Source organism: Trematomus bernacchii, unplaced genomic scaffold (assembly GCF_902827165.1).
Source record: "Trematomus bernacchii unplaced genomic scaffold, fTreBer1.1, whole genome shotgun sequence".
NCBI lineage: Eukaryota > Metazoa > Chordata > Actinopteri > Perciformes > Nototheniidae > Trematomus > Trematomus bernacchii.
In genome coordinates, this window is record NW_022987342.1 from 1,580,417 (window position 1) to 1,652,505 (window position 72,089).

Here is a 72,089-nt window from a genome sequence, read left to right on the forward strand (position 1 = left end):
CAAGGAAACCACACCTCCACGGAGCTCAGTGCGATTCACAACGTCCCGACCAATCAGAGCACACTGTGCTCACAGGGAGGGTGGGGGCTGGAGCTATTGGAGCTCCAACGAGCCGTTAAAGGCAGAGAGTGAAATTCAGTGAATACACGTAGTTTACAGAGATGCTGTATGAGAAACCAATGTGAGTTTGGAAAAATGCACAGTATAAATCTATTCTAGTATACCTCAACAATGGAAAAAACCTTTTCAAAAACTGAAACATTTCCTTGGGGGGGGGTGCTAGCGGAGCACGCTCATGTACTGTCAAGTCGCCGGAGCGGGGGCTACTGCGGAGCGCATAAAGCAGACTCTTCACGCTAATGAAGGATCACTTCTTCTTCAGGGCAGGGAAGGCTACGCAGTACGCAGGCTACTGTCCCGCAGCTGCTGCCTCTCTGTTGGACTCCGGTACTGCACATTACTCACGAGACGTTGTAAAAAACGAGTGGGGGGCGAACGCACTAACCACTCCGCCAGCGCCACAGCGCGTGCCGGATGAGAATGTTTGTCACAGATTTGGCCCGCGGGCCGCCAGTTGATGGTCACTGTAGTACACCTTGTATCCAGCATGTTACCATAAGTCCTCCTTTTTGTCTGGTCTGATGTTTTCAACCCTTCTATATGAAATGGAAGCTTTACAGCGTTGATTAAAAAGCACATTATTGCTCTGTTTGTCTGTGTGGCAGTGGCTCTGTCACCTGACCTCCAAACAAAAAGTCTCCAGGTTTGGTTCCTAGCTGTAGTATAATGAATTAGGTGTTTACATTGTATTTATTTGATTAAATTATTCTTTCATTTATAGTACACATGCCTGCCTATTGGTTTGAGTTTCAGATTCTTTTGTTCTTCTTCCCCATTGAGCCCACTTGGATCTACTGTTCAGAGTGTGTAATAATACCGATATTGCATGGTCTACTTCTCAACCTTGCATAAGGAATAGAGGGCGAGATGGACTTAAGCTGCGGCAGGAAGAGAGGGAACATCAGAGGCCTCGGGGTAACAACCACCTAATTGAATTGCATTTTACTTCACTTCTTTCCACAAACACTAAAAGGATAGGAGGTTGAGGAAAAGATGGGAGAGATAAAAGTGAATTAAAACATTCTTTACCTGAATGATGAAAAGGTCATGTCAGAGCACTCTGTAAGGAAAGAAAGAAAGATCTCTTAGAGGGACATACACTCAATGCTGTATGTTGCCTCAAACTAACATAAAGTAAGAACATAGTTAGTTAAAGTCCTGACATTTATTTTGAATGACATGACAACACTAGCATTTGACTTCGTCACCCCAATTTAGCATCAGTCAGACAGTGAATCACACGTATTCAAAAGTATGCCTGAAGGGAATCTTCTGAGTGGCCATCCATTGGGACATTTAAGATGTCTTCAGGGTTTCTATAATAACATCCCATGAGCCGAGTAAACAACCAAATCATTTGTACATCTAAATGCCTTTTTCCAAATGCACTTCAAGTTTCATCTCAATTTGCTTTACAAAGAAACACAATCACATTGTGGTTTCACATTAGATTCTTCTCTTCATTAACTTCACCAACTTCTCCCCTGAATCATGACAACTTATACTAAAAATACAGCTTTCCAAAGCTTTGCATCCTCCGCTTTTATATTTGTTTCACTGGCCACAAGGCTTGAAGGCATTTATTGCAAGACAAATACTGTAGCTAAAACAAATTTGCAAAACTAAGTGTGTTAGTGTGTGAGTGCATGTACTGAACATTTATTCTGTGTTTTGGCAAGTCTAAAGTTGCGTTCAGGTATTGTGTGTGTGTTCCTTGAAGCCAATACTAAGAGCAGTAAAAGGCCACAATGTTTACTAGGGGTCTAGGGGTACTTGTATCAGTCCCCTGTTTCTCAGAATATTATGTTGGGTACATGACTTGGATTCGTGCAGCCTATGACCCGTTGAATCTCCAACATACATACGAAAAAAATGTATTGATTACTTATTGTAGTGAGAAAGAGATGAACGTAAACATTACATAAAACTTTATAAGGGCAATTATAGTTGCTGTGTTGACAAATTGGTCATATTTGATGTGGAGAAGTAATGGACCCAGATATAAGGACCTTCTTCCAACAGTGTTCAAGCACTCATCAAAACAATGACCAACATCATAAGAGTGCTGTATGCATAACAACCTGACTCAGCGAGTGTAGCATCTACACATTATGTTTAATAAATAGTTATTGAGCCTCAGAGTGTATGTACACATGTGTTCAAATTAGCCTAACACCAATTTACCGTCCTCTTTTACATACTGACCCTATCCAGATGTTTGAGGACTTTTATTTTAACAGCATGAACAGCCTACAAGACACTGTTTAGTTTCATATTTTTTACAGGGAAGAAATATAATATTTAGTAATCCCCCACTGTACTGACAACTTACTGAATCCTGACCTCGTAACTACATTATACATATTTTCCATACCATTACAGCCAAACTCATCTCTGCAAGTCAACAATGTTTATATTTACATGAACAGTGAAGAAACTTCACACCCATGTAGTGGGCATTCTAAAATCATTATCCCCTCATTTATTCCCACGATGTGTAAGCTATGGGTCTGTGAGAAGGTGCCGACAGAAGTTGCCCGAGGAAATCGACGTAATCACACACAAATGGTGCAGAGCTGTGTCCGATTTCACAAGCACTGTCGCTGCTCAGGGCTACTCTGGCCTGACCTCTGACCTCTGAAGCAACCAGACACTGGTTGTTGTGGTACAATTCTATGGCAACAACACTCTCACTAAATCAAAAGCAGATATGGTCTTTTAACAAATCATGAGCAATAAAATTCACATTTATGAGAAAGACAAATTTTTTGTACATAAAAAAATAAAAGAGCAAATACCCTACTGCCTTAAATAAGGACAGAAAGGATATGAGAAAGGTAGGAAAAAGCCCCCATGTTTTTCTTTCTTTAATTCTCTTGCTTCCCTCTTTACAGCTCTTTGCACTAAAAAGAAAATCACAACAAATAGAGGGAAAGCAGAACGAGGGATAAACAAACTCAGTACTGGTGAAACTGCCACTTTTGAAAGAGCTTAAGCTGGCAAATTAGTTTTGGGGTCAGACCCTGACTCTGTGCCATTGTCTGCCGTGACACCAGTCCGTCATGCCTCTGCAGAGGAAATCAAATAAAACAATAGCAGCGTAACAGGAAAGATCAGTTGATGTTTTAGTAAATCCTCGTGATGGCCATTGTAGGAGTCATGGATGGGTAGCCATGAGTGTTTAGTAAAGGAAGTGACTCAGAGAGATCTCCAACTGTGTGCTTCTCACACAAGGTCTTAGTTATCACACTCAGTTAGACAGTAACAAAAAAACAATGTTGGATATATAAATCTTTCTAAGCCCTTGGATGCTTTCAGTTACACTTGTACAACAGTTTATTTTATCCCTCCCTTCTATAAATAGTTTTGACTTACCATCTTTTATACATTTTCATCTCAGGACAAAGCAACTAAGACAATGACCTGGAGGAAACAGAGAAGTGCAATTATGAAATACTAGTTGTATTAGCAGATGATAAATTATGATTCACACTGAATCATTAATGTTCATTGTGAGCAAATGAGTTTCCGGCTGCAGAATAAAGTCTAAAAATATTCAAATGTTTGGATAATTTATGTTCAAAGAACTGTTTTGGCTGCCTGATCTTAACCTCAAGTGTGCATTTGCCCTTTCAAGTATCCTTCTCACATACACACACACAACTCTTGCAGGGACGCATGGCACCCCGTAACCACACACACACACACACACACACACACACACACACACACACACACACACACACACACACACACACACACACACACACACACACACACACACACACACACACACACACACACACACACACACACACACACACACACACACACACACACACACACACACACACACACACACACACACACACACACACACACACACACACACACACACACACACACACACACACACACACACACACACACACACACACACACACACACACACACACACACACACACTCTCTTCTGTTCCTCTGCCTTACTGTGTGCACGTCCAGTGGCGGGCCAGAGCCTGTAATTGCTGCCTCTGTGGCGTGGACGGACAGGCGGACTGGGGATTGAAGATGACACGCACCCATTATTAGTGGACCAAGTGCTGTTTTTGCAATTACAGGGTTTGGCTGAGCACACTGAATCGGACTCTGGGATTCTCTATTCAGAAGCCATTTAAACTCCAACTGGCTGCACAGCTTCTGTTGGCCCTGGTCTGATCAGCGCTGGGCTGGGCCTCTCGCTCAGCCTGAAAATCACTTCTGATGGGGTTTGGATAGGATAATCGAATTAGGACTTCACTTATTGCAGGGTTTCTGCAAGTTTTAACAAGTTGCATTCAGGACTTTTGAAGAATTAAATGTAATATCCGTTCGTATTTTTAGGTCGTCAAGAAGTATGGCAGTAGTTTGAAGCAAAATGACTAAGAATGTAAATAATGTACTTCAATCACATGAACTTATTGATGTTTCATTTAAACAATACAAAATGGATATCTTATGTTATTATATTTTTGAAGTCCTTAGCTCCAGCCCTTTCAGTGTTGATGTGGACAAAATGCGTTTGTGATTATAAACCGACATTAGATTTGTTATGTAATTGTTAATGTAATTGCAAAGTGTACAATCCTTTACTGAAGTTGTACATTCAGAAGAAGAGAGAAGAAGATGACAGTCACTCGTGTATCTGTCAGTTATATATCAAGCTACAGCTGGGAGACTGTTAAAGGCATAACAAAAGCACTAAAGCTATAGTACAGTAAAGTACAATATATTGGTATCAGGGGAAAGTAGCTGGTCAGCACACATACTGTGAAGCTGTCTATTCTCAGGTAGAGAAGTTCCCAGGAAGTCTAGACATACATATTAGTTCTGCCCAGCAGGTCAGTAAGAGAGTGGACTCTGGGCCAGACAGCCGCTCAGGCATGAGGAGGGTTTGAACCTCGCGGAGTCTATACAGTCCGGGCTGGGCTGAGGCTGCTGTGCCGGCAGTGGTTGCTGCGTACCTGCAGTCTGCCTGATGATAATGCAACATGGCAGCCCCGAGGGCAGAGCCCATACAACTTTCTCGGCCCTCACTGAGTAATTGGTGACCCCCTGAACCTGCCCTTCGTATAAGAAGGAGGAAGGGGAGGGGATAAGGGGAGACATGGGGCGGAGGGGGAGACAGGACAAGGGATAGTCAACAGAGACACTGGAAAAGGGGAGACAGGGTCATAAAGAGGAAAGGAAGACAGAAGGCAGGAGAAGGAAAAATCAAGGCGACGTGAGCTGGGAGGAAAAGGTTAATCTCTTTTACTGTGGATAGTTTGAAAGTTCAACAGAGACAGAAAACGGCTGCAGCCCAGTTGTGTCCATCACACATTGGGGTCAAATGGGGAGCCCCTTCATCTCCATTCTGTCCTCTACTGCACGTGCTATCAGCCAAGTTCAACCTATGTTAGACAAATTGCAAGTAGTATTCTCTCAGTATGAGCACCATTTAGTAGGAGAACCATTTGTTGTTTTAAAAGCAATCGGTCAGGATCGATATTGGGCTGACAAAACACAGGAACTCTTTACCAGTGACAGGAATGGTGCGTAGGTTTAAGATCAAACACACTTAAGGTTAGAAAACAATACAATCTAACACATACACACTTGTGCCACGAGATGGCATTCAGTTATTGAGCATTTAACCTAGGCCATACACTTTTGTTAGCCTTGACCGATTGCATTGAGTCAACTGTGGCTGCAATGGTCATATTTGAGTTAACATGTTATCAGTGTTTTCATCAGACTTAATTATGACAGAGAATTTATTTTTGAAATGGTTAGATACATTACATTTTTCAACTAAGGCCCAATAGTGCAGGTGTCTAAAAAGTCAGCCAAAGACTCAGGTAACTAAACCGGAATCTAATGGATAGTATGTTATTCTGTCAATTCACAGTATTTCTACCCCACACAAAACCAGCTCTGCAATCACACAATAGTCTTGAGTGGCCAGGTGGCATTAACTCTTGCAAGTCATGAAAGTAGTAATATGTCTGATGTAAAAGCAGCATAAAAATCATCATAACAAATGTAAATAATGCTTTGGTTGTAGTGGTATACTGTAGAAAAACTGCAATTTACTCATTAGGTTTGAAAAAAAAAAATCCAGGAGGGGTTACTTTTCTTTTAAAATACTTGCTGTTGAATATAAGTATAAACATATGAGCTTGTATAAGTAGGTATTTGAAAACAACTGCCAATGCTCACCTAGAACTTATGAACAGGCAGAATAAACATTGCATTGTGTAAAAGTATAAAAAAGATGAATGACTTATTATTACTGACTATTGAAATGGATAAACTGAACACCAATTAGCCAATGATATGTTGGGACCATTGCTTTGACACAGGCTGACATTTCAAACACTGACTGACTCTTAACAGCTACAATTAACACTGTGCAAAAGATGTGAATATGCAGTGCAGCCATATGGCAGTGAGATGCTCTTTGTCCTTAGAGCTTTTTATAAAGCTATCTATTCTTTACCCGAGGTGCTCCATGTTCCCTATCTCTATCTTTATCTTTGGGCAGCACATATTAGTCTGTTCCACCGCATTCATCGCTCCGGCCCTGTCTGTGTTGGTTTTTCTATGGAGTATGAATCCATTTGTCTCCACTGACGGAAAATAATTGCAAAGCAAACAAATCATCTCTGCCACATTGAGCAGGCCTCTACTCCTGGGGCAGAGCAGCTAGATAGCTACAGGAATGAAAGACAGACTGACACGGAGAGAAAGAGGGAGAGAAAGGAGGGAGAGGAAAAGAGAAGGATGGGGGAAGTTCAGAGCAAAGTGGTTTGGCATTTGCATTATATGTGCAGAGTGTTAAAACGGGTTATGTTAGAGAAACTGATGCAGTCAGAAGTGACTACATGGTGCATTAGGGAGGCTAGAGAGAGAGAGGGAGAGAGGGAGAGAGGGAGAGAAGGAGAGAGGGAGAGAGGGAGAGAGGGAGAGAGGGAGAGAGGGAGAGAGAGACCTCAGTAACAGTCTGCCAGATGGAAACTCACTCCAGGAACATAAGGAGGAGACATCTGGGAACACACTGCCTTGGAAAGAAGATAATTATAGCATGATTCAAAAATGGCCTTTTCAAAAAGAAAAGCGATGAATGCATCATAACTGTTAGTGTTTTTCTGGCTATAATATGAGCAACAGAGGTCATTTATAAGGCAAGAAGTATTTCCTTAGAGATGTTGCTGAACCTTCATGAGACAATAAAGCTTGTTTAAATGATATCTGATTTCTTTGGGATGTCCCATTGAAATAGATGGATAATACATTCAAGAGAGAGTAACCAGCCCATTCCTACTGAGGATTCTGCTTGAGTGAAGGTCATGAGTAGGGTTGCAAAATTCCGGGAATTTTCAAAGATCAAATCAAATCAAATTTTATTTATATAGCACATTTTTAAACGATTTTTGGTTGAGCCAAAGTGCTGTACATATAATAAAAATACCCTACAGTAAAGATACTTTACAGCAAATACAACAGCACAGTTTGATCAGAATATCAGTACGAGAAAAACGACACCCTCTGTCCTTAGACCCTCACATCGTACAAGGAAAAACTTTCCATGGGAATAAACGGGAATTTATGGGAATAAACTGGGAATTTTCTAAATTGAAGGTTGGCTCTTCATAGGGAACTTAAATATAGTTGGGGAAAGTATATTTTAACATAATCTTGACTAAAACAAACAGATGCCATTCAAGTACACTTGCATATCCATGCCATATCACACCGCTTACTGCATGGCTATTGAGACCACACAAAGGTTCGCAACAGGCTCACAAATGTGAGAGTGGAAAAACTGGTTGGCATTCGGGCAAACCTAAGGCTCTTTGAGCCTGACACAGAGCCATCCTCAACAAGGCTGGACAGTGACACTGAAGAGGAAGACTCAGAGTTGGATGTTGATGAGGCCCAGGAAGAGCCCATTGACTGAAAGGGTTTAGCAAAAATGCAGAGGATTGCTTGAAGGAAGATTTGCATGTTTAATGGGACTTTTTGGAGGGAGAAGGGCTCTTTTCATTTAACATTTTGAATGGGACTTTGTGGGGATTTTTGGATGGGGGGTGCATTTTTGTTCATTTTTTAATGAGTGGGGTTGGGGGGGATGAGTAATATTTAACTCAACATTCCTGTTTTCGTTCTTCAATGAAACAAATAATTGTTCAATAAAATAATTAAAACTTGTTCTGTTCTACTTAAAAAATTAAAAACATTAAATTAAAAAAATCTGTTGAAATGTCATGTTTTTTGTTTAATTTTGCATCGAATATTTCCAAAATTCCCCAGCTTAACTTCCCATGGAAACTTTCCGGAAATGTTCCGCCCCTTTGCAACCCTAGTCATGAGTAAGCTCCCACACAATAGATGTTCATGGGAAATGACTTCTGATTACAGGTAGACCTAGCTAAAACTTGTATTTCAAAAAGGGTATGTAATGCCTGGCCACACGTTTCAAAGTAATGGGAAACAGCATATCACCTCTACTTCTGGAACAACATAATCGAAATATACACTCATTAATTACAGAAAAAAACTAACTAACAACTTAACCCTCCTGTTGTCTTCGGGTCAAATCTGACCGATTTACTACTTTCATCAATCATAACTTTTTTGTTTTACATTCGATTGCATTAAGGCTTTATGATATCCTTCACAGTAGACATTTGAACATATACAATTGCTGATCACCACTTTCATTGAATTTTGGATGATTTAGTCAACTTTGTAACACCCATGGTGTTCCCGGTCAAAAATGACCGCCATAAAGAAAAGGAATTAGTAACCATCCGGATCAGATCACACACACACACACACACACACACACACACGCACACACACACACACACACACACACACACACACACACACACACACACACACACACACACACACACACACACACCACACACACACACACACACACACACACACCACACACAACACACACACACACACACACACACACACACACACACACACACACACACACACACACACACCACACACACACACACACACCACACACACACACACACACACACACACACACACACACCACACACACACACACACACACACACACACACACACACACACACACACACACACACACACACACACACACACACACACACACACACACACACACACACACACACACACACACACACACACACACACACACACACACACACACACACACACACACACACAGACTATAGAAGGGTTAAATTTCACCAAACTCTGATATCCAATAAAAATAGCAGTGTTATCTCATAACTTCACAAGTCCGCCTTTACACAATGGTCTCGATTCTGATTGGCTGCTGTCCAATAAGTCCCAATAATGCAATATAAGGCCTGGCTGCAAGTCTTAATACTTGGCCCAGCCCACTTCAAACCAGTACAAATCTCAAGTCTCAGATATAAACACAAATAAAGAAATGTGTGAATCAACTAAACTGTTCAAATGTACGTGGGAAGTTGTTCATAATCCCATTACTTGTAGAAAGAAGCAGATATATAGGTTTTGAGGACCTTAAGCTATTGTAACCCAGTGTACCCCAGAAATAAAACCAAAACAAAGCAGTTGTTGCAAAGCTCTTCATTCAGTCTTAGAATAAACAGACAATGTGTGTGCTGATAATGACTGTGTTGTGTGTATGTAATACCTTGTTGAAGTCAAGGGGGGTGAATTTCTGTATTCAACATCACGTTCAGCATGGTTCCAGGCTTAGTATTTTTCTAGAAGAAAGGGTTAAAAAGAAATTGTGAGAATTCAAGTTGTATACAAAATATGATTAGGTTTTCAAACTCTTCATTTTAATAACTTGCAGCAAACCTTTAGAACAGAAGAATCTCAATAATCTGGGTTTTCTTGCTCACACATGAAGTACACATGCTTCTGCTACAGACCCAAACATAACCTTTATTATGGACATTATCGGCTTTTTAATGTTTCCATCATTTTGGCTGTGTTAATGCACAGAATATACATCTTGACAAGGGTGACAGGAAGTTTTGTTTTGTTTTGAGAGATCAACCTAAGCTCATATAATAAGTCTATGACAAAAAATCCCAGGGAGCTTAGGGAGGAAAACGTTCCCATTGAAATCCATTCAAACCACCATTTTTAATGTTAAAATAACGCGTTAAAATAAACTCATATTTGCCCTTTGGGACCAAAAACATGCAATTGTCCTTGTTTCCACTAGGGGCATTGCTTTTTTAATTGTATGTCTGAAGCAATGCTTCAAAATCATTTGCATATGACAAAAAATTGTGGCAGTATTTCAATAAAATGGTATTTAAAAAGGTTAACATTCTCACAATTAATACATATTTCTGATGATAACTGTAGGTTCGAAAACTAAACAATAACAATATTAAGATATAGTTTTGAACTGTCTTAACAACTGGGAGTTTGTGTTTAATCACAATTTGGATGCAAATCATTGACATACTGTATCTTCTCATAGACTGTGAGAAATGTTCAGAAATGTAACAATCTAAAAAGATTGTTAGTTTTGATCAGGACTGATGTTGGTCAAAATGAAAGTGGAAAATATAATGAATATTTAATTATATGTCAGCTTGTTGACAAAGACATTTCTTTCCTCTAATGACCAGAGCACCTTTTTTTTAAAGTAAGGCACAAGGGTTATTGCTGGCTTTCAAACCGGCTTAACGGAGCTTTACAATGAATGACAGGATTAACCTTTCAGTTCATTAACATCTAGTTTATGTACAAGAACATTGTGACTTACAGCAGGATACTTTCATTACACTAATCAAGTGTCCAACAGTTATGGGTGCATCCCACATTATACGTGTTGGACATCGGTTCACTGATACATCGTCTCATAAGAATTTTCTCTACCTAGTGCAGACTTGTATTAAACTCAACATCATCATAAAACCTGCTCTGAGAATACTGTATGTGACCAGTGTATGGGGTCAATAACTACTTTGGCTTCCTAGCTTGACTTACATAATATGGCGGCCGACACATGCCTCCATATAGTGCAGCTAATCATGGGATAGATTATAGATATGAATCGTGCTCTGGCTTAATACTCTTGCATACATTAGTTCAAGCACAGGTCAGTGTGCTTTAGAAACGGTTAGCAGATGGATGGTGAGGTTAGGTGAGGTTAGGAGAGGTTGCACGCGATCCAGTCTCCAGCAGATATTATTGATAGACTGCTGCGCATTCTCAGCTCCAGCTGTGACAATTGGGTAAACTGTAGGATGCAGGTGGTGCAGCAGGATTATACTACATGGACCTAAATAAACAGATGCTATAATGCATCGAGTGCAACCATGGAATCATTGTATGTGTTTTATTATCATGACGCTGTGTATTAGTCATGAAGCACACAACTATGATCAATTATTTATATGCTTAATTATCTGCCATGCATAACATTTGTTTTTTTAGCATCTATAATTCCTTATGTGTATGCATTCAGCCTTGGGTAGCTGGTAGTGACTGGTTGGTTTAGGTAGGTTAACAATAAGAATTGAAAATGTAGTTTTGATTCTGTGTATCATTCCTGCACATTTGGACTGCTCATGTAAGATGTAAATCATAGTTTTCCTTTTTCCTAACAAAAACCCTATATGGCATCCACCAGAGCACTTTTGCTTAAGCAAAAAAAACTTATACTAAAACTGAAAAAAACTTAAATCACAACAATATGTGGCAGCATTCCCCAATCAGACAACACTGCCATTATTTGTTCAATTCAAATAGGGTTTTCACTTTTACTTGGATGTTGCCATGACATCAACACACTGAGCATCTCCTCACATGCTCAGGTGTAACTAATATGTCTTGCTGTTAAACCTAAATGGAACTGAGCCCTCGTTAATGTTATAAGTTAGACCTGGGCTTTTTTTTTTCTATTGACAAGGAACAAATATTTGCTGTGAGAAATAAGTTGAGTAATTGTATCAGATATATAAAGCAAGAAGCTGTACGTCACGCGTTCGTAAATAAACCTTCTAAACTACATGTAAGATGTGTAAAACAGAGGCCTGCTGGTTCTCGTGCTAGCCATGTAAAATATTCAGAGCCTTTTTTACACTTTGAACGACAGGGAAATACATTAACTGTAGGAGAATTAAGGGTCCTTTAATAAGAAAGGCATAAAGTTGCTCAAGTTTATCGCATTTTCTTCATAAAACGTATGTGAGAGTAGCCTACCTTGGGGTTGACTGTGGAAGGAACAACTTCACCTAGCATGCTGCGTTTTCCGACACAAACACTAAATGCAACTTAGCTTAGTGTTCTCGCTTTAGAAAGGTTGTGTGAAATGTTGCGACTAGTTAATAAAATGTATTTATTTTTGACTTATTTTGTCGACAGTGACCGTTAATATAAAAACTCGACACCTGCGCTGCGATACTGTGAGGGCGCAAGGATACAGCTCGCGCCCGGGCAGTAACCCTATATGTAAGATTGTGGTGTCCTTCCGCAAGATCATTTGGGAAGAATAAAAACAAGACCCTGACATATAATTTTATTTTCTGGTAATTTCTGAGAACTACGTCAACCTTTCACTTTGAACCAGGCCTGCAGACTGTATATAAACTCGTTGAACTAATTCTCCCTGTTGGCTTGTGTAAAAAAAACTACCTCAATGCCTTTGTTGATAGAAACATGAAATCATGAATGAATGAAGAGTACAAATGTCCCCCACCATGTAATCAGACAACTCATAATTGACTTAAAGATGTTGGGAACGGTTACTTGGGACAGTCTGGCATTACATGTTATCTGGCGCCCTCTGGTGATCAAAAGCTACAAAAGCCTCTTCATAGAAGGTATAACACAAGAAGAGCCTGTTTTAAGCTCTAAAAATATATATGACTTAAAGGTGGGGTAGGTCATTCATTTCAGAAACACTTTTTGTTATATTCCATGGAATGCTCTTAACATCCCGATAGCAATGAATACATTAAATGCTTTGACAATAAATACATTAAAACATTTCATCTGTGGAAGCCGTGGCGCTGTAAAAAGCATGACCAATTATTTTAGCCGGCCCGGCTAAAATAACTAGATGGCCTACCTCGAGTTTCACCGCGGCAGACAAGACGGCAAGCGAAAAACTTTTTAAAATGTGTGTTTTCTGAATGGAGATCGGATCGACTAAACTAACCTGTAGCTGCTCCGTCCACACTCACAACAACGTCATACAGACATAAATAAAGCAGCGACTGTATTCACCATGACATAGACAGTCTGTGGTTTGTACATGTTTAACTTTTGTCCAGTTTCTGAACAGATATGAGGGGCTGTGAGCTCTGAGTGTGTGCAAATAGCTAACGGCTGATGTGTTGGGACATGTTGCGCTGTCGGGTGCTGACCAATCACGAAGCGTCATTTCTTGACTGGCAGCAAAAACAACCAATCACAGCAGTGCTTCTCTGACTGGCTCTGTCAAATCACAAACAAGAAGTGTTCTCCCTAAAGGAATACCTTTTCCGTCCAATGTGAAATGCTGTTGTGTTTTCTGAAATGCTGTAGTGTTTTGTGAAATGCTTTAGTGTTTTGTGAAATGCTTTAGTGTTTTGTGAAATGCTGTGGCGTTTTGTGAAATGCTGTAGCGTTTTGTGAAATGCCGTGGTGTTTTCTGAAATGCTGTGGTGTTTTGTGAAATGCTGTAGCATTTTCTGAAATGCTGTGGCGTTTTCTGAAATGCTGCAGCGTTTTGTGAAATGCTTTAGTGTTTTCTGAAATGCTGCAGCATTTTGTGAAATGCTATTGTGTTTTGTGAAATCCTGTGGTGTTTTGTGAAATGCTATTGTGTTTTGTGAAATGCTGTAGCGTTTTGTGAAATGCTGTTGTGTTTTGTGAAATGCTGTAGTGTTTTTTTAAATCCTGTAGTGTTTCCTGAAATGCTGTGGTGTTTTCTGAAATGCTGTTGTTTTTTTAAATCCTGTAGTGTTTTCGGAAATGCTGTGGTGTCTTGCACTTCATGGCCACCGTAGCCTTCCATCTCGTGCACAAACTTATCTCGTGCCCTCATTGGTCATGTGTGCGTTCGTGTGTGTTGGAGGAGGGGCTCTGTAAGGAAGTCTGAAGGAAGGGGCAGATCTTTTTCGGCTGCGTAGTTTCAAATTCTAGCACACTCGAGCTGGTTTCTCCATTCTTACCTACCCTACCTTTAATGTTGGTTTTTATATGAAACAAGGAAAAAAAATGAAACAAATCAAAAATGTCTTAAGTCCTCAATTGACACAGTAACAGTAGCAAATCCAAAATACAGTGTTCAAAATACAGTGTTCATTTAAACTCTGTGTTGTACTCAAACAGTGTATAAAATGTGGCTATATACAAGGAAATAACCTGTGGAATGTTATGATAAAAAAAACTGTGCCTCCACTGTGACTTGTTAACATGCTTCAATGTTCAAAAAGGTCTTTATTTTCACCCTCTGTCTGAAACCAGAGCCCAGTCTACTCTGATTGGTTAGCTGGCCGACTCTGTTATGATTGGTCAACCACTTATGGACGTCCCACGCCTTAGCCTATCACGTACAATGTGTTGGAGTGCTGGCCAATAGAAGCGTGAGTGCAGTGGTGTAAAGTACATTAACTCAATACTGTACTTCAGTACAATTTAGAGGAACTTGTACTTCACATGAGTAAATCTACTTTTTCCACTACATTTATTTTGTACCTCGAGTTATATTGCAGATTTAAATTAATGATGTAAAATATAATCACCCCTTAAAGGTGGGGTAGGTAATTTTGGAGAAACCAGCTTGAGTGCGCTAGAATTTGAAAATACACAGCCGGAAAAAATCTGCCACTTCCTTACAGAGCCCCTCCTCCAACACACACGAACGCACACATGACCAATGAGGGCACAAGATAAGTTTGTGCACAGATGGAAGGCTGACAGGCAGGTAGTCCATCCAGTTATTTTAGCCGGGCCGGCTCAAATGATTGGTTGTGCTTTTTACAGTACTACGGCTTCCACAGATGACATTTTTTTATGGATTTTTTGTCAAAGCACTTAAGATATTCATTGCTATCGGGATGTTAAGAGCATTCCATGGAATATAACAAAAAGTGTATCTCGAGCCGGTTTCTCAAACTTACCTACCTCACCTTTAAATCAGACTTTAGTTAGTCCTGGAGTAAATTCACAAACTATCCTGCAGTATAGGCTACAAAGTCATTAAAACTAGCTGCACCTTTACCAGCTTTGATAACACTTTAATGATCAATAATTATAATCAAAATAAATTATTCTGAAACGGACCAATCTGCATGAGTATTTTTACTTTTGGTACTTTAAGTATATTTTGATGCCAATAATTTAGTACTTTTACTTGAATAACATTTTGATGTACGACTTTTACTTGTAACATAGTATTCCTACACTCTGGTACTTCTACTTTTACTCAAGTACAAGCTTTGAGTATTCTCCCACCTCTGCGTGAGTGTTACGGTGATGGCACTATATCGTGGAAGTCAAGGACTAATCGATGCGTTTAATGCAAGGGGGGAGTGTTGTTTTTGTTTAACATGAAACAAGGAAGAAGATATGCCACAAATATTTCATATTTATTTTTTAAGCTTGTGAAAAACAAACAAAGCAAACATTTCAACACTCTTGCCGTGTATAAAATGTGGCTAGAAAAACATACAGGGAAATAACCTGTGGAATGTTATAATAAAAAACTGTCCAATCTGCCTGATATTTGTACAGATTAAAACATTTGTAAATGTGCATTTATACATTTTATGCAGCAGCTGCCGTGAAATTGCAAAGTGTAATCACAATATTCAAATAAGTGCATACAATTATATATGCCGGTGAACATATTTCAATTGAGGCAGCCATACAACCTTTTTTTTCCAGTGGTTATATTTTCACTTAAAACAAGTTAAATGCAGCTACAAAGCAAAATGTGCTAAAACTCCTCTTACAAGCCATTATCAAAGTGTTGCCTGGCAGAGAAATGCTTGTTCACATCCTTTCATGAAGCACCTAAACCTATTTGGGCTCTGCTAATTGTAGTTTTCTAAGCTCCTGCTCCATCTGAAAGCACCAGTGGGACTAGATGCAGGACCGTCCATCACCAATCTCAGTGGTATCCCGGGATTTTTAATGTCCTGTGCGTCTAGACACTTCGCAGCAGCCAATTTGGAGGTGAGATGCCAGACTGGGAGAAGTAGTTCCACCACCATGGTTTTTCCTGCCGCTCTATCCCTCCCTCCCTCGCGTCTGGCTCTCCGAAGCGCTCAAACTGGTTGTAGGGGTCGAATCGCTCCCATGTGTCTACTGTGGGGAAGAGGTGGTCGTCGATATCGGGCTCTATGGGAACCTGGATTCAGGAAAGCGGAAATGTAAGTATAGAGCAAGGCTAATAGAAGATATCCATTAAGCATTGAATGTGTTTTTAAAAGTGTAATAGTTGTATAAGTGTTTATGTCTTCCCGTCTGCAGATGGCAATGAGCTAGTAGCTAAAAAAGGTGCAAAGAAAATGAAGACAAAGTCCAACCTTCTTCAACAGAAAGTCGACACGTCCAGCCTTGTTCAGGTTGTGAGGCAGATACACCCTCTTGCTGACCCTGGAGTAACCCTTGGCTGTGGCTGTCAGGATGTGAGTACCGGGGTTCAGCAGACGCCAGTAGTCTCCTTCTTCAGCTGGAGGAAGGGGAAGAGAGCAGGGCCATCCAGTCAGTATACATACAAACAATCCTACAGCCATGCTGGTGGATTTGTTAACCCTTTAATATCAAGTAAGTTATGGTTTGATTTCATTTTAGATACGCATGTTAGCATGCTAATGTTTTGCATATGTAATATTTACAATCTTGACCATCTTAGTTAAGCTTGTTAGCATGCTAACATGTGCTAATTAGAACGTATCACAGGGTACAGCTAAGACTGATGGAAATGTCATTTTTTAGGTAAAAAAAGGAAATTGAGTTGAGAAAGTGAAGGCGTCATCAAAGTCATAATGCTTCATCATCTGGGGAACATGAATATCTGTACAAAGTTTCATGGCGATGTATCCAACAGTCAGCGTGGCTTAAACTGTTTAATATCAAAGCAATGCGAAATAAACATCAAAGTAATACCACCTTAAAAATGTGTAGCCATGCAGGACATTGTTTACCTGTGGTAACATCTTTCTTAATCCCCCTGACAGAGATAGTGGCTCCTTTTATTCCATTTCCATCAAGATCTGTAACAACTCCCTTTATTCCTCGATGGACCTGATCAGGAACAGGGCACACAAGGAATATTCTTATTTTTCAGCCTCAATCTTTTACTTACGTCAATGGCACATACGTATTATTAATATTCTTCTAGTCCTTTGTGTCCTTTCTGGTCTTTAAAAAGTAAAAGTGTTCTACTGCAATATTTAAGTTATTAACACTCTCATTGTCAATAACTCATCCTTCAACTTTATGCACTGTAAAAATATGCACATTTTAAAACAACTGGTCATCGCCTGTATTAGGGACACTCACAGACTCCATAAAACTGAGCAGAGCTTCCTTATTCCTCTTCCATTCTGGGTAAAGCTCGGCCTCTGAGGGGAATTTGTCACAGCCGAGCTCCACGGTGATCTCCAGACAATTAGTGTGCAAGTAGTTAAAGTCTGACATACCTGCAAGGGAGACGTGTACATGATGAGTTCCTCACCAGCAATGAGACGGATAGAAAGTAGTTTGAAAAATGTTATATATCTCACCACCAGCAAAACTGTACCACAGTGCCCCATTGATGATGCCTCTAGTGCGGTAAAAGTTGGCTCCGCACCTCTCTGTGTCGTTGTTCGACATGGTTTCGTGGGCGTCTGCGTAGGTACGAGCCAGCTGCTTCAGGACCTGAACATGGGGGCATTATTTATGATAGACATGGCAGATTAATATGGTAATCAATCAATTACACCATCAAACTTTGTCAGTTGATACTTTACTTCTAGAATTTAAATGTTACATATTATGCAAAAATATCTTATGGATGTGTGTGTTCATTTTGCATTAATTTCCAGAGTAGAGATCTGGAGATTGTTTTAAAGCCATGTTCAAAATTGTTCAATTTGTGAACATATTAGATTCAAATGTTTTTACAGAGGGAATTTTGGATATCTTCGTTGTAACATCGAAATAAATAATAATAATAATTGTTGCTGTGTTTTTAAGAATACAATTACAATATGAATGATTTATGAAAATAACTATCTGTAAAAACGTTAACAAAGTTTATGAAGTTTAAGAATTCTAGTATGCATTATGAGAATACAAATATTTTTGAGAAATTGGCCTTTAAAGATGTGTATTTTATAATTGAAATATACACTACAGGTGAATATATATATATATATAAACACAGTATATATACATATATCACAATAACACTTCCATAGTTGATAACTCACATTAGGACAATTCTGTTTTGTCTTGTTTGCTGAAATGTTATGTTTAATATGCAAATGAGCAATAAATAATGCTAAGCTTTGGTGAATTTACGAGAAATAGGTTAGACAAAAGTTAGTAACACAAACCCCTAAAGGGGAGCTTGGATATGTTTTTGTCTGAAAGATGACATGGAAGCAACACAATCCTCAATATTGACCAGTGCATGAAATAAAAAAATAAAAAAAGGTTTTATAGCATAGATATTCAATCAACTTATCCTACCTGTTCATCTGGGGTGGGTGAGAACATCCTCTCCTCTTGAGGGTGTCTGGAGAAGTCGAAGGGATATGAGACCACCATATCCCCTCCATGTAGGCTGGCAGACTGAACGAAGGGCAGCGACCTGATCCACTTCATCACTGCATAGGTCTCTGGTGCCACCTACAGGCCAAAGAGAGGAAAGGCTGAAAAACGGAATCTGATTAATTTAAAATAAAAAGTTTACTATCTCGAGGCCTACTTACCTTGCCAAACCAGTAGGCATCAGGGATTGGGATGTGGTCAATGCGGTAGTGCCTGCTGCGGCGGTTCCGGTAGAAAATGGAGGTGAGGTCAGGAAAATTGCGGTTAAGGTCTAAATTCTGGGCGTTGGTCCGTCCATTGGTCCAACCATTCAATAAGTGACCCTGAAACATTAAGGTTTAAACAACTAGGAGTGTTACTAAGTGCCAGAGACATTAATCATGATGATAATGTGAAGGTGTTAGTCGGAGCAATGATTATATGAGTAAAATATATGAATATTAGTCAGGAGTACAGGCAAAAACCTATTAGACTATTTCTGTTAATTCCGTTAACATGAAGACAAGACCATATATCCGTCATTATGCATAGAAGGAAATGGAGTGACAACAGGAAAGCAGTATCATAAATAATATAGATGAGCAGATAATGCATTAAATCAATGATAAATCCAAACAATAAAACATTTTTGGATGTCATTATATAGTAGGAGCATATGCATTTGTTGCCAAACACAATATGAATATGGGGTTTTGATTTACAGTGATACGTTTAATTGATGATACAGTAGTTTGGCCTACACAATACATTGTAAATCTGATCATCATTGACGTATGTTGAATTGCTTAGTGTGGTGCAATCAGACAGCCTGTCACACTAAAACCCATGCATATAAATTGCAGTAAAGATATATATATATATACACACACGTATACATATACAATTAATATGCCTACAACAAAGGTATCAGGCAATAGAAGGTGTTTTGGATTAAACATTGCCTACAAAGACAACTAAGAATTAAATAGTGGATCTCACAACTTTTAACCCCACCTTGTCAAATGACTGCAACAAACATCTGATCATACACATGATCAGTATAAAGCACACATGCATGCAGAGCGTTTTGAGGGCACAGGGAGACATTAGTTCATACATGCACAATATTTTGACCAAAAGGACAAAGTATTATCATCATTAGCATTGAAAGGCTAAAGAGATTACAATGTAGATGTCCCACTTCCTCAGGCTTGCAATACTGAGGGCCGCCTACAATGCTAAACAAAGAACGGAAGTGATGATTAGTGTTGGATTCTCTGGTTAGTAAAAAAGAATAGGTTGAACGTAGAAGCTTGAAGGGTTGAGTACTCTTATTAATCTTTCACAACCAATTTGGCAACTTAACCAGACTTAAGACCTTACAGTAGATACATCTACCTGCAACTTCCCATAAGTCACTGATTTATTACTGCTTGTTAACAATTAGGATGTCCTTTTGTCCATCAGCAAACCAAAGTGTAAGCACATTATGTTATTGTCTTTTTCTAGATATTAAAAAATAGCAAAATGTGCAACTAAAAAGTGTTCACAAGTTGCTCAATGGTGTCCCATTTGACAACCCTTGATCAACGTTCTAAAAACCATCTGCTCATAAAAACTCATAAAAACTCATTCCTCCACTTCTACAAGTCAAGCCGAACAGACAGAACACACATTGAGATTGAGAGCGGATAATGGTGGTTTGTCTTTTTTTCTGTTAACAATATTTACTTCCTGGTTGCTGAGCTCCGGGTCATTGTTATCCTCTACCTCTGAGGCGGCTAGCTCATAGCCATCTGGGTTCATGGAGGCCAGAATATGGATGCGGGTCGTGTTGATGATGGTCTGAATCCGCTGGTTCCCCAGGAGGTATTCTGAGCACAGGTACTGGGCCATGTAGACGAGCAGCTGGCGGCCCAGAACCTCGTTGCCATGCATGTTGGCCACCAGCTTGATCTCTGGCTCCACTACGGATTACAGGCAAAAGGAAACAGGGTGAAAGCTGCAATCATTGACGTGAGCCACTTTGGGGCCTCAGAACAAGCTATATATCGTAGCCTGTATAACAAAAGTGGACCTAGTCCCCTCTTGGTTTGTGTTCTGCCCCTTAAAATGCTAGAGCCTGGCAGTTTGTTCGCCACCATCGTGGTATTTTGGAAACAGGGGTGACACAAGTGGTTGGAGCTGCCCAGAAAATAAGATACCCAACTGGATGGCAAATAATGTATGCATCATTAATCTATGAGAAACTGATATTGCAAAACTGGAAAAGTAAAGAATTGTGGAGGAGATAGGTTTGGTCAGTGTTTTTGTTTTTTTTAAATGAGTGGGGATGAAGTATTAATTGGTACTATCTCAGGTTTTGTTGCTAATTAATTTCTTGGTGTCATGAAATCTCAAATGTAATATAATTGTACCCCACTCATCCTGAGATGAGGTTGAAGCTGGGGAAGAGCAAGACCAGAGGCCTGTACTACGAATCCAGTTCAACATACGTTTGAGTTATCTGGCTTAAAGGGCCCATGTCATGCTTTTGCGGTTATTACCCGTCCCCTTGTGTGTTATGAAGGTTTTTCTGCATGTAAACGGTCTGCAGAGTCAAAAACCCTCAAAGTACACCCTGTAGCGAGTAAAACTCTAACACAGAAAAGACCTGTCAATGCTGCCCCAAAACGCCTCGTTGGAGATTTCTCATTTCCCATTGTTTGCTTCCTGGGTACAGTGACGTGTGAACACCCAAATCAACAACAAATGACCGGATTGGCCCAAATGGACCAATCCGCGGAGCACCTCACACACCAGGATCCCTTGGCTAACTAACAGGGAGTCCCCATTGACTTGCATAGAGCTCCCTGAACGCTGGTAATAGATGAGTTGGGATCGCGGAGAAATGCTCTACGCAGACCCATTCTCACAGCGTTATAAACCTTTTTCTTACTCAATATCATGCCACACTTATTGTTTTTACTTCGGCTGTGAGTGTTTGTGTGTGCTCAGGATGCGTTTCGCTTGTTCTCGCTGTATCGCCGACCCTGAAACCTGTCCGCTCCTCGCAGCAGCTCGCAGCAGCTCGCAGCAGCTCGCAGCAGCTCGCAGTAGCGGCGAGCAGCAACGAGCCTCGCAACGTCCCGACCAATCAGAGCACACTGGGCTCACAGGGAGGGGGGGGCAGGAGCTCCAACAAGCCGTTTAGGACAGAGAGTGAATACCTGGTGAATACACATACTATACAGAGATGCTGTATGAGAAACCAATGTGATTTTGGAAAATTGCACAATTTAAATCTATTCTAGTATACCTCAACAATGGAAATATGATCAGTAGAAATGGCCATGACATGGGACCTTTAACTAACCTAAAACAAACGCGATCTCGCTAATCGGTCCTACGACGCTGGTTATCAACTCGGTAACTCAAGCCAGGGTTTCTCTGTCCGGCTGAGTGCGCGTTCACATGAAAGGGGCGGGTTTAGCAACATTTGACCAATCACAAACATGGACAAGCGTACTGACAGCGCAGCGTCATACTTCCTGAATGAAAAGAAAACTATGATATTAGACAAATATGAAGAAGTTAAACTTTAAACATCCATGACTTAAACACTTTATCCAGGATAAAAGCAACATAGTTGTACCTGCAAGGTGAACACAGAACAGCTGGTAAAAAAGTGTTTGAATGCGTACAATAACAGGTTTATGATATCACTGCCCCGTCTAAGACACACACGAGTGGATCGGACTTTAATTACATTTGACTCGAGTGTTTCGTCAACTTAAAGGTGGGGTAGGTAATTTTGGAGAAACCAGCTCGAGTGCGCTAGAATTTGAAAATACACAGCCGGAAAAAATGTGCCACTTCCTTACAGAGCCCCTCCTCCAACACACACGAACGCTCACATGACCAATGAGGGCACAAGATAAGTTTGTGCACAGATGGAAAGCTGACAGGCAGGTAGGCCATCCAGTTATTTTAGCCGGGCCGGCTAAAATGATTGGTCGTGCTTTTTACAGTACTACGGCTTCCACAGATGAAATTGGATTTTTTGTCAAAGCATTTAAGATATTCATTGCTATCGGGATGTTAAGAGCATTCCATGGAATATAACAAAAAGTGTATCTTGAGCCGGTTTCTCAAACTTACCTACCCCACCTTAAATGTGTTGCTTAAAATAATACTTCTGCATACAGTATGTGACACTGTGAGTGTTGCACGGCCAGATACGGCTCAAGAAGCTGACTCAGATAAGGAAATATATGATACATTATGATGTGATATGATGGGAAATGAATGATAATGGGACACATCAAAGTCTGCACTCACAGTGCAGCGGACTGTACGTAATGTTACTGATCCGGTTACTTATGTTGAGGCAGATATTTAAGTAAGCTTTCTTAACGCTAATGTTATATTAGTCAGATTGCTCTGAAGATGGGAACTGCGGTCAAGCCAGCCTCTACTTCAGAAAACACAGTCAAGCCAGCCCGCACGTTGTATTGTGGTGCGCGAATATCCTATGCATTACAGTAGAGGCCTGGAAAAACTGCCTTCAAAATAAAAGCGCTTACTCTGTCAATAATAATACATCTAAAAAACATACCAAACATATTCATATATACTGGAGCTTAAATCAAGAAATATGTACTATATAATGTGATCAATAATTATTTAAAACAAACTACGTATAACTACCACATTATAACTGAGTGAATGTAAAACTTAAAGGACACCTATCATGCTATATTTAAATGATATATTGTAGGGCCATACCTATATAAGGTATATTTATACGTTTCTGTTTTCAAAATACCAAACAGATCATGCATTTTAGCCATGCCTCATTTCGCTCTATTTGCTGTTCTCCAGCCCTGTTTTTGCAGGGGGCTGATTCTGTGAGCTGCAGCTGACCACGCCCCCCTGCAGGAGAGGGGAGCGTGCTCTGATCAAGTCAGAAGAGGGGGAGAAAAATAGATCTCTGTCCTCCGTGTTTTATTATATTATTATATAGAGTCGTTATTCATTTGTTTTAAAGCTCAATAAATAACAAAGAAGACCTTTGACCGGCACTTTTCTAATTTTGTCCGGAAGATTTCAACTTTAACGGACATCTTGACCGGCGAAAGAAAACCTAACTGAAACTCTGCCGCACGGTCCCCTCGTTCCTTGGAAGAGGCGGAGAGGTGGGTGTTTGTCATCTGCTGGTGGACTAACCGGAGAGAATTACAGTGCTTGCCTCGACGGGGAGGGATTGCATTGAATTACAGCAGCAGGAGCAAACGCTTGCCTCGGGGAGGGAGAAAAAAAGCCACAGCGGAGAATAAACAGAAGGGAAACCATGGCAACCATGCGCGGGAAGTCTTCTTCGCTGCTTTTGTGGCAGACTACAGTACCACTTACAGGCCTGGCATATGTACTACAGCGTCTCCAGCGCTTTCGAGCGGCAATGGCCGGCCGTGGCCCAATCCCACATTCCCCTGATAGGTGGAGAGTTGGCCCAATAGCCGTAGCGCCACCGTCCTGACGTCAGTAACGTGTTCAAATCTGGATCAGTTTTTATCAGATCCGTTGCAGCCCCTTTTTTAGAGGTTTGGGTATGGAGGAAAATAGAGAGGGTTGTGTTTTCTGACACTTGGTGAGTTCCCTGGAACACCGGGGACACATATTCATGTATAAAAGACGTACAAAAGTGCATTTTGCATGATAGGTCCCCTTGAAGGAGTTTGAAAATAAAATACTTTTGAAATCTCATATATGGGCTATCGTCCATCTGTTTTTAGATTGATACTGGAGGGTTTTTGTTTTATTCTTATCTAAAAACAGCAGGACGATAGCTCATATATGAGAATTCAAAGGTCTTTTATTTTAAAACTCTACATCAGATTGTCCTGATTCTCTCTGAGTGACTAGATGGGGTGTGCTGCTATCACCCTGGAGTGATATTAGTCTTTGATACTGGAGAGTTTTTGTTTTATTCTTATCTAAAAACAGAGGGATGATAGCTCATATATGAGACTTCAAAGGTCTTTTATTTTGAAACTCGACATCAGAAAACCAAGGTAATGCTCTTTTCTAAAGCTAAAAAGACTCCAGAGACTGCTTTGGATATTGTGACTATGCAAGGACAAGTACTCCAAGTGGTTAGCTGTTATAAATACCTTGGTATCTGGCTTGATGATTGTCTTACTTTTAAACTTCAGGTCACTAATCTGCTTAAAAAGCTGAGGGTTAGACTAGGTTTCTTTTTCAGAAACAAGTCCTGTTTCTCTTTTGAAGCCAGAAAAAGGCTAGTCACTGTGACCTTTTTACCTGTGCTAGACTATGGTGATTTGATCTATATGAATGCACCTGCCCATTGCCTGGAAAGGTTAGATGCCGCCTATCACAGTGCTCTGAGATTTGTTACTAACTGTAAAGTACTTACTCATCACTGTACCCTGTATGCCAAGGCAGGTCTGCCTTCACTTACTGGTCGGAGGCTCAGTCATTGGTACATATTCATATATAAAGCCATGCTGGGTAATCTACCGACTTATATATGCTCTTTGATCTCACGGAGAGTGGCAAGTAGCTATTGCCTGAGCCAGGATGTGTTCTTATTACATGTGCAAAGTGCTAGGACTGTTTTAGGTACTAAAGCTTTTATGTGCGCTGCTCCTCTAGCTTGGAACACTATGCAAAAAACATTGAAACTGAGCATTTTGATTCCCTTGCATCGTTTTAAAGCACGGCTGGATGAAATGTTATTGGATACCTGTCACTGTAAATAGGTTGCTAATGTATACCCCTGTAATTATGTTGTGATGTCCTTTTGTTTTCTGTTGTTTTTATGTGTAACTAATGTACTGCAGGTCTCCCTTGAAAAAGAGATCGTTGATCTCAATGGGATTTTTTAACCTGGTTAAATAAAGGCTACAAACAAACAAACAAGAAGAGAACCAGCGTCGTAGGACCGGAAAGCCAGAGTTTTCCCTGAAGTTAGCTCGCTAAGCGAAAATCCGGCTTCGTAGTACACGCCTCAGGTACCAGAAGCCAACTCCTGAGATAGCTAGCAAGCTTGGTTAGCAGGGTGAGTCCGAAATTCACATTAACTATGATTTTAAAATGAATGCTAATTGAGGCTATTGGAAAACAGGCATGTAATGTATTTATTTACTAGAAAGAAATGAACATCCGAAATGAGCAGTTCCACTATATTCACCAGTTAGTCGCTAACTTTGTCTGCTCTGGTGTTGGGAAGATAGTGTGCAGTATTTTTAAAGATTTATTTGCTTAAAAACAGCTGCCATTTTGGTGAGAGCGGTAATATGAAATCGTAAAGTTAAGAGCACTAATTCATTACACCACAGGAAGATTTGATTGGAGATATAATCACCAAGCTGTGTGCATTACACACATCTCATCACACAGTTAATGACACTACTCTTCTTACTCACATAGCTCGTGCTGTCCTGGGTTCTTGCTGAACTCAATAACCAGCAGATCCCGGCCCTCCGTGCTGCGTCCGATGCTGTACACATGAGAGATTTGGGAGCACTTGGCTGCGGTTCTCTTCAGTAAGCTATACATCTGGGTGTTGGAGGTGTAGATGAACTGGATAATAGTGCTGGGTTCATCATGAGAGTATCTTGACATTTCTAGCTCCTGTCTGGCTGGAGGAGGGATGCCAGGATTTAGGGAGGGAGAGAAAGATGCTTTGTTTGTTTCATAGAAGAGTATAATTATGTTTTGGTCCCAAACAGTACAACACAACAGCGTGTCCTTTACCTTTCAGCCCTGCCAATGGGTCAACGCAGCCCTCTTGGTCGCTTGCAAAGAAGCGGTCACAGTCTAGGAAGTAGGGCCAGGCCATGTCGATGGACTCGAATGCATGAGCACAGTCTTTCCTCAGGGCGTCACATGTGCTGCGGCAAGGTTTGATCATCTTGCCGTCCTTGCAGGGGGAGGCGAGAACCGAGCAGCCAAGGAGACGAATCTCAGGAGAACACTCCCCGTTGAGAAGGCCATGGATAACGCTGAGGAGGAGGTACTCCGCCCCTGACTCTGCATCCAAACGACTCTGGTGGCCAAGGATGTTGGGAAATATGGTGCTGGAGCACGATGATAACAGTTAGCTTTTAGCTTTTTTGCCAACAGAATAACATTAGACAGGAAATGTATATGTTTTCAGCTAACAACCATTATTACCAACCTATACCACCCACCTCGAGTATTCCATATCATTGCAGTAGCCCAGGCTCAGCTCTGTGCAGGTAGCTGTGGAACAAGATAACAGAGAAAGTTGTTAACTTAAAATTAAAGTAATGTGTGTGCTAATATGTTAGCTTAAGTATAGTTAAATAAGTTTAACAAAGCTTTTCTTTTGTTGTTGTAAGTTTCAAATAGGGCTAAAGTTCTGTATCCAGGAATAGAATATTTAATGGGTCACTATGGGCTTCAAATGTCAGGGAGAGCCATGTATCAATTAGTAAAGTTAAATTACCATGAACAACCTTAAATAAATATAGGTCAATAAACTACAAAGAGACTGACAATGCTTATTAAAAGGGGCAAAAATAACTAGAAGACTCAAAATGACTCTGAAGTCTCACAAAATGGCTACAATATACACAAAGCAACTATAAGGGATACTCAAAATAAATCCAAATGACACTAAAAACACAAAAAACGACACAAAAGGACACAAAACAACTAAAAAGACTCAACATGAGTCATGACTAGAAATAGAAATAAAATGACTCCAAAGAAACACAAAATGACAACAAAGAGACACAAAGCAACGACATAAAGAACAACTATGAAGTCTGTGTGTAGCTTCTATAGGCGGGGAGGTGTCAAGCATATAATCAGCCTATGGATCCACCTGTTGATTATATGCATAGCACCTGGTGTACTGTAGTGCCTATGTGCAGCACCTGGTGCTTCAAAAAGGTAAAGTACAGTTTAGTTTTTTTTTTAAAGCTCATAAATCCTTATGTGCTGCAGCTGCCTTCACTCTGAATTACCCTCTACCTGGAGAGGAGGCCTGTTGCATCTTGCAGTGACACTCAGTATTTCAGACTATATGGTTTCCAGCTCTGAAGTTGATATAAAGACCTGGAAACAGATCTTAGGCCACGTCTTATATAAGTGGAGAGGCCCTGAAATGTCATTTACGCGGATTACTTTCTGTAGCTGAGATATCAAATCTGACCTACAAAATCCAACATAGTATTTAATGTCATGTAATGTAAGACACTATATTTCACAACTTGGACAAATGAATGTGCCACTTACGTTTGTCTCCAGCCACGCTGTTGCTGCATCTTCCTGTGAGAAAACCAAAGCCAAACAATGAGGAAGCATGGACATATTTGTGCCATAAATAAAACGCTAGGAGGCGACATCTCCAAAAACAAGGGCCGAGCCAAAGGAGGCCCTATGCTTTTTTTTAACTACTGTTTATGAACATGGTTAAAAAAAACTGCAGCTGACAATGTGTCTAACGTCAAGTCAAGGTCCCATATGAATGATAACGAAACTTTACAGTCTTTCCACCTTTTTTGGCAGTACATGCATTAACAGCGATAAATTGAAAGGTAATAACTGAAATAATAATTTAGTGCAGCGAGAGGGTATGCCATGATAACATGTTAATGATGTGTTGTTTATCAATTGTTTTTCTTTATAAAAGCGACGGATATATTGTGAAATAGTCCTTATTGCTCATTCAAATGGTCTTTTAAGTTCAGTCTCCATTCGGATTTGACGTCGTAAAGTAATCTATGGATTTTGTTTGAAGTTGAAGGGACCTTACCTAAAAACTCGTCTCCTGGATGACATGTCTGCTGCTGCGGGACGCACCAACAACTCCTCGTCAAAGAAAGAAGCAGCACCGAAAGTCCTAAACGCATGTTGAAGTGCAGTTTCGGCGGTGTGTGATGTGGCAGTGTGTGTGTGTGTGTGTGTGTGTTTGAAGCAGCAACTTTTCCGTTCCTTTGGCTGGATGATAATCACACGCAGCGCGAAAACCTCCTTCCTTTGTCTGCGAGAAGCATCCCTGACCCGAGAAAAGTGTGCGTAACGAGCAAGCACCGATCATATTACACTGCAGAGCTGTGTGTGCGTGTGTGTATGTGTGCAGGGCCGGTTTTTGGCATAGGCGACATATAGGCGGTCGCCTAGGGCGCCACTAGATCTGGGGGGGGGGGGGGGCGCGTTTTTTACTGTTTGGCTCATCCTCATTTTAGCCTTGATGTAACAACATTCATGATTAAGTCAAGGTAACACCCTTTTCACCCCGGTTACACTTTTCATTTGCCCTGTACGATGGGCGCTGTAAGTGATGAAAGTGGGGGATGTTGACTTATCAGGCAGGCGCCTGCAGCTCACACCCAAAGTGCGAGCGAGCCTCCGAGCGCGCATCGGTACCGCGGATTATTGTTGGATTGAGGCTGATAACTTAAATTCATGTATGTTTGTTTAAAATCATGGTGCTGCTGAGTCAATTCACAAATTCAATGCACAAATGGGCCTGCACCATTTGTTTGTGAAATCGTATTGCCCTTGCTGTTTTATTGCTGTAATGAAAGGAATATATGATGGGATGTTGGAATTGTTGTTTCCAACAAAGGGGGTTTCACCAAATGATTAAAAGAAAAAGAAAGAAAATCAGTTGTCCAAACTTGCCTCGTGATTTGGTTCAATATTTTTTTTCATATAAAATACTGTCTACTACAATGTGATCACAAGGGAACGTGTATAAATAGCATGCCACATTAAGGACATTTAGTGTGTAATGTCATCCATTTATGTCATTTAGCGCCATGCTCATTCCGAACAAGTCACATTTGGATGAACGGTTGGAGTTTAAAACATGTAGTTGTAAAATACTTGGTTAGTTTCAGGCATCACAACTTCTAGTTATGGGTACATCAATTGTTAGACAGCTGTTGACTCTTGGTTTCACAAGGGGTAGAAGTCAGGTCTTCTGGATTAAAAAACAATACACAAAAGCATAAATGGGTTGAGATAACAATCTATTGACTTGTTTTTTTTGTGACCAACTTTTAATTGTTTTCTTGTTGCCCTTACAGAGGGACTTATACAGATACAAATTAAATAAACAATAATACAAAAAGAAAAAGAAAAAAAAAGTAAAAATATAGGGAATCCCTTTCCCACGCCACCCCGTCCCTCCCCCTTCCCACCAATCTTGCCATTTCACGGAAATCATACTTGATGTTTTGTTAGCAATCGTCTGAGTTCATCTATCTATTATATTATTTATAACATCTTATATAATCTAATGACTTGTTGATAATAATAATAATAATAATAATAATAATAATAATAATAATAATAATAATAACAATAACAATAATTGATTGACATGTTATTCATTTACCAGTGGAAAGACCAGCCATTATACTATAGCACTTTTCAGGAAACCTTAAAATTAGTCACAGCTCCTGTGGTTAGGGTCACAAGCCAAAAAAAGGTTGGGAACCACTGCTACAACACCACATAAACCTAAATGGCTTAGTGTAATATTACTAAAATCTTCAGTTATTCACTTGCATATAGCGGACACATTGTGTTCTTTTGGCAGTCGACTTTATTCTTTAATCTGTGTTTTTGCTGTGATAACATCCTCACACATCCTTAAACTTGTTTTTACCCATGCACAAATTTCACTTATTCAAAGCTTCAAAACAATCATCACAATGACCCTTTTACCAAGACCAATTCCAAATAAATAAAATGTTTCTCCAACCATAAATTGATAATAAACATAGTGCTGTGGGCTTCATGTGGTATAGTTCTTGCCAATGCTTCGGCAGCCAAACAGTGGAAACAGCAGCATGTGTGAAGGCTGCTGAGCACACATCAGAGGCTGAGTGCTCTCTCAGTGATGACACATTGTTTTGTGTCCTTCACAGTTCTCCCAGTGGACATCACTGTGGTCCACCCTTAGGTTAAAGTGCCCTTGAGCAAGTCACTGACTGCCGTCCATGTACTGAGCTCCACAGTGACCCTGACCACTGACCTCCCTGCAGGAGGGATGCAGATGTTGAATCATTTAAATGTTTGCACATGAAGCTCATGTGATTATGGCAATGCTTCTGTTGTCGTCTGTTGGACAGACAACAAGTGTTGGGGAAATATTTTCCTCAGCCCACACCTTTGACCCAGTTTATCAGTTTGTACTGCCCTCACTGAGCACAGGCCTGAAACCTTGGGCTGCTGTGCTCTGAGTGTTTTGTCTCCCTGTTCCTGCCTGTTGGCGTCAGCTGATAGAGGTGGTATACTGCTTTGCCTGTTTTATCTTGTTATGCAGCATGTTGATTATTCTCTCAGAACCAGCTAAATAAATGGGTCTGGGGTAGAGATCTTCAGAGTTGGTTTGGCAACCGCTGTGTTACCTCGTGTATGCAGCACATGTCTTGTGAATTCTCCGAAGCTCCAAATAAACCATCAGTGTTTGCCATCAAAGTTCCTGTTCTCCCCGTGTCTCTCTGAGTCTTGTCTCCATTGCTCCAGAAGTTTCCATCACAGCGAGTAGTGACTCTTTCTCAGAAAGCAGCTGATGATACTAACCAGGACCTTCCTGTACTGCTGCCTCAGTACACAAACGGGTCGCTGGAGGTATTGGCGTTGCACAGACATTTTGCGGTCATGCCCCAGTACCGGGGGATGTGCACAGAGGGCGACACCAACCTGTATGAGGAAGTCAAGAAGAAAAAGTTTCCATTTCTGTCAAGAAAATAATCTACAAGATCTCAAAAATTATGGGATAATAACTCATTATTGTGTAAAGTGCTTTGTTCCTTGTCCCCCTATTTTAGTTAAAAATACATTGTAATTGAGTAGCCTTGATGTTAGCTACTGTTTTAACCTGTTAAGCCCCAAGCCTGTTTTTCAGGTCTCAGGCTTGAAAATGACATTCCCAGAACAAATATCTTCACTTCTAAAAGGGGTAAATTAATAATCTTTTTTCTCAAAGCAATGATAAACCTGTGAATACAATATAGAATTGTTATATTTTAAAGTAAATTCAGATTGAACATAGAAAAAAAATTATATAAAATGATAGTGTCCGTCCAAAATAAAAACATTACTTATAGTGAAAACCACCCTTGAATGATGGGATAGTAGACTAAAAGCTTTAGGAATCCAAACTATAACATATAATAAGTACCCTGTATCAAGATTGATGCAAAACAAGTGACATTTGACATTTTTAGAGAGGTTTAGCAACAACAAAAAACACTTCTGGGTCATTTGGGTGGATTTGCCATATCTCTGGCCCCCCTCGGTCGATTTTGATGATTGACACGTCTTTAGAACCGTTGGAGCCAATAGAATCGAGGGGAAGTTTCTAAAATTAATCTAAATGCATGCCCAAAACCGGAAGCTGGGTTGTAGCTCTCAAACACTCTATAAGAAATCTCCGTTTTTGAGGGTTTTTGATGATGGATTATCAGTAATCATTTCAAAGTGACACAGACACATTGGATTAACCTTCAGCAGCGTTTGTATAGTTTTAATGCCATTGAACACAACTTTTGATCAGAAAACAGCAAAGGTAAGACATATTTGCCGTTTTGGCTCCGTAAAGCTACGTTGTGTGTTGTCTGGGTTTGCCTTCGCTGCCCTGAGTTTTGGTCGCACAGTGATGATACTTATACCTCTAGAATATGTGGAATTTCAGCTTTAATCTGATATCTTGTTTGTGCAGATCCGATAAGTAATAAAATATGTCTACCGTGAGTTCTGTCCTAAGTGCGTTAGCATTCTTTTGCTCAGTGCTAATTCAGAGGCTTGGTATTACCCTTGTGTTTCGTTTCGGAAAAAATTGTTCATATCGTCAGTTAGCTGAGTTTCTTCCCGTTAAGTGGGTATGACACATTGATAGGTTGTTAAATGTTAAGAAGCCCTGAGACACAGTTTCGTGAAGAAAAAGCCTGTAGCCGGGGGCTATGGGGCTTAACAGGTTAAAGGTCACCTATTATGCAAAATGCAATTTTTCCTGTCTTTTATACATAAACATGTGTCCCCTCTGTGTAAAGAGTTTCTGAAAGTTTGAGGAAAAAATATTCTCTCTCTTTTGTCCTGATCCATCTATATAAGAACCGGTCTGAAAATGAGCTGATCAGATTTTGGCCACTTTGTGATGTCACAATGTTTTTTTGGCTTGTTCGACCATTAGCCAATAACCAACCAAGGTAAGCCCCATCCACCTTATCACCTGAATCTCCTCCTAGAGCACCATTGTGTGTTTTTTTTTTAAACCAACGTCTCACAGATGCCCCTTTCACACCAACGCAACTCCGGTTCAAGCTCCGTGCTAGAGCTTTTCTGGTTCAGAACCGGTTCTTCGGTTTAGCGCCGGCTCTTTTCACACCGCTCAGAGCCCGACTGGTGCTGCCGCTGCTGCGTCATGACGTCACAGTTTACGTCGCTGAGTTTCTCCCCAACGCCGGAGCTCACCTCACAACAACGGGCCGGGGACTGCGTTGCTTTTAATCATACGAAGCCAGATTAAATTAAATAACGACTTCTCCAACCTTGTACTTTTCTCCAGAGTGCCGTGGTTCATTGTTTATTAATGTGTTTCAGCGGCATTTACCGACCGCTGCAGTGCTGGCCGGCTGCTCTTCAACGGGAGTGTATTCTCCCGTTAGCTCCGGGTTAGCTCACACGGCTCTAAAGTATTCACTGTCTGACTGTCACACAAGCAGCTGATACATATCCCCAGTTCCCCTTAAGTGAATGTGTGTCAGTCTGAATTGACGCTGTTTGGTGTCAGTCTGAATTGACGCTGTTTGGCATCACAACGCTGTTATGAAAGTTTCTCTGGTATAACATGGGTGATGTTAGCATAGCAACCGAAGCTAAACTGACTACTTGCTAAGCAGTTTTCTACAGGCACTTTTTACCGACGTATTTTTCATTATGATTCTACTTGTGATAGTCGGACATGACAACCTGTGCAGCCCATGTATTGATTCCATCCGATAGCTGCTATAATAACAAACAAAACGTCTGCCTGCTCTCCACAATGATCAATAACAGCGAACGGATGGTCAAAGTAAACAGAATCACACGAAGCCTGGTTAGTGTTGCCTGACTTTATAAAGTGTGTTTTTTTTAACAAGTGTGTGGTTGCGTTCTAGTCACTTTGCTCAGCACTACTGCTTGTTACAACTTGTATTTTGCCGTACTCGCCTTAAGTGTTAGCTCAGGTTAATCTCGCCCCCCTCCGACGTAAGCGTGACGTATGCGGTTCTTGCTTCTAGACGGACAACTTTTTGGTGCTCGAAACGAACCGGATTCCGGAGCTATGACGCTGCTCCGCTGCGGTGTGAACAGGAAAACCCGGTGCTTTTCAAGCACCAGCACCGAACCGGCCCTGAAACACCGTTGGTGTGAAAGGGGTAAGAGGGGAGTGAGAATGGCAGTTAATTTGCATTTAATGCTACAGACACAGAATCAGCACTTTTGAAACAGGGCTGAAACAGAAGGGATTATGGGATGCTACAATGATCTGTTTGGTATTTCAAACCAAACACTTCAGAGACATGTTTTACTTATATCTGAGACCTATAATATATTGTTGAAAAAGAGTATAATAGGGGACCTTTAAGGAGATGCATGGATATGAACAATTGCACAGTATAATGTAAGTCCTTGTATTATCTCTGAAATAAATGTTTGCTATAATAAGGTTAATCGTGTTGGAATTTTCTTTTTCAAAAGGTTGATTGAATTATACTTGAGGCAGTATAGCACTCCATTATATTGTGAGAAAAACTAAATATAGGGAATACTTAAAAACATTACACCAGGGGTGTCCAAACTACGGCACGAGGTCCAACTGCGGCCTGTGTCCATTTTGTATCGGCCCTCAGCTATTTCAAAACGTATAATGGAAAATGACCCACACATGAAACTTGTGCTTTTCTTATATTATACTTCTTAAATGTATATTCAAACATATATTAAACAGTAGTATTCATGTGTTAATAAGCCCACATTTCAAATAAATTCACTCAATTAAAGTTGAAAACATTTTCTAACAATTCTTAGTTTATAAAAAGCCCAATAACTTATTTCCATAACAAGCTTGAAATAGACCCTTTATATTTCTCCTTATTATAAGCAATCTGAGGCTTCTGTTTTAAGGAATGAGCTGCAAACACTTTTTGAAATAAGATAAATGAAACCCAATGGAGAGCTGTGATTTATTTTCTCAAAGCATATTCAAGTATCAAGTAAATGTAATTTATTTGATGGATTTTGAGGCAATACACTTCACCTGGGGCCCAGCCCTTTGTATGTTTTTCTGTATGTGGCCCTCAGTGAAAATAGTTTGGACACCCTTGCATTACACATAACACATAACACAGATTCAACACAATTTTTTTACAATCAGTAAAATGTCAGGGATCTGGCATTTCATTTACTGGTAAAGTACAGTAAAACTGTATTGACATATCAATATAAACCTTTTATTGTATCAAATACACAACAGACACACAGGATTTTCCGTCATAATTTGATTCACTGTAAGGTCATTATTGTAAAAAGCATCTTAAAGGTATAGGGTAGGTAAGTTTGAGAAACCGGCTCGAGATCGCTAGAATTTGAAAATACACAACCGGAGAAAATCTGCCACTTCCTTACAGAGCCCCTCCTCCAACACACACGAACGCGCACATGACCAATGAGGGCACGAGATAAGTTTGTGCACAGACGGAAGGCTGACAGGCAGGAAGGCCATCCAGTTATTTTAGCCGGGGCGGTTAAAATGATTGGTCATGCTTTTTACAGTATTACGGCTTCCACAGATGACATTTTTTAATGGATTTTTTGTCAAAGCACTTAAGATATTCATTGTTATCGGGATGTTAAGAGCATTCCATGGAATATAACAAAAAGTGTATCTCGAGCCGGTTTCTCAAACTTACCTACCCTACCTTTAAGGCATGTGGAAAAAAAAAACTGGCATAAAAACTTTATTAAGAGAGACAATACCTCGTTATAACAGGGTGAAAAGCAGAGGATGAAGGTGCCGATGAAGAGGCAAATCTCTTTAGTGGCACACTGACTCCACTGACACACACACACACAGGACCTATCATGCTATATTTGAATAATACAGTGTAGGACCATACCTATATAAAGGCATATTTATACTTTTTTTTTTTCAAAATACCAAACAGATCATGCATTTTAGCCATGCCTCATTTTGCTCAATTTGACATTTTTTAGCTCTGTTTTTGCAAGGGCTGATTCTGTGAGAACAGCACCACCTACAGGCCTGGCATATGTACTACAGCGTCTCCAGCGCTTTCGAACGGCAATGGCCGTGGCTGTCTCCTCCTGATTGGTGGAGTTGGCCCAATAGCCGTAGCGCCACTGTCCTGACGTCAGGACAGTGTTCAAATCTGGATCAGTTTTTATCAGATCCGTTGCAGCCCCTTTTTTAGAGATTTGGGTATGGAGGAAAATAGAGAGGGTTGTGTTTTCTGACACTTGGTGAGTTCCCTGGAACACCGGGGACACATATTCATGTATAAAAGACGTACAAAAGTGCATTTTGCATGATAGGTCCCCTTTAAGTAACATTTTTAAAGCAGGACTTTTACATGTTATTAAGTATTTAGAAAAGTGTAAGATGACTTCCTCCTCTAGTGTCTTCAGTATACTTTACCTGGGGTATCCAATCAGGGTGATCACATCTATCCTCTATCCTACCCACGTCCAGGTGGACTGTAAGCATGTCCCCAGCCCATGAGCAGCTGTGTCACGGAGAAGCTGAATAAGTCCAGCCAGAAGAATTCCACGACCACGAACGCGTCCTTGCAGCGCATCTTGCTGGAGTAACTCATGGGGAACACCAGCACCGCTATACTCAGCTAGAAAAAAAGTCTCTGAGACACTCACAGCCTGGCACACAGAGTCCCGGAAGTGCTTCGATCTTTGAGCCACCCCGAGAAAAGTGGCCGGCGTGTTGATGATGGTAAGGAGGATATTGGAGAAGGACAGGTTCAGGATGAAGATACCGGGCACGTGGGATCTTAACTCTGCGCTGTGCGTAAAACCTAGCAGCACTGATAGGTTTGTCAACAAAGAAACAACGGATATCACCACGATGAACTCTTCCAGGGGGAAATCTGGGATGCTCCTCTCTTGAGGTTTACCAGCAGTGGGGAGGGGGCAGTGCCGCTGTGGAGAGTTCACCATGCTTTCATTTCCCCACCAACTGGTCACTTCCTTGGCGCACATGCCAGAAGGGATATACTTGGAGAGCTGTCCAGTGCCGAAATACCCAAAACTCATGAACTAAAAACACATGTTGCTTAAGATCTATAGTAATTGAAATCAGTGTTCATTATCTTTTTTTAAGGCGTCCAGTAAAAAGCTCCCCCCTGCTTTAGTCCACAGTCACTTGCCAGCAGAGTTGGGTGTAACGCGTTACTTTTATAATTCAGTAATCACACTACAGTTACTAACATTGCCCTGACACGCGTTACTTCGTTACTTTTATAAAATCAGTCATAATCACACTGACAGACAAGAGGGGTTTCCGCCGCAGGTTTATATGTACGTAATCTGCGCGACTTGCACGTCCACATCTCCACGTGCTGCATAAACATGGCTGAGTCAGCGATAACTTTCGAGGGGTGGAGGTATGCCCATTATTTTGAGTTCGTCCGAAGAATAGACAGGAATGTGACAGTGAGGTGCAAACTGTGTCCAGGCCAGAAGCTGTTATATCTCTCACAGGCTCCGCCCTCTACGGGTACTACCTTATCCCGCGTGCATTCTCCCACTGAGACTTCTATAGACGTAGCCGGCCCAGGGCGGGCCTACCTGAATGCGCGCACATCACACCGTATAAAAGAAGGCCTCGCCTCCTGACTGCTATCCTTTTTCTCTTCAGCTAAGCGGAAGTGATTCCACAGAAGACGTAAGACGTATTGAAGTGAAAGTAATAGAGAGAGTATGGCTGGACCATAGGACCTGCCCGAATTGTCCGAACCTGATTTCAGGAGTCGATCCGCACCCCCTCTGCTTCACGTGTTTGGGGCCCGACCACGCGATGATTGGTATGGGCTCGACGCCGGCGTGCTCGGCCTGCCAGGCGATCCCGCGGCGCACGAGGGAGCATCGTGGGCAGCACTTCCTGGAGAAGATTGCCCCGCAGGAGGAGTCGGAGGAGTTGGATCTCGACGTCGTGGACATGGGCGATTCGGGAAGCGAGGGGACATCGTTCCGGTTCTCCCTGCCGTGGGGCCAGACGGCCCCGGTTCCGATGATCGACGACGCCTCGCTATCCGGAGGTCCAACTCTCAGCTAGTTTGGTGACGATCCAACCTCCATGCTGCTACTCTGGTTCAAACTGCATCCACCACACAATATGATTTATCTCGACCTCCCCAAAATAACCAAAATCTGACACGGTGTGAGATGTCTTTTTTAGCTGTTCTGTCCTCATTTCCTGCGATCTTCTTCATGCAGTCAGTCAAAATGAATGAATGAATGAATGGGCGTTTCTTTGACTATTTATAGGCAAATATGGGCGTTACGAGTCGAGTGTGATTTATAAAAAAGGGAAACAGGCGTAGGAAGTGCCGTACGCACTTCCCTCGCCGGTACGCAATGTTTTGTGAATCGGAAAATGTCGGAAAATTTCTGTACCTATTTGTTTGCTTTGTACTACGTAAGCAACCTTCCCACGTCAATCCTACGCAAGGCGTTATAAATGAGGCCCCTGGTGTTGGCAGGAAACCCGGCGGAGCAGGTGTCGGCGGAACCCCCAACAGGACAGGATCTGGTGTTGGCAGGAAATCCGGCGGAGCAGTAGTCGGCGGGACCCCCAACGGGACAGGACATAGGGTTGGCAGGACCCCCGGCAGAACAGTAGTCGGCGGGACCTCCAACGGCACAGGACAAAGGGTTGGCAGGACCCCCGGCAGAAGAGTAGTCGGCGGGACCTCCAACGGCACAGGACATAGGGTTGGCAGGACCCCCGGCAGAACAGTAGTCGGCGGGACCTCCAACGGCACAGGGCATAGGGTTGGCAGGACCCCCGGCAGAAGAGTAGTCGGCGGGACAGGACAAGGAGTTGGCAGGACCCCCAGCGGAACCTCCAACGGACCAGGTCATTGGGTAGGGACTCGATAGGGGATTACAGAAGGGACTAGAGAAGGGACTTGGAAAGGGACTAGAGAAGGGACTAGAGGGGATTAGAGAAGGGACTAGAGAAGGGACTTGGAACAGGACTTGAGAAGGGACTAGAGATGGGACTAGAGATGGGACTAGAGAAGGGACTAGAGAAGGGACTAGAGAGGGGATTAGAGAAGGGACTAGAGAAGGGACTTGGAACGGGAGTTGGAAAGGGACCAGAGAAGGGACTAGAGAAGGGACCAGAGAAGGGACCAGAGAAGGGACTAGAGAAGGGACCAGAGAAGGGACTGAAGAAGGGACTAGAGAGGGGACTTGAGAGAGGGCTTGAGAGGGAACTTGAAAGGGGACTCGAGAGGGGACTCGAGAGGGGACTCGAGAGGGGACTCGAGAGGGGACTGGAAAGGGACTCGAGAGGGGACTCGGAAAGGGACTCGAGAGGGGACTCGAGAAGGGACTTGGAAAGGGACTCGAGAGGGGACTCGGAAAGGGACTCGAGAGGGGACTCGAGAAGAGACTTGAGAGGGGACTCGAGAAGAGACTCGAGAGGGGACTCGAGAAGAGACTTGAGAGGGGACTCGAGAAGAGACTTGAGAGGGGACTCGAGAAGAGACTTGAGAGAGGACTTGAGAGGGGACTCGAGAGGGGACTCGAGAAGGGACTTGGAAAGGGACTCGAGAAGGGACTCGGAAAGGGACTCGAGAAGGGACTCGGAAAGGGACTCGAGAAGGGACTCGGAAAGGGACTCGAGAAGGGACTCGGAAAGGGACTCGAGAAGGGACTCGAGAGGGGACTCGAGAGGGGACTCGAGAGGGGACTCGGAAAGGGACTCGAGAGGGGACTCGAGAGGGGACTCGGAAGGGGACTTGAGAGGGGACTCGAGAGAGGACTTGAGAGGGGACTCGAGAGAGGACTTGAGAGGGGACTCGAGAGAGGACTTGAGAGGGGACTCGAGAAGGGACTTGGAAAGGGGACTCGAGAAGGGACTTGGAAAGGGACTCGAGAGGGGACTCGGAAAGGGACTCGAGAGGGGACTCGAGAGGGGACTCGGAAAGGGACTCGAGAGGGGACTCGGAAAGGGACTTGAGAGGGGACTCGAGAGAGGACTTGAGAGGGGACTCGAGAGGGGACTCGAGAGGGGACTTGAGAGGGGACTTGTGTCGGGTTGTACGCCGACAGGACACGGGGAGCTGGAGTCGGTCGGAACGCCGACAGGACACGGGGAGCTGGCGTCGGCCGGAGAGCCAACAGGACACGAGGGGCTGGAGTGGACCGAACCACTGACAAAACACGCGTGGGCCGGGGAGCCAGTACTGGAGCCGAAACTGGAGCCAGAAACATGGCTGCTGGGGCCGGAACTGGGGCTGGAACCATGGCTGCTGGGGCCAGGACTGAGGCTGGAACAATGGCTGCTGGGGCCAGATCTGGGGCTGGAACCATGGCTGCTGGGGCCAGAACTGGGGCTGGAACCATGGCTGCTGGGGCCAGAACTGGGGCTGAAACCATGGCTGCTGGGGCACGGGCTGGAATCCTGGCCCTGCGTCTCTTAGAGGCCTTTTGGAGACTCCGTGGACCTCCAACAGGACAGTAGTCGGATCCCAGGAAAGGGTTAGAGGCTTGAGAAAAGTTTCCAGGACTACTTGTAAAAAGTTGTAGCCACTCAGGCAACAAACCCCTGAGCCAGGGCTTGCGAGCAACCTCCTGGCGTGCCTCCTTCAAAGCAGCCACTCTACCCCGTATAGATGTGGCGTCATACCAGGTATAAAAAAGGTACTCTAGAGAGTACCCAAGACGTTCCGCCTGTAGAATCAAAAAATCTGAATCTGCTGAGTCCAAAGCTGGTCGGTTCATTCTGTTAGGGTTGGGCAAAGGTAGGACCCAAATGTAGACTTCAAAAAGGAAAAAGGTCTATAAACAAAAGGCGAGCTTTATTCCAAAGCCGATGAGCACAAAAACAAGGCATGAAAAAACATAGATAGCACAAGGTAGCGAATACAAACAAAACTGACCGTGACTAACACGGGAGACAGGAAAAACAATGAACCGACCAGGCACATAGGGGAAGACAAGACTAAATACAGAGAGGGGTAATCACAAGACAAGACACAGCTGGGGTAAGGGAGGCAGAAACACAAGGGCAACAGGTGAACACAATCAGACAATCAGACACACCAGGGAAACTAACGACAGGAAGGCATACACAGGAAGAAGGATCAGACAAGACACAAGGAAGAAAACATTTCAAAATAAAAGGTGGAAAATGAAAACAATCCAAAACCGTGACATGATCAGGGCGACAGATTCAGTCCACCCCCCTCAAAACATCCGGTGAAAGCACACACAATGAATAACTCATCTCCATAGCAACAGCAACTCTCTGGGGGCTTCATCACTCTTTGAACTGGTTTTTGTTGTATCACTGATTTGTGTTGATCTGACCTCAAATGCCTGTAAGAAACCCTTTGCCAAAGCGGATTAATTAAAAAACGCTTCATGAAGAAATATCCGACACTGCATCCATGCACACAGAAGGTAGATCAAAAATAAGTACACTTACTTTAAAAACTATTTTGATTCATTCATGTTTAATCTGTCATGCTATTACTTATGTAGCATGAAAGCATTAAGGGGGTGGTGTATGCAGCTAGATGTGTGTGCGGCTATTTCCCCAGTATGTCCACATTATATATTCTTTTGTCCATTGGCATGAAGGGCATCTGCATACATTTGTCCTCCCAGCAGCTCCCCAGATGTTGTTTATCCCTGCTGTCCCCAGCGGCTCCACTTATAATCAATCATTAACAGGTTTACATTGACAGTAAATGCAAATTATGTATCAATATATCATATTCCATTTACTTGTATATAGACTCTTCTTGCACTATTTCTATTTTATGTGTATTTACTTGCACATCTCAAAACATTCTCTTGCACTATTGTATGTTTTATTTGTTCTATGTCCTAAATATATTCATGTTGCACTGTTGGAGGAGCCTGTGACCTAAGTTTTCCATTGACATATCTACACGGTAGCTAATGTGCACATGACAATAAAGCCTTGAATCTTGAATAAATATGTCCATTACCCTTATGTTGGTACCTAATATCCTCAGTGCTGTCCCTAAGCTTTTTATGGCAGTGTTTTTTTTTTGCGGTGTAGGAAAAAAACCACATTGTTGCTCAGGAGAACAGAAAAGGAGAGAAATTAAAGAGGGATAAAAATAGGAATAGAGGGAATGAAAAATCACCCCTCAGCCAGAGGGAACCCTCTCAGTGGTCACGTGTGGGTTCCCCGGCATGGAGAGGCTGTTATGTAACCAACGCTGATGGCAGAAGCACTTGAGAAGTCCTCTCAGCTGGAGAAGGGTCCCAACTTCCCCAGAAGCCATTTCCTCTGGCTCTGAAACTTTGTATTAATGCTGTGAGTGTGCCATTACATAGCATCCCAGTTCCCACGGTGGGAAACACAATATGGATCTCCCTAAACCCTATAATCTGCTTCTATTTCTTTCCCTTCATGATTTTACCATCTGTCCAAGCCTCCATGCATCCAGCCTCACTTCTGCACGCAACCCAGCCTCAGTCCTCCTGAAGCATGGCTCCCTGCAGGTGATTCTTGCAAAGGTATCTATGTGATACATTTCCACATTCAAATGTCTTCAAACAAGTAGACTCAGTTTTATTAATTGTTGAGTTGTGTACCATGCAAATTATCCCAAATGTTTTAACCTGCACAGATCTGTAACTACAGGGGAGAGTGACCCCCCCTTTATCTAGGGAACTGTGCACATTTGCTCAGCTCTAAAATAAGAGGCTAAATACGATGATCCCTTTCATTGACCCTTTGCATATGCAGAGTTAAAGTTAATAGAACAGTTTCTTGGAGTTCACTATCATTTTGCTGTTTTTGCATTCTAAATATCGAGCGATGAGCTTATTGTGTTAAAGGTCACCTATACAGTATTATGCAAAATGCACTTTTTGATGTCTTTTAGAAATAAATATGTGTCCCCGCCCGGTGTGTAAGGAGACTCACAAAGTGTCCGAAAAAAACAACCTTCTCTCTTTTCCTCCTTACCCACATCTCCAAAAATGGGGGTACAACGCAGCTGATCCAGATTTGCTGAGAACTTGACGTCATTACTAAAATGTTGGCTGGCTTTACATTGAACTCCTGGCAATGTTCCGCCCACATCCCATCATCTCCATATACTGTACAGTCGGCAAGCTGAATCCCCTCCCGCAGATATGTGTCCAGTGTTTCGCCTATATATAAATAGCGGCGGCGCAAACATTTTTTTTCCTTTTTGTTTTTTAACTAAAATAATAATAAGTGACAACCCTTTTTCATTTTTGATTGTTTGTTATGTGGATTTGTAGTATTTGTGTTACTGTATGTTCAATAAAGGTGTATTTAGCTAAATCTTGAGACATTGCCACTGTATGTACTAGGCCTCAAGAGCCTTTCTTGGGCTGGCAGACACATAGAAACCTATTGGCGGTTATATATAATACACACAATGGCACTGTTTTAGCAGTAAACACTGAATAAAGAATATGTCAAGCTATGTGCTGTATCAGAAACAATGTGCAACGTGTTTTGGAAGTAATACGGTCTGTGTTTACATTAGCAAGCTTCGCTAACACTCAGAGCTAACGCTGTACTGGAGAGAGTATGTGTAAATAAGACGGATATAAAAGGTACTCACCTTGTGGTAAACCCGCAAGAGAGAAATCGTTGAGCTCCATCCTGTTTCATTTAAAGGGCCAGACCGAGAATCAGCCCTTTTGTAACAGGGCTGAAATAGAGGGGTATCAGGCATGGCTACAGTTGGTGATCTGTTTGGTATTTTGAGCAAAACAATTCAGAGACATGTTTTGTATAGATATGGCCCTATAATATATTGGTCAAATATAGCATAATAGGTGAGCTTTAAGAAAATTGTGTAGATGCGGCGGACAGACAGGTCTCAGTTGGTTTGGTGTCCTATGCTTACTTTTAATACTTGTAAATACAACTTTTGGCCCGTAATTTCATTTCCTCATTGTAGCGACCAGAGAGGCGGGGGGGGGGGGGGGGATATATCCAGTCTCTGATAGTGTTACGTTATTATGAGAGTGCTCTCATACTTGTTTGAATCTGAAATTGTATATATTTATATACATATATATATGTGTGTGTGTGTGTGTGTGTGTGTGTGTGTGTGTGTGTGTGTCCGCATCTGTAGCCTGTTATTGTCTCATTATACCGCACTGTGAATGAATTAAAAGTAAATATATAAGTCATCATGAACACATCTGTCCATCAGACAGAGGGCTGCTGTGCCTCCTGTCATCATTAATGGACGTCTCTTTAAAATGACTGCTCAGAGGAGAGGATTTCTCATTTCTCTAAACGCCTGCTGCTTCCCCTCCTCTCTCCTCGGCTCCTCCGCTCGCATCTCCTGTGGGCGGGACTAAGGCACGAGGATAGGAGTCGAGGAGGGGAATTAGAGAAATGAGAAAGGGCCCAGGTATATCAGACTTCTCAGAAATACAATGAAACAACAGCAACAACTTTCAGCATAACCAAGCAAATGTTCATAGTTTTCATCATTACTGACCATTTTTCAACAATCGTAAAATGTTGTTTTTTGTTTTAGTGCCAACTTCACCCACAGAATACTGGGCCTGTAGCTCGAACACAACATTTATTGCTCTCATTACGAGACTCAGCCAGCTTTAAAGCTTCAGTATGTGTAAAAACACTTGAAAAACTGCAGAGCCAGGAGAGGTGTTTAATACTGCTTATACAAATTAAACACAACCACACAGACACACACACACTATCCAAGGGCTTAACCGACATATATGTGTGCACATATGCAGTGTGTACAAGAGGCAGAGATCCTGCTGAATTATTTAAAATCCCAATAAATGCCTCAGTAAGAGGAAAGAGGAGTTGAGGGAAGGACTGGATTTATGAAGAAAAAAGAGAGAGAAAAAGCATGAGTCAGCAGTCTGCCAGTAAGAGGGAACTGAGACACAGAGGAAAGGCTGATTGAGCAATCACTGGAGCTCTGACAAAACAATTCTGGGCTCACTTTACTGTGTGTGTGTGTGTGTGTGTGTGTGTGTGTGTGTGTGTGTGTGTGTGTGTGTGTGTGTGTGTGTGTGTGTGTGTGTGTGTGTGTGTGTGTGTGTGTGTCCGTCCGTCCGTACATGAGGCCATCCAGTTCTGTAAAACCACAGCAATGCACAGGCCTCTTTGTTTTGTTAGAGATTAAAGACTTTTGCTCGGAGCATAACATAAATACTTGAATCTTCGAGGAAAAGTTCCACACTTTGGGAATTTATTTTCTGTCTTGCCAAGCATTCAATGAGAAGATGGATACATACACTCTCATGTAATACCATAGGGCCAAGAAAGAATACAAATATGTTGGTGTGTTGCAATATTAAACAACTCTCTTAAAGTAGAGCAATGTTCTACTTTTGAAGCTTTGACGGAAGCGTCAGCCAATCAAATCATATGCCAGTACAAGCTCTAGCCAATCAAACCGCGTCCTTGTGGGGGCGGGAGATTCATGTGATTGGTAGTTGGTCGAGTTTCAGACATGCCCACCGGCAAGCTTCAACGCACGCCGCCGTGTGGACGCTGCGTAACAGTCAAAGCATGAGACGTTCCCACTGTGGGTCAAAATAATGCGCTGTGATGTGCAGTCGACACGTTGGATGCGATCCGAATTATCTAACGCAGCCCCTCGTCCTCCACAATGTTAAGCTGTAGGCACCCATTTAGCTATCGCTGTTAAAAGCTTGCTGCTCGTAGAAGTGTCCAGGCGTCTCCCCGGCAAACTTTCAAGCGTGGTCTCCCGCAAGCGAGCGGCAGGAGCGGGACTGTCAGCATCAGCTGTGTGCTCGGCTTGCTGTTTAAAACACCTTTTTTGTATCCATATCTCTCGCTAGAATCTCCCACCATTCAACTAACAACAACAACAACAACGTCAAGCCTTTGGGCTCTGAAACTACGGAGCGGGCCGAGGACCAATACACATGCGTTAATCGCACGTTAAAATAATTAGTGGCGTTAAAATAAAATTGCGTTAGCACTTTCACTTGACAGCCCTAATAATTAAGCAAAATATAAATAACTAATGTCATGGAAACATATTAATATTTGCTTGATTCCAGTGTTGAATTTAGCACAATTGCGTCAAGGGATTTTAAGATTCTGAAGTATTATGCTAAAAACTCAATAACTTCGATTATTATTTATAGTTTTGCTGAATAGTTTCATGTCCGCTCTTACCTTAGAAACGTAAAATGCGACGGCAGTGTGCAGACGGGGAGCATGTTAGCTTAGCTTGGTAGCCTCAGCTAGCTCTGGAGCTTCCAGCTCGGTGGCAGCAGGTCCCGCCTTGGCTCCGCCTCTTTGCCCTTATTTGGATCAGGCTGGAGCAGGCGGGAGTTGGACTCTGACGTCACTGTCGAGACGTTAGTGGCCGACACCGCCTACTTTAGGCTTCTCAGCAACTCTGCAGAATCCTATGGGTGACGTCACGGACTGTATACGTCCATACGGTCTATGGTCGGGACGTGTTCTTTGGCGTCAGTTTGGTGTGTCAGGGCCTTTACAGTTTGACATTACATAGGGCATTATCATTTTGCCCTACTGTAAATGTCTCTATGGATGACAAACAATTGAGTGCATGTTTGTGGAACTGAATGTCCAATATTCCTTATGGATGTCTTTCATGCAGGGCTATTTCCCTGGAATCTACCTAAGCCTGGGCCAAAAGCATGGGTATGCCCAACCCAGTCTCACAAAAAAAAATGTAACAGCTACGTTGGTCCACAGGGCAAAACGTATGTTAACAACGGGGCATCAGTGTTTAGAGCTAGCCTCCAATGCCGATTGCTTCACCGTGTAACTAGCTACGCAAGCTTTGAGTTGCAGCTTTTTGAACTGAACCCGGCCTCGCCTATACTCTGCGCAGTCGTGTATCGTCCGCCAAAGTGCAATAAGGATTTCATAAATGACTTTTCTGACTTTCTGTCCGGGATCATGGTGAAATGTGATCGTGTTTTGATCTCCGGAGACTTCAATGTCCATGTGTGTTGCGAGTCCAAACCTCTGGTTAGGGACTTTTTAAATCTCCTTGATTCTTTTGGTCTCGTTCAGTCCGTGGCTGGCCCAACACACGAAAAAGGACACACTTTGGACTTAGTATTATCGTTTGGACTGTCTGTCTCTGTGGATGAAATCTGTGCCGCAACGCGTATCTCAGACCATTTACCGGTTCTGTTTACAACTTCGATCCCTTCCACAGGAGTCGAATCACGTGCCCCTGCGCGTCGTCTGCGTTCGATTAACCCCTTGACTGCCTCACAGTTTTCTGATGTTTTTAATGCTTCCCTGATTTGTAAATTAGAGGTGAACTGTGTTTTTAGTGCTGATGAGCTGATCTCCATGTTTGACTCGACATGCACACTAATATTGGATTCTGTTGCTCCTTTTACGCTTAGACGCACCAAAGTTCTCTCAGAGCCGTGGCTCAATGACTGTACTCGTGCTCTCAGAAGCACCTGCAGGCGTGCTTAGAGAAAATGGAAAAAGGATAAACTCCATGTCTCCCTAGAAATCCTTCGTGCTTGCCTTTCCGACTACCAGACGGCAGTCAAAGCAGCCAAAACAGAGCACATTTCCCTGTTAATCTCCAAAAACAGCCATAAACCTCAGGTTCTTTTTAATGTCCTCAACTCTATCATTAATCCCTGTGATGTTTCTTCAATTGTCCCATCGACTACTCTCTGTGATAAGTTTCTTACATTTTTTATTGAAAAAGTATCTGCACTTAGGCTAGCCCACACTAGTGCTACCCCAGATCCTGCTCCTTTTCTGTGCCCTGCTGTCCTCGACCACTTTGAGCCTGTATCCCTCTCTTCTCTCTCGGATGTAGTCAAGCACCTGCGGCCGACAAACTGCACCTCAGACAGCATTCCCTCTCGCCTTCTCAGAGATGTTTTCGATTCAGTTGGAGCAAGTATTTTATTACTTATAAACACCTCTCTTAGCTCAGGATGTGTCCCAGCTGCCTTCAAACATGCCGTGGTGCAGCCACTACTTAAAAAGAAAAATCTCGACCCCTCCATTCTCGCACATTTTAGGCCCATCTCCCAGCTACCATTTGTATCTAAAGTCCTGGAGCGAGTAGTCTATGCCCAGCTGCAGTCTTTTTTAACCACGGATGGCATTCATGAAAAGTTTCAGTCTGGCTTCAAACCCATGCACAGCACTGAAACAGCCCTTTTAAGAGTTTTTAATGATCTGCTCCTAGCCGCCGACTCAGGTAGCCCAGCTGTCCTGGTGCTGTTAGACCTGACTGCTGCCTTTGACACTGTGGACCATAGCATCCTGTTGTCGCGGCTCGAACAGTCCGCAGGCATCACTGGCTCTGCCCTTGCATGGTTCAGGTCCTACCTGACAGACCGCAGCTTCTCAGTGCAGCTAGGTACCTTCTCCTCTGCTAAAGCCCCTCTTACCTGTGGGGTTCCCCAAGGCTCGATTCTGGGCCCCATCCTTTTTCTACTGTACATACTGCCCCTAGGTTCAATTCTCACAAAACACAACATCCCCTTCCATTGTTACGCCGATGATGTACAGATATATCTGCCTCTCAATTCTAATGTCAACTCATTACAGCTATTGATGGACTGCTTAGCAGAGATCAAATCCTGGCTGAGCCAACATTTCCTCAACCTCAACGAGAGCAAGACCGAGGTCATCTTTTTTGGACCCCAACCTCTCCGGTTGATATTCTGGGCTCCCTCAATAAAAACATCCTCCCCTCTTTCATGAACCTTGGAGTGACCTTCAATAGCGCTTTTAAATTTGATAAGCAGGTCAGCAGCGTATTCAAAACCTGCTTTTTTTTAAATACGACTATTGGCCAAGACCAAGTCGTTTTTATCTTTTAAAGACCTCGAAAGGGTTATTAACGCCTTTGTAACCACAAGGTTGGATTATTGCAACGCTCTATATGTGGGTATGGACCAGTCGTCAATTAGACGCCTGCAGCTAGTGCAGAACGCAGCTGCACGTCTTCTCACTGGCCACAAAAAGCGTGACCACATCACCCCAATTCTGGCTTCATTGCACTGGCTTCCAATTAGGTTCCGAATTGATTTTAAACTCCTTTTATTTGTTTTTAAAGCACTAAATGGGCTGGCTCCGGCCTATATAGCTGAACTCCTCCATCGCTACACCCCAGCCAGAGCTTTACGGTTGGCTGACCAGCTGCTTCTGGTAGTCCCCAAGACCAGGCTCAAAACCTGAGGGCATAGAGCCAGCAGCTGGCCCTAGGCTCTGGAACACTCTGCCCCTCCATGTGAGGTCGGCCCAGACCCTAGGGGTTTTTAAATCAACACTAAAAACTCACTTCTTCTCCCTGGCCTTCTAGTCAGAGCGGAGCACGACTCATGACATTTCCCTGTGTGTGTGTTTGATTTTTATATTTGCTGTTGTAATTTATTGTCTTCCGTTTGCGATTGTAGAAATGTGTTATTTATTATTTGCATGTACAGCACTTTGGCTCGACCAAAAATCTTTTTAAAATGTGCTTTATAAATAAAACCTGATTTGATTTGAACAAAACATCCTCTCAGATTGTGACATTGCTACATTATTTTTTCCTTTAGATTTCTAATGGCCATTGTCCGTGTCACGTGATCGTCAACTTTCCCGGCGTGAAAAACCTTGGTAACATTAGCTAATGGTTACACAAGCCAACAAATCGTTATGACATCATAAAGTGGCCAAAATCTGATCAGCTCATTTTCAGACAGGTTTTTATATAAATGGATCAGGACAAAAAGTGAGAGAATCTTTTTTCCTGAAACTTTCAGAATCTCTTTACACAGAGGGGACACATGTTGATGTAGAGGAGACATGGAAAAGTGGATTTTGCACAATAGGTGACCTTTAATAATGTTTTCATTAGATCTAATCCGAATTTGCTGAAATTAAAGTACTGAATATGTAATTCAATGGTAGTAATAGTCTATCATTCAGTTTTAGATGCTCAATGGTGCCCTTCTCTTTTGCTTTACAGTCAGAAACCAGAGCTATAAGTGGACTGCTCCAGTGGCTTCACATCACATAATACAGTATAGCCTTATAATCAGCAGCAGCTGCCACGTCAGGAGCAAGTTATTACAGCCAACACGCCATCTAGTGGTCTCTTTGGGAATCCTAATTTGGTTTAAATTGAAACAGACTTTTCTCCACGCCTTTAGACCAGGGGTGGAAAAAGTACTCAAATCTTATACCTTAGTAAAATAGAAGTACCAAGGTTATGGAATACTCTGTTACAAGTAAAAGTCCTGCATACAAAATGTTACCCAGGTAAAAGTACAAAAGTTTTAGCAACACAATATACTTAAAATACCAAAAGTAGAAGTATTCATTATTCAGTTTTGGCCGTTGACAGAATAATATATATGTTATGTTTTGATTATAATTATTGATCATTAAAGTGTTATCAAAGCTGGTAAAGGCGCATCTACCTTTAATGGCTTTGTATACTGCAGGGTAGCTTGTGAATTTACTCCAGGTGGAACTAAAATCTGATTTAAGTGTTGATATTTCACATCATAAATCCAAATCTGCAAAGTAACTAAAGGTATTAAATAAATGTAGTGGTGTAAAAGCACAGGATTTACCTCTGAATTGTAGTAGAGTAGAAGTACAAAGTAGCATACAATGAGATACTCAAATAAAGTACAGGTACCTCAACATGTTACTTAAGTACAGTACTTAAGTGAATGTTCATAGTTACTTCCCACCACAGCCTATAGATGGTATAACATTCAGACACGTATTGATCCAGGGCTTGAAAAGAGCGTTATGGGATATAAACTGTATATATACACCATTGTGGATGCTTATGTGATGCACACAGAATGTCACATTTTAGCAGAGGCAGGCATTTTGACATTTTTTGATGTCAGCACAGATTTAATTTATCAGCTTGAGGACAAACAGCTGTGCCCCCTGTATGCACTGTGATCTGGCTTTCTTCGTTAACAGTGTTTTGTGGTATCTTAGAATACCACAAAACACAACACACACTGAGCCCATTTTCAACTTGTTCTTGATTTCTATCCCACATTTCCTGCAGCCAAAAGAGGACTACCATTTCCAAAACAGGAGAGATTAAAACAGTTTTCCAGTAACAGAATCTTCCTCACGTTGTCCCTCTGAACTCTGTGTCTGGATGTCAGCTCAAGTTTGTATGAATAAGGAAAAAGAGTGAGGGGGGAGTGGAGTCATAAACAAAGGAGTAAAACCTGCTGTCTGTGCAGATGGACAACAGATGCTGAACAGCTACTTGTTTAGGAGCTTTTATTCTGAAATTATTTGAGCTTCATGAAATATACCGTGCATTTCTCTGCTGTGAATTGCAAGTATTATAATAAACAATGTATTAATTCAAGTAATGGTAAATACAATTACGGGATTTTCTGCTTTGAATAACCATGACTACAGACCAAAGGTAGTTCTAAACATAGACTATTCATAAAAGTGTCTTAAAGGTCACCTTTTACACAAAATGCACTTTTTGATGAGTTACATTTAAAGCTACAGACCCAGAATCAGCACTTTTGGAACAGGGCTGGAATATAGGGGTATGAGGCATGGCTACAATGGGTGATCTGTTTGGTATTTTGAGCAAAACACTTCAGAGACATGTTTTGTATAGATATGGCCCTTCTTGGGAAGCCCACCACTGCTCTCTACTGGAGCTGCTGTCAATTGCAGGGTGAACAAGACTGACATTTAACTCACTCTAATGGTGTGTTTATTTTAGTTGGTTAAACTAGCAGGGACAACTTTGGCAGCAATAGACTGGTCTGATTTTATAGTTTAACGTCTTTTTTGGAAATATTGGCTACTTTTGGCCATTTCTGACTGAATCATCCCAACTTTCGATTTTATTTTAGGGAAGTTCCTGACAAGTTATCCAGACATCAATGGTCTCCATGGATCTGCCTGGGCTTAAGAATTGAGCTCTCAGAAAGAAGCTAAACTTCCAAAGGTGATTGTGAATTTATAGCTGGACCACCAGAGGGCCAGCTAGTGTAACTCAACGAGAGAGTAATGTCAAATGACAGTAAAATTGACCAATCATATCTTCCCTCTAAATGGGGGGGCTTTATTTTCGCGGACTTTATGACAAGTTCCGCCCGCTGTGAAGTGTATGCATGTGTGTTATAACAACGGGTGAAGCTAGGTATAAAAGTCACGGCTCGCCACTGCTAATTCAAAGCCACAGCTCAGACACAGGTAATGATAACGATTGTTTGGCTTGTCTCATAAACTGAATTAGGCATCTACTGAAATCACTCTTTGTAAAATATGTTGCACAAATGCAGACACAGCATAAAAAGCTAAAATATTCCTTACAAATAATCAAATTTCCGCAAGTTCTGATGTCTGTGCAACATTTAGGAACTTTCCTAGCATGCAAAGTGCCTCAAAACGTTCCCGTGTTAGCCTTGTGGTTAATAAAACAACACTGCCACCAAGTGGACAGTTATTACATTTAAAAAAAGAAAATAAGGAGTTGAGGAAAGAACTGGAAAACAACGTTATAGAAGAAGTTATACATTTATTATTGAACCAGCTTTTGAAATCCAAAAGATGGGATAAGGGATTAAAAAAAAATCATTGCACTACTTAATAAAGTATTACTAGTAATAACTCTCATACAAAATGTACAAATGTTTGTTAAAAATGTCATTATCATCATAACAGGCCTTCAAATCATTTGGTTACAAATATAATACAGAATGAAAACTACTATGACACCATTTTGATAGAGCTTCATAAAGTTTAAAAGTAAAAATATTCAAACAACCCAACAGCTTGCATGGAAAATATTAGCAACATGTATTGATGAGCACTAATCCTACTGCCTGCGCCATTTTCAGGAAATACATAAATAGTGGGACTGAGGTAATTGCTATTGTACCAAGCAACATAACAAAAAAAAAAACTGTCCAACACAAAACAATCCCAGGATGCACAGTCATAAATATGGCCTTTTACCCAAAAGAAGAAAAAAAAGAAGACGGACATCAAATGTAATTTCTCTCCATTACCTCGGATATAACATGACTTTATACACAAACAACTGCTTCTCTCTGGTTCTCCACTGAGAATGTTGATTTAAAAAACTAAACTGGGGTCTGAACGGATGTATTGGTCTGATGTGGACACATTGGATAGAGACGAGATGCAAAAGGAGAAAAGGCATCTCCATTGAAAGAGTGTGAATGTAAATATGTAAGGCTGCCATCTTGAAAGAAAACGCCGGTTGTGATGGGATAGAAACGGTTACATTAGAAATCCTTCTCTGTGCGTGAGGTGAATATGTTTTAACTTGCCTCGGCTTACAGTATGACATATTGTTGCTGTGGATGCGAGAGAATAATGTTCAGAATGCATTCAAATTCTTCTCAAACACACATGGGCTGCGGAAAAACTGATCAGTGGTTTCTTTACAATGAAGAAAGCGTGTAGGTCTTACATATTAAAGTGCTAAAGTGTCACAACCACCGTCTGGTGAAACAGTAGATTAAGCTATGACCTTATAAGTCTCTTCAAACATTGCATTAATATCTACCAACACTCACAGAAAGCTGCTTGAGTACCCAGACGGATATAGAAACATGTTCTCAAAGGCCTCAGTCCCGTAAGAAAGCTAGTAAACTCAGCATGTATGATGTCTTGGGGAAATCTGTAATTGATGAAGGTTATGCATTCAGCTCTGTAGGAAACTGCTTTGAGGGAAATCTACGGAAGCCCTCAAGCGCCATACTTCAAACATTCCATTTACCCGGTTTTCCAGTGACAATTGATCAGATTTCTCAAGTTATTTATGTCATTATCTCTACATAACAATGTTGTTTTCCTGAATGATTTTTAAAAAGATAAAATGTTTTCGAGATAATAAAATAGTTAATTTAAGATCACAAGAAAACATTTTCTCATGAATTGACATAATAGGCGTTATCTCAGGAAAACAACACGTGTTGTTTTTTTAGATAATTACATTTTTTGAGAGAAAAAAGTGGAATTAAATTGTTACCATGGGGAAATTTGGGTAATGAAAAATGTGGACGGATCCAACATATCCACCATGTATGGAAGTCCTAAAAGACCATGGTCTTTTAGGACTTCCATACATGGTGGATATGTTGGATCCGTTTCCTTCAGGTCAGCATAGTGTGCTTACCAAAGCCACCAGCTGTTACTTATTTGGGACAGGACAATGTGCCGACATCATGTGATTGGGTTTGAGTTGAAGAGGGGGTTCATGATAATGAGGGTAACAAAACGGAACAAAAAAGCATTGTTGACTTCCTGGAGGTTTTCCTTAGGTGTGATTTGTGAATCTCAGCCATAAACCGGTCTGAAGTTACAGGATTTAGGAAGTCGATGAACTGTATAAATATTAAAGGAAGAATAACACACTTCCACACAGAGCGAGAGAGCTTTGTCAGTGTGCAATTTCTTTGTTTAACCCCAAACGGAATACTTTCACACTGAGGAATGCACATACAGACATTAAAGATACAATGATGCTGTTCAACTGTCTTTATAATACCCCTAGTAGAAATGTGAATGCTCAATTATAACCAGATGAAATTGCCATACTCTTTGGACTGCCAATTCTCCCTTAATGTTTTGTTAGAACAACTCCCTTAAAAAGAGTGTTTTTTTCTGTCTTTTCACGCTCATATTGAGTATTACAAAAATACACATATATATATATATATGTCCACGTGACCATGCCACTGTTTGTGAGTTTCAAAGGCCATTCATAGAAAGGGGTGACCATGAGCAGAAGGCAGAGTAAGGGTGTAAGAGTCCAAAAACAGAAGGCCAAGGAAGTCCAGCGGTAAAGTGAGCCAGTAGAAGGTTTGCTGATCCCAGGATAACTGTGCAGTGTTTTTGGTGATAACGAGAGAAGGACTAAGGAGCACTGGTCCCCAGGTGTGTGGCAGAATGTGTGAGGGGAAGTGTATGAGAGTTCACTGATTGGTTGGTGCATCCAAAAGGGAGTGTGGGATTGTGAGTGTCGACATGAGGTCACTCAGAATCCCTCTGGACCTCAGAGGCATCGGCTCGACAGATAGGACATGTTCGGTTAGCCTGGAGGGGACCAGAAAGAAAAGGAGATGAGGGTTAATATACCTACAAAATGAATATATAACAGATGCTGTCAAATTCAGAGGAAGCGGTCAGCAGATTTAAAAGCCTGCTCACACCTTTATTGAAAAACAGCAAAACCTTTATGCAAAAAAGAAAATGGGGAACTTTGACAACTAGATTTGCACCATTGACCAATAGTTTCCAACATTCCAATAACGTACAAACAATCCAAAACAATCCCTGTCTTATATATTTTGTATATATATTTGAATACAAGTATGGTTTGCAGACAGTGTGAGACAGAAGTTGATGGTCCAAATACATCTTGAATGAACCGTGTCAAGGAATTTCCAACTGAATTCGTCGGACCACTTTCTGGAGTAACTAGGCTTTAAGGGTGCAGTGGAAAAACGCTGATAAATGGAATGATATCCAAACACCTAAATGTCTTTACTCACCTTAAGCCACTTGTCTACACACTTGGCGTGGAACTCGTGATTGCAGGGCAGGACCCTGAGGAGCTGGCGAGACTCAAAGTCACACATGCACACCACACACCTGGAAGACAAAGCAAGGTTGGAACTATTTAGAAAAACGTCTTTCATACCTCCCTAAACTTATAAACAACAACAAACACAGTTCTTACAATGCAGATGAAAGGAGGAAGGCACTCACATTGTTTGCTCAGACTGATGGTTGTTGGAGTTGAAGCGGTACGATGGAAGCTGTTCAATATCTGCTTTGGTCAGACCGCGGGGCTTTGCCTCCCCGAGACGCTCCGCCAGGTTCAGCAGGGCCTGGAGTTTTCACACAGAAACACAACGTTTAGAGGACAACGTTTGCAACAGTCAAATGATAATTGGCTAAACATGTGGAAGTTTAATAGAAGTTGAACATGACCTTTTGACATGTTTTTATACGTTTCTAGTTATTGTGCTTTTTATCTTGTTTTTAATGATTGTTTTATTATTTTACTCCCATTGTGTTATTCTATATTGTATTTGTTCCCTGTACAGCACTTTGGTCCACTGAGGTTGTGCTATATCAATAAATAAAGATTGAGATTGAAGTCTTACCTCATAGTTCTCCACCTCTCCGTCGTCTACGTCCAGCTCCAGATTGATAGTGGGGGCTATAGTGGGGGGCACAGGGAGCATGGACCTGGATGTGGTTGAAGACGGTGACACAAAAATTAGGAACATTTCATTTGTAACGCATCTTAGGGGTACTGAAAATGCCCCTTTGTAGTTCTAACAGTAACAGGAGGAAATGTTAAGACTTACAGGAAGTATGGCAGGAAGCTGGGGTGGTAGGGGGACGGGGGCACCGCCTGCTGGGAGCGGTAACGCCGGCTGGTGAATCGACGAGGCATAAAATGTGGATAGGGCTGTGAAAGGTGGGATAAAGACAATCAATTATATTTATTTTCATCAACTATCAAACATTTCCAAGGTACCCAAAGGCTAATGAGGTCCTGGTTATTAATGCACTCACCACTGTGAAGAGCTCCTGCGACAGGGGGTCGTGGTGCGAGAGGAACTGGAGCGGTGTGGAGGGGGGCAGGGTGGGAGGGGGCTGGTGGTGATGGTGGTGGTGGTGATGGTGTGCGTAGCTGAAGCCCCCGCCCACTGAAAGCTGCTCTCCCAGAAGCTCAACCTCGTTTTCAATCCTCTGTAAGGGCTGAGGAACAACACAGCACAGTGTTAATGGTGACAAACGGAACAAAAACAGGGCCAAACTAACTGAAATAATAAAATATGAATACTATATTATCTGATAGAAGAACTTCAATGAGTTATAAAATGTACATAAATTGATTCGAATAGTTTTTTGACTATTTTTGAAAGAAGTAGAAAAAGGGCTTATTAAGTAGACCGCATGAACATCCATCAACTCTCCTGACAGTCCAGGAGATGGCGCTGTTCAACAATAGTTTCCCCAATTTATCCCTTTTTTGTTTTTCACATGCAGCCTAGTGTTGAAGATTTAAATAACAGAATCATGATTTAATAATCGGATTAGATCAAATGTCATTTAACAAAGAAATTCAGGTCAGCCTAATCAACTGGGGTTAACGTCTTCTTCTGTGGTAAAAAAGGAGGACTCCCAATTCAGAAGTTTTATTCATTACAGCCATTTTATATAGATAAATACTTTTGAGACATAATACCTGGCTCTCACAAAAACAATCTTAAACTACTGTTAAACTTTATAAATAAAAAACGAGATCTAAAACTACAATTAAATAAAACCTAATTATTATATACAAATATTTTAACCTTGGTTTGCGAGTAGTTTTGTAGGGTATTCAAACATAATCAGTACAGCAGATTTAAAAATATGATACTATCATTTATGGGTATTACAGTAACTGCATAATGGCTTCCTGTATGCATGCCAAAGCCCTCATATTGCCTTGTTTGAGCACAGAACACTGCGAAAATTAATGAAAGTAAACTATTATAAAAACCCATCATTTACGTACCGATCGTGGCTGCTGCGTCTGGAAAGGCAGGAACTGTGCGGGTGTGGGGAGGTGGGGCGGGTGGTGAGCGAGGTGGGGGGGGGTGGGGAAGCAGGAACTGGGGGTCACCGGACAGCAGCGAGGGGAAGGCATAGGGCATCGGCAAATGTTGCATTGAACACGCCTGTAGCATCTGAGAAACAAAGGTAAGAAGAAAAAGACATAAGAGAAACATTCAATGCATGTTTTCCAATGTGGGTGTAATTCCATATGTCACCATAAGGTGGCAGCCAAGACCTGGAATATTAACAAGCCACTTTAAACAGGAAATATTCTGCAGGTCTTTTTACTTTTAACCCACTTTGCTTTTGAGCATTTTGTTTTTTCCGTGGTTAAAGTGTAAGAGACTGCAAAGCACAGAGTGTCCCTTCTTAGGAACAAACAAGCCCACACACTCCGACAGACTGTTCCTCTCACCGGGTGGTAGTGTTGTCCAGTGCTGAAGACCACGCTGCAGGCGGGGACTTGTTGAGAGGAGCAGGTAGGGGGCAGGTGCTGGCCGCTACACAGGGGCGCTGCCAGACTGTGCGGGGGGACGGGGTTCACCGTGTAGGAGACCGGGAGACTGGCCTGCTGCAGCTGGGGAGGGAACACACCAGTTCATATGCAGACACGCACACAGGATTTCTTACAGCGGTTATACTCATGATTATATTGGCTAAAATAATAACCATTCGAAATATTATGCTGATAGTCTCAAAAGTATGGTTGAACTCCAAAATGGCGATAAGACATACTGGAATAACTTAACGTTCATTTTTTTTTTTAAACTGATATTTCCATTGCATTAAAAATAGGACAAACTTGTTTTTTGTAACATCCTCAAATGAAATACAAATCCTAAGGTCCCACTAATAAAATAAGTATAAATAAAAATGGTGTGAGTCTGCTCTTTCTTACATGAGAATTGTTATATTTGTCAATATGTTCTACTTTTCTACCATGATAAACTATTTCATGGGCATATTCATTTTACCCGATAAAATATATATATTTTTTTAAATTGCAATAAACCTTAAACTGTATTTTTACTCAAAGGTCTCGAGAGCACCTTTAAACGGTTTGGTCTACTAAATAGTTTTTGAACCATGACTTTTTAATGTTTTTTTTAATCAATTTGAATGACTAAGTGTTTTATTCTGTGTGTGGTTTATTGTCCTCTCTTTCTATAACGCTGATGTGTCTTTACCAGGTCCTTTTTGAGATTGAAACCTGTGTTAATGAGATTATCTATATAAATAAAGCATCACAACTAAATAAATCCCATCTAAGACTGACCTGTTCATGGAGGTCCATGACCATGGCTCCTTGCTGCTGCTGGGCTGCGTGATGGTGCTGCTGATGATGCTGCTGCTGATGATGCTGCTGCTGATGATGCTGCTGCTGCTGCTGATGGTGGTGGTAAGGGTGATGATGGTGGGCAGCAGGGTGCAGTAGTCGTGGTAGGGTGGGAGGGTGGAAAGCTCGGGGCTCCTCCAGGCCCACGGCCCCCCCCCCGGCTGTGGGAGGCTGACTGTAGACGCTAGGCGTGTGTGTCGTGTACGTCTGGTGTGTGGGGGGGTGGTGGTGGTAGTTCTCATCCTGGTGCTCGGATGGCGACAGGCGAGGGGCGGGGCCTTGGGTGGAGTGGTGGTGGGGAGGCAGGTGACGGGGGGGTCTGGAGAGACGGCCGCGCTGACGCCTAGCTGGCGGGCTAGGGGGGGGGGGGGGGGGGGGGGGAAGAGAGAGAGTGACAGTGTTACATTGGGAAGCTCAGTTAAAGTCCTTGACATATCCTAGACATACAGCGTTGTACGTGTTAGGTTGAACACTATACATCAAGATGGCGGAGCGGGGCTCTGGAGCATGATCCAGCGTCTGGCCTTTTCATCTCCGTTAAAAGAAAGATCGAAGAGATTCAGCGACAGATGTTTGACACAGAAGAGTAGTTGGTTTTATTAGCGTCTTAAAGACACAATGGTATGTTTAGTTTGTGGTTTTCTGTCTATATTTTCTTTTTGTATTTTTTTTCCGCTTGCAACTGGTAGACATTAATACATACATTTATATCAACAGTTTCGACATAGAATTGCTCAGCTATTGCATTTACTGCTTATGTCTTGTACCAGATAAAACACCATAAGTGAAGTGCGTACACATTTGAACTTTATTGGAAGTGGGCGTAACTTGGGAGTGGAACCGTACGTCAACAAGAGGACTTACCTGCGTCTGAGCCGAGCGGGGGTGAGGCATCTCTCTTGGTGGTAGTGCGCGTGGGGGTGAGGCTGTCTCCGACTTGGGGGTCCTGACTCCCAGGGGCGGATAGGGGGAGATGGGGTGGTTGGTGGGGGAACGGCTGAGGTTAGCTGTTCCAGGACAGACTGACTGGACAGCCTCTGGCGCTTTGGACTGGGGCTTTCCTCGCTCTGAAGAAGGAGGGAGGAGGAAAGAAAGTGGGATGAGTGTTGTGGTTAGTGACCCATAGCACTCGAATCTAATCAATTTCACTATGCTGCGCAGGCCTACAATCCATACTGCTGCATGGACATTAAGTTCCTTTGTGACTCATGGCATTTCCTGTATGGTCCACAGTGAGCGTCTGTGTGAAAGAGAGCATATTACACCAGCAGCACTCTGAGGCCTTCAGGGTACAAAGTCACTTCCTCTTGGAGTGAGGAAATGCAAGACAAGCACTCACAGGCCCATGTGCGAGTCATACAGAACACTCCCTCAGCAAATACTTTTTCTTGGAGACAAAACAAAAAAAGGCAGTGACACACGGACTCAAAAAGTGAGATAGCTGAACATGTAGTCACCCAGGTTTAGACTGACTAAAGAGTTATCATAAACTCTGCTTCATTCCCACCAACTCATCTGTGAGTCACTTTTCTTCGCAGCAGTGACTCACACTTGGCACTCTGTGAGGCAAGAACACACACGTTTGCTCATGTGTCAGTTGTTAGTCATTCCACACACACACACACAGTGATAGCTAACAGGAAACAGCTGGAGAGCGGGCTGTAGAAATACACAGTTATGGAAACGCCCGCAGACATGCGCAAATTCACATTTACACATGGGCAGCTGCCTCTGTTTGAGTTCTACAGCCCATAAAGAACAATACCTTGTGAAGCTTCTGAAGAGGCAGATGCTGCTAAACAAAATGTTTTTGGACTGTTGGCAAAACAACACTGTACACTAACGGCTGTATCGCTCACTAGCACTGGATGTGACCTGAGCTTGAGCAGCTGATGGGAAAGACAAACAATAACAATGACTTCATTAAGACCTGACCAGATGACTGCATGATGAGAGGCCAGGAAAGAAGGACGGACAATGGAAGAAAAAGGGATGAAAGAGGGGGGAAGCTTGGTGGCGCCACCAGAGCCTGAATAATGGAACATATTTTCGGTCACAATGAGAGTCAAACACCCCTATATTGAGTTTAATGTTTAAACTGCCCTTAAACTGTTAGGAATATGTTTCGAAAAGTATTTATTTGGGTGGGGAGGGGGGGGTAATTTGATGTATGAATCGGTTTTATGATGTGGAATAGAATGATAACTTCCTAAATCTATTTTTAAATACACGTCTTTCTATAAAATGACCTTGATATTGCTACTGATGGACAGTAATACTACAAAGTCAAAGTGAGCATTATTAAAAAAATAAATAAAAAAAAAGGGTTTTGTTTTGAGTCCAGATTTTTTTGGCCAATTTCTTGTAATAAATATTTTTTGGAAACAAAAAGGCAACTCACCTGAGCCCTATACTTCTTAAACTTGAATACAAATTGAGAAGTAGTCAAAACTTTTTAGGTAAAAATAGGTAATTTGTGCAAGTTGGCATAAATAATTGTTGCCTGTGTGTACATTACACAAATACACACTCTGCCTGCACGCCATCATTTGCCTTTAATATGGCACAGTGAACAGGAGATCCTAATCATCATCCCTATGTATTGAAACCGGAATGGATTTTGCATACATATTTAGGTAAATGAAACAAATATTCAGATACGAGTATAATAAATAGATCTATAATGCATGTTCTGATCAAAAGTTAAATGAATGGCAGGCACACTCTATCTATGCCCATTTCTACACAGGCTGGAGGGTACCAGCGACATGCCCCCACCCCCAAACCTCTCCGTTCCTCTAGACAACACCCACCCCCCTTCTCCTACGACCCTACACCCCACAACCTCTGCACCAGCCCCGACACCAACACCCTTGGGACATCTACTGTGCCCATTTTCATATCTAAGCCAGCCTCCTCCCTCCCGAGCCTGACATATTCCCTCCTCTCACACACACACACACACACACACACAACCCTCCTCCTCCCATCCCCCCCCCTTTCCTTCCATCAGATAAGATGAACCCCTCTTCCTCCCTCCCCCTTTTTCCTCCGTATGTCCTGTCCTGTCCTGTCCGAGACCCCAAGACAAAAAGTTATTCGACGGGACACACAGAAACAAACACACACTCTGTCCTAACACATGCAGACTATCGGCCATTAGTATGAAAGTTTGATGGGCTTGTCTACCCGCGTTAGTGGGAGGGGGGGCGGTGTCAGACAAAGGAGTGTGTGTGTGTGTGTGTGTGTGTCCTCAAGCAATATGCCTTATGTTCTAACACAGTGCTTGTTGTGAACATATACACACACGTCCAACCACATTTTCACTAATGCTAGAAAAATAAAGAAAAAAAACATGCTGACTCTTCCAGGCTCAAAACACACACACAAACAACAAACAGACACACAGTGACTCAGGGTACTGCCCAGAAACATTGTGCTCTATTACAGCACATTCTGCAGTGCTCAGTGAGGAGACCACACACACACACACCCCATTCCTTTGACTGGGTCCACATTCAGCATACACACACACCATCCTGAGTACAGACACACCCTGCCGTGTTCTAGTGCGCCATGTCCACATTTGGGATGTGCATGTACATGTACACACTCGCAGTAACTGTGGCCAGCAGCTGTTGTGGCTTCGCTGTCAGTGCTGAGAACCAAAATAAAGAGCAGGCCCTCGGAGTGCATGCAAACACTCGCAGGAGAAAGTGAGCCCGGGGTCTCTTTTTGCTCACATTTAGAAAAATTGCACCGTGAATGTGAAGACGGAGCAAATATGGTCATTTACTTCTTTACAGATTCATTAATATTTGCTTCCACTCAAACACTTCTCCCCACCCCCACTTATTTTCTTTCCATCAACAAGATTTCAAAGCCCATTTTGTTTCCTCTGCCACTGTTCCTCCCTCCTTTTCCTTCCCTCACTCCAACCCAGTCCCACAGCTGGAGGTGAAATCATTAGCAATACCCCCTCCCTGTTTTTCAACCCTCCCTCCCATCCTCCCTTCCTTCCCTCTTCCTCCAAGCTTTCTGCAACACCTTCCTCAGCATCCTGCCTCCCCTCTTCTCCTCGTCACCCGTTTGCTGCTTCATCTGCCTGCTTTTCAACACAGGGCCTTGACTTGTGACCATGACTCATTTACTGAAGAACACTTGGGTTTTCAATTATAATTATATTAACAACATGACCATTTTTGTAAAAACTGCTATCATTGACATGGCAATATTGCTAGCATAGTCAGCTCCTACAATTTCATTAAGAATAAAAAAAAAAACTATTGTGTGGCGTAGTATTGAGAGCACAATTTCACATGGAGAATTTGTGTCAACAACAAACAAACTTTTTTTTGTTTGTTTTTCAAGAAGGTAAAAGCATATACAGAAGAAACCAAAGAGCATTGACATACTGAACAACATCAGCCAGTAATCCTCTGAGCCAGAATAGCTCAAATTCCACTGGAAAAACAGACATACCTTCTAAGCTTCAACGTAAGAGCTTGTGCCTCTTCGGGGGGTGCCAACACTTAACCATAAACTTTATAGTTTACTTTCTCCGTCTTTATATGTAGATATGACTTTTCTCCGTTAATCTCCGTCACGTTGTTTCCATAGCAACAACAACTTCCTGTCAACAGCGCTAACTCCTTCAAAATAAAAGCATGTCCATAAAAAATAGGAAGCCAAGCCAAATTACACTTAAAACATATACAACTGCAATGAAAGTAACAAACATAATGCAATATCCTTTTAAATTTCACAAAGAACACAAATTGGGTTACATTAACAAATAACTATAAAACAACAATACTGTAGAATAACAAAATTAATGCAGTGAATAAACCGAAATACATGTGTTGAAGCGGTTCGCCGCTGATTACTACGCACCCCCCCCCCCCCGGCACGGGCCGAATATCCGAATATTCGCTGCTGATTACTACCGAATATCCGGAGCCCGAAAAATGGTATTCGGGACAGCCCTAGTATGGTGTAACATAAATAATGTCGAAGGTGCTTACAGCTTACCTTATCACTCTCGTCTCCATATGCATGATCTGGATGGCAGTGGTAGGACCCTCCAGAGGCTCCTACAGAGGGGGAAAGCAGAATACAACACAAGGTCACACAGGGAGACAACAATATGGCTACAATCTGTTAAGTCTGGCGTTTATTATGTACACTCCTATTTATTATGTTACTTGAATTAATTAATTATTCCTATGGAGAATTTTAGCTTGGGGTGTCAAATTTACATATTTTAATGTTCAAAAAAGGTCTTTTTCTCATACTGCCTGTGCTGCAGCACCTCTTTTCACCCTCTGTCTGAAACCAGAGCCCTGTCTGCTCTGATTGGTGAGCTGGCCGGCTATGTTCTGATTGGTCAAACACTTAGAAATGTCCCGCTCAGTAGCCTATCAAGTACCATCCAAACCATTTACATGCACCATAACCTATACAACACAAGAAAGGGAAAACCCAAAATAGAATAAAAAAAAAAAAGGAACCCTTTAAGATATTTTATTTAAAAATACATCAAGACATTCACTAGTTAGAATGCCTTAAGATCAATACTTACAGAAAATATAGGATTTATCACTAATCTGCCACACTGATACAATATTGCCAACAACACTGGCAAACATCTCAATGGTTTTTTTCTAAATGTTATTTCTATTTTTCGATTCGGGCCTCATCCAATGTGTATCTGGCATAAAAACAAGGCCAATATATAAAGTCCCTTTTTCTAAACATTCCCCAATTTGTATAAACAAGCATACAATGTCTGGTCCTGTTCTGCGTGAGTGTGAATTCTGTTGACTGGCCTGAGCTGTTCCATCAATGTATCATTTGAAATACAGAATACAAAAACATGTTGTTAATACCTATTGTTGAAATAGATCGCACCATTTATACCCAAGCACTATGGCGAGACTCCTGTGTATCTACATACAGTACGTTTAATCCTTTTGTTGTTTATTGTTCTCGTGGATTTAATACACAGCGGCAAAAACACAATGACAACATGTTTGTGCGGAGGGATGCTGACCATGTGTAGTGCTCAGAAGTGACTGAAACGCATATGGTGTGCCATCAGATCAGAGGATGTAGGTTCTCACACACACACAGAACAAACACAGTAATCCTGGATTACAGAAGCTTTAGGATGATACCGCTAAGACTTTTACTCTTTTGTTTTTCCACAATCCTTTCATCTTTTTATTGTATTTTCTATTTTATGCTAGCTTTTTGTTTCCCCCTTTGTCGTGGGCACATCTTTAGCCGGGGACGTCCCCACCACAGATGGAGGCAGTGGTGTACATATACCAAGGGTAAGCGATCCCAAGGGCACTCCAGATAAGGCTACCTTAACATTAGAGATGAAGCAAGCTGAAGTAGAAGGGAAAAGATGCCGAAAAAGCCTTTTTTTTTTTTTATAAAAAGGAGTTTGTTTGTGGTATTTCTCCCGCTCACGGCCTCCCTCTTTGAAGAAAATGTGATTGACAACAAAGAAGAGATGGGGGAGAAAGACAGGGAAAGAAGAGGCAGGCACAGTGAGGTTTTCACAACTGATCCATGAACAAATTCCTCTCCAATCCCGAGAGCAAGGCAAAATAAATGGAATTGAAAAGGCTGAGTTAAGTAAAGCTTACATTAGTATAGTGAAAACCGACTAAAAGGCTATATATATATATATATATATATATATATATATATATATATATATATATATATATATATATATATATATATAGCCTTTTAGTCGGTATATATATAGTATATAGTATATATATATATATATATATATATATATATATATATATATATATATATATTATATATATATATATATATATATATATATATATATATATACCGAGATGGTTTGAGACGGAGTGCTGGTGAGGCATTCATGGGACTCTCCGCTCTTGTGTAAAACACTCATTCACCGGTCACAATAGGCAAAAATCCAGCTTCCTCCCTGAATATGGTCTCACTTGCACATTGTCAGAGTTCGGTAAATGGAGTCAGAGACGAGTCATTCAGTCGGAGTCACTCTATAGAGCACAAGACAGAGGCTGCAGGACAGGTTTCAAAATGTGCGGATGACATCGTGTCCACTGTTGGACGAACAGACTGCACACTCGCAGTTTAGTTTCAACACTTTAGGGCCTCCAGGAAAGTGGAATAGTAGGATGACAGTATGGATTTTAATGTGTGAACACAGTTATTCCCTCTCATAACATCCAGGCCGTTTAAAAAAAAATGATAATATAGGCAATTTTCCTGAATATTATAACCCATTTACCGACCCTAAACATAAATCACAAACTATCTCATCAAGGTAGATAGCGGGGACTTAACGGGGCCCTGTTATGCTCATTTTCAGGTTCATATTTGTATGTAGTGCCTCTACTGTGACATGTTTCCATGCTTTCATGTTCAAAAAAGCTCTTTATTTTTCTCATACTGCCTGTGCTGCAGCACTTCTTTTCACCCTCTGTCTGAAACCAGAGCCCAGTGTGCTCTGATTGGTTAGCTGGCTGACTCGGTTGTGATTGATAAACGGCTTAAAGATGTCCCGCCTCTTAGTCAATCATGTTCAATGTGTTGGAGCGCTGGCCAATAGACGTGCGAGAGTGATGTCACTATGTCGCAGAAGTTAACAAAGTCAAATCGAGGCGTTTCAGGCCTTTAATCGAATACATGTATATCCAAAATGTACATGTATTAATTGAACTATCATAAGCCTTATGCTTCATATGTTTGTTATGGACAAGTTTCATGGACAGTAACAATTTCAAGACTCCTACCCTTTATTGGACCATTTATAGTGAAATTGTATGACTTCCCTACGCATGTTGGAGAAGAACACATTGATAGACGTTGTGTACGTGCTTTAAGAAAACTACTGCGACCACAAGAGTGAAAAGCAAAACGTAGTTAAAATGAGATGGTGTCCTTTATAAAGAGAGGTGTGATGTGAGAAGGAATCCTTTTAACTGGACGGTTCGAGAGTAATTCTACGCGAAAAACACTTCCCATAATCTGCTAAATGAACGACAATAACAGAAGAAAGAAATGTGTGATAAACATTTCTATCTTCACATCGGGTGCGTTTCACTTCTCTTATTTTTAATTTCCTCGCTACTCGGTCTCGGTATCACCGGAAGTTGATTTGTCTGTGCCATCTTGAGTAGCGTCCCAGTGGCCTTATTTGTGCCGGAGGACCGAGGATCGAGGAGCGATAACGGAGGAGCGATAATCGAGGAACTACCAGACCATCCTCCGGTGAAATCCTCACACATTCGCCCCGCCCCCTTACTGTGTATCGCTCACTGATTGGACGATGCAGCGCATGCACTGATCTGGCTGTCGTCAGACGATCAGCTGTGCGGCGTCATCACAAACGGACGTCGCTTCACGTGACGCTCCGGAGGAAAGGACGTCCCATTGCTCTTAAAACTCATTTCCCTGCTTCTCGTGGTTTCCTTGCGTCTCTCCATGCTTCCCTGGTGGGAGGGACTAGTCGCAGGGAAACGACGCAAGTGAGGGACGCAAGGAATCCATTTAACCGAAGTGAAACACACCCATAGCCGTGCAAGTCCACCACAATACACAATCACAATCCTTCTGACGCAAGCAGTAGCCTGTAGAATAAAAGAGGATGTCTCTGAAAGAGGGTCAAAGACAAGACCAGGAGCACAACCGTGATGGGAGGTGAGGATGCAGGGGGGGGGGGGGGGGGGGAGAGAAACGACAGGGGAAGAGAATGTGGGGGGACAAGGAGAGGGAAAGTGGCGGTACAGAAGAAGAGGATGGAAATGCACATAAAAGGGGTGAGAGCAGTGAGGAGGAAAGGGAGATGGGAAAAGATAAAGAGTGGAGAGGAGAAAAAACATAAGGAAGGCGAGTGGAGGGGGGAGAGAAGGCGAGGGAGTGAGGGTGGGGGTTGTGGCTTCCCCTCTTGACTGCTATTGATTTTCTGTAAGCCTCAGAGTGCATCAGCTATTTCTATCCATTTCCTCCACCTCTCCCTCCCTTTCTCATCCCTCTATCTCTCTTTCTACCCCCCCTGCACTCAGCCCAGACACCCTCCCTCACACATCCTCCTCCTGCTCCTCCTCACACTCTCCATCACTTCATCACCACCCCTCCCTGCCACCGATCTATTTCCCTATCTGCCGGCCTGTCTCCCTCTTCCCCCGTATATCTGGCAGCATCCACATTTCCCTGCTATCCCTATCGCACCATCTCCGCCCATGATCTCCATCACCCTCGGTCTGTCGCAATCTCCTATAAAACTTCCCTTCTTGTGTCAAAGCAGAAGAAACACAGGGGGAAGTGGGTGGAATAAAAGCTGTGTGGATAGATAAGATGATAGATAAGTGACAGGCCCTCTTAACAAATCATGAGGAACAAATAGGGGGAATTGGACAGAACGCTGTGTCGACTGCTGCAGAACGTGTACCAGTTTACATTAAAAAAAGTAATTTTAGCCAGGCATATGTGTAACACACACACACCTCTCACATCACCCCGCCTCCTGAACACATGTCACAGCACACTTCACACCCTATCGCTAAAGCAGAGTCGAGTAACAAGCTGGCGCACGGGCTTAAAATAGGCAGGGTGTAGCGTCTGCCCAGCCATTACCTGGCTAGCACGGCTTCACACGGGCCTGATGGCAAACGTGAATGTGTACGGGCAGAAATAGGACTAATTCTCTCTGACAATACATTGTCCTCCTCCAGCTATTTAGTGTTCTCATTACCTTCCTCTCTGTTCTGCAACTGCTCCTCTCAAGCCAACACGTCCCGCGGAAAAGGCGCAGGTACACGCAAAATACTTGACCGTGGAGTTAAAATGCGCATGGGCAGCTTTGAAAATAAATTAATTAAAATGTAACCCTAAAAAGAAAAGTACATAAAATTGGCAAATAAATGCAATACCTTCTGCTTCCTTGAACAACCAATCACAGCTGGATGAAACACACAGCATTGCAAATACACAGGATATGCAGTTGAGAGGTTAAAGATACCCAGAAACCCTTTCTTTGCATCTCTTCCTGAGAAAGTTGCACGTAACCATTACTTATTTGCATTATGATACTTTTCTATTGATTCATCTGCCGATTGTTTTTTTAGATAAATTGGTTAGTCAAATAGCAGACAATGGCCATCGAAAGCATCCAAGTGACATCTTTAATTGTCTTGGAAGTCCATAACCCAAAGAAATTACACGATTATGTTGTCAAATATAGAAAAGCAAGAATTCTCAATATTCAAGACATGGAATACAGTGTCATTTTAGCTTAAAAAAAATGTATTTAATGATAACTCGATTAAGAAAATAGTTGGCAGAAATGTCTGTCAAACCACTAGTTATTGTATTCCAACAATCATTGCAGGTGTACTCGCCAATGATCAATTGAGATATGTTTATCTTGGGCTTGTTTTAATGATGTCGTTTCAACCTGACCTGGGAATCTTTGACTTAGTGTTTCTCAAAGCCTTATGGAACGCCAAAAGAACATGTTCAGTCGGTGACCTTTACTTAAACAAAATGCAGCAGTTCATCTTTGGAAATGTAAAAAACAGCTGAATATTCTCAGATACAGGGGATCGTTAAAGACAGAATGTGTGTAAGGGTGCAACATAAAGACTCATAGTGGCAGTATCAGTGCTGATATCTTGTCGTTACAATTTTGGTCACAGAACTGAGAAGCGGTGCAGCGAGACACTTGCTAATCCTAACACGCTGGCAGGCATATAAAACACTGATACATCAACAACAACAAAAAAAAAAATCATACTTTGATTTAGAAAAACGATTTGGAAAGTAGCCTATAGCATGTTATCTAGTTCTCAATACACATACAATTTCACCGCCAATAAACTGTTTATACATGTTACTACGGTGACTTAATTCCCTATGTATGCATACATTTCTGACGCTCCTGTTCCTCCTTCCAGCCCACCCAGGCGGCAACTAAACAAGGCCTGCCTACACACACAGAGTCAGAAGAGGTACATTAAAGTACACATACTCTCTCACTCATCCTTCTGTCCTCAAAGTCCTCCCCCCCTCCCTTCTTATTCCCCAGTGAGGACAGATGCCAGCTGAGAGGGAGTGTTATAGGCAAAGGAAGTAATGGGACAGAAAGGCAGAGTCTCACTTATTTTCTACGATCGTAAATATCAGCACTATCATCACAAGTCAGCCATCAACTCAGTGAAACAATATGAGGAGGCGCTTCTGTGAAGAAATGCGCTTTTCTGTGTCTTTGGGGAAACTAATGCACAATTTATAACCGCACAATGGATGGCATGTGAAAAATGTCTTCCTTAAAATTATTATTTGAATGTCTGTATTAGGAGAACATTCTTTCCTTAGGTATTCTTCAAAATGAGTTGAATAAGCGATTACAGATACTGGCTGTATCAGGCCAATAATGACAAAAATAGGTTACGATTTATTTAGATTAATACAATAATAAAGACAACATTGGACTACAAAACAGACCAAATACCTCAATCTACACAGACTTGCAGTGGGGTATTCACTTCATGTGCCAACTCACTTTGCATCACTGTTACAACAAAAGGCAGGAAGAGGAGGAAGCGGTGGAAATGGGGAAGGAGACAGACATGTTGAAATGACAAGAAGACGCAAACAAAGTGTTGAGACACAGAATTACTGCAAATGACGCTGGAGATTAAAAATGCAAGAAGAAAGAAACAGTGAATGTGTTATCTCTAATATTCTGTCTGTCAGCAGGACAACGATTACGAAAAAAATAACTGGCCCAACTCTGAAAAAACTTAAGGGAAGGAAGTAGCACGGGCCAAAAAAGAACCCAGAATCTAAATCTGGGTGGCTGTGGCTCAGTGGATAGTGTGCTGGACTTCGAATCAGGGGATAGCAAGTTCGAGTCCCACTGCAGTCAGCATCTCGTTGTGTCCCTGGGCAAGACACTTCACCTCAAATTGCTCCTGTGGGGATTGTCCACAGTGCTGAATGTATGCAAGTCGCTTTGGATAAAGGAGTCTAACAAGTGACATGTAATGTAAAAATCAGTGCATCTGTGCTGCCTTCGTGTGTTGACAGAATAATCTAAAAATGAGTTCCCGCCTTTAATTAATGGTAACGAGTAAGACTAGTTGGAACAACAACTTAGAAAGAGGTAACCAAGTTCTTTTTAGAATCCATGTCGTTTCCATTTTACAACTTTAAGAGACAGCTAACACACATATGGTGGCCTAAGACGTACTCCTTCTAATCTGAACTACATCCAGTGGAACCACAGTCTTGCACCCTTATCACAACCAAACGACACCAGCAAGACATTCACAGTTGGATGATTCCAGTTACATCAGCAGATACACATTAATGGATTCCACCATACTTTGACTAATAGCAACTCTTGGCTCCAACCACTGACCTCCCCATCGACCAGGCCTCCATCTGCTCCTAGCCAATCATTTTCATCTTTCTCCTTCCAGGCACAGTATCCACACCTCCTCCAAGGTTGCACACTTAAACTGATGTCTGTGAGGCATGCCTTCTCTGAGCCATGCTTACAATAACGCTCCTGTGTCCCTTCAACAGTCAGCCCTTTTCCATGAGCTTGTTCACATCCTCCTTTCTGTATTCCTCCTCTAATCATCTCTCCCTTTCCTCCTTCCTCATCCTCCCCTTGCACCTGACCTTCCTGAATGTCAGGCACTGCAATTTCTCCAAACGATAACTCTTATAACAGGAAAATCCAACACATTCATTCTTTTGAAGGAGTCTCTCTGCTTCCATTTCATTTTTTCAACGTATTCTCCCTAAAGCAACATAAGTAGTGACATTTGGCTTCTTCTTTCCCACTTGTTTTACAAAACCAGATCAGAGCTACAAATGTCAGATTGGTGCATCCCAAAAAAAAGCCAATACATTGAGT

General features: G+C 42.0%; 2 protein-coding genes and 1 pseudogene across 3 annotated transcripts in view; all 3 read right to left on the reverse strand.

The window, feature by feature from the left end:
• Window positions 1-15,738: 15,738 nt before the first annotated feature.
• On the reverse strand, window positions 15,739-28,927 carry cpz (carboxypeptidase Z). Of its 2 annotated transcripts, none has more exons than XM_034128156.1 (13): window positions 28,696-28,927; window positions 28,176-28,208; window positions 27,104-27,155; window positions 26,667-26,989; window positions 26,336-26,551; window positions 20,676-20,872; window positions 19,088-19,249; window positions 18,846-19,004; window positions 17,894-18,029; window positions 17,670-17,809; window positions 17,312-17,411; window positions 16,691-16,836; window positions 15,739-16,512 (listed from the first exon to the last, which is right to left on the reverse strand). In XM_034128156.1, the coding sequence occupies exons 1-13, from the start codon at window positions 28,790-28,792 to the stop codon at window positions 16,309-16,311; spliced, it is 1,965 nt and encodes a 654-aa protein (XP_033984047.1). In that variant the 5' UTR covers window positions 28,793-28,927; the 3' UTR covers window positions 15,739-16,308. The 2 variants fall into 2 exon arrangements, with proteins under 2 accessions (XP_033984047.1, XP_033984040.1); XM_034128149.1 differs by having other exon boundaries at window positions 20,637-20,872.
• A 2,503-nt stretch (window positions 28,928-31,430) lies between these two features.
• LOC117481154 lies at window positions 31,431-37,130 on the reverse strand (annotated as a pseudogene).
• A 15,582-nt stretch (window positions 37,131-52,712) lies between these two features.
• LOC117482483 (E3 ubiquitin-protein ligase RNF38-like) overlaps window positions 52,713-72,089 on the reverse strand; it is a 24,208-nt gene continuing 4,831 nt past the window's right edge. The window contains 12 exon segments of the mRNA XM_034130572.1: window positions 52,713-55,275; window positions 55,734-55,833; window positions 55,951-56,072; window positions 56,352-56,436; window positions 56,559-56,662; window positions 56,770-56,955; window positions 57,761-57,844; window positions 57,846-57,932; window positions 58,217-58,378; window positions 59,078-59,492; window positions 60,002-60,204; window positions 64,169-64,230. Coding sequence (XP_033986463.1) covers window positions 55,213-55,275; window positions 55,734-55,833; window positions 55,951-56,072; window positions 56,352-56,436; window positions 56,559-56,662; window positions 56,770-56,955; window positions 57,761-57,844; window positions 57,846-57,932; window positions 58,217-58,378; window positions 59,078-59,492; window positions 60,002-60,204; window positions 64,169-64,230 — 1,673 coding nt within the window. The 3' untranslated portion in view covers window positions 52,713-55,212.

Bases quoted from the DNA above. Each gene is read 5' to 3' on its own strand.
- cpz (XM_034128149.1), bottom strand. From the start codon at position 28,792: ATGCGTTTAGGACTTTCGGTGCTGCTTCTTTCTTTGACGAGGAGTTGT. The intron at 26,990-27,103 runs GTGGGTGGTATA...ATCGTGCTCCAG, and splicing joins AATGATATGGAATACTCGAG to CACCATATTTCCCAACATCC. The intron at 19,250-20,636 runs GTAAATATTGTT...TTAATGTTTCAG, and splicing joins CGGAGCTCAGCAACCAGGAA to GGTCACTTATTGAATGGTTG.